A 65,917-nucleotide genomic window follows, 5' to 3' on the forward strand; every position below is an offset into this window, starting at 1 on the left:
ACTGTGTAGGCCAGTTTACTTTGCTAGCTCAATCGAGTTACCCAGGGCTTGCACTGCACTTCACTGAGCAGGGTAGACATACCCAAAGAGTAGGGCCTGTACCAGTAGGAGAGTAGTTAGAGAGTTTAGCCACTGAAAGGGCCAAATACATGTATTTCCCTCATAATGGCAAAGGGCCATGTTCCTCTCTCGATTGAGTTATAGTGGTATAATTGAGGGAAGAATTTAGCACGCATTGTGTTTAAAAAAATAAAAGCCCTGTAAGACTAAACTTGCCTTTCATATACTTCTCTGTTTCAGTTGTCTTCAGCTGGCTGTGTGCTTGCATGATTCAGTCCCCAAGTACCACCTTCTGTGCCTTTCTCCTACGTCTTCCTTTCTACTTGTATGTGGTCTTTCATCACACTGCATACCCTCCTCTGCATTCTGTCATGAACAGTCACTGCTGACATGGTATTGGCTTTCGTGCCACTTCTCAGCATGACAGGAAATTCCTGTTGTGGCTTCTCTAGCCAAACCAGTTGTCTGTAGTGTAAGGGAGACGAAGGTAATCAGATGTCACTTTATGTCACTTGCTCATGTTTATGGTATGTTAGATCCAGGCCTGTTCCCTTTGAAGTCAAGAACAAAATTCTCAATAACATTAGTGGGAGAAGGGTTAAGCCAGCTGTAATACAGCTGGGTTATACAGTGGTTTTCTAGCTGTGGTCTGTGGAGCAATAAAGGTCAATAGTCAAGCTGGTTGGGAATTTTCCAGCTAAGCAGTATTTCTTCAGAAAATGTTGATTCATCCAAACCCAAACTGTTTGTAGGAACATATGTGCCAGTCTTGATAGAAAAGGTTTCTCAGTCCAGGACAGAATTTCTTCTTAAAATGTGAGAGTGAAAGAGAAACACCCCCAAATAGCTAATAGCTCAGTAGTGATGGCACTCACCCAAGATATGGTGATTGAAGTTAAGCCTCTGGGGTTGATGTCCTACATCTCAGGCAAGTGCCCTAACTACCAGGCTTCTGGCTTTCTAGGTTGGGTCTTAATCTCTCCTACAGAACCATTTCACTTTGTATAAATCACTGGAGTTGAGCCTTGGTTTCCCATAACTAAGCTAAATCAGTCTCTTTTTCTCTCCTGTCCCCATGACCTTTGCATTGATTCTGGGACAGAATGATGCCCCCACCCATGCTCTTGGGACAGAAAGATCCCCACGCCATCTTGTTTGGTTAATGAGTATAAGCAGAGATCAGGCTGGATGTCACATTCATCCCTTAAGTAGGACCTGAGCACAGATAATTCCTTTAAAACCTCCATGACATTGAGGGATGAAAGTAAAGTACCGTTCTAGTCAAAACAACGATGAGCCTATCCAAATGGTGCTGACACTGATACTGAGATCTATTCTGCTGCTCACTGTGGCATTGTCTGTTGACCCTTACTGGATATCAAGGTTTGCCTCCCAGGAATCACTTTTATCCCTCCTTCATGTCTTGAAGCCCTATAATCATTCAGGTTCCAACCTTTAGAAAATGACTTGCCCCTTCCTGTTGGGTTTGGTTAGACATTACCGGTTGACTATGAGTCCTCATTAACGTTTCTCATGCTTCCCTCTCCCATGCTCCTGCCTACCTCTTATTCACCACTCTTCTTGCTCCTCTTCGTCCACACTTCTCATGGGAGCTTTTTCCAAACAAAAAGTAAGGTGTCCTTACTACTTCCTTCTCCTATATGAGCCACAGAAAAGGTGCTGCAGGAATAAAGGGGAAGAGGATTCTATTCCCATGATTTCTCACTCCAGTTTAAATCCTTGCAGTGGGGTGTACGTGCCTGGCCCCATCAGCCCCCAAGCAGCACATGCCTGGTGCCATCAACAACTCCTCTTCAAAAGATTCTGCGCTTGTGTGCATGTACCTAATGTGGGCTCCACACTGGCTTCATCCTGAAGAAAAGTTACTGAAACATAAGTACATCCTGTTCTGCAGTAAATTCCAATGTGTGAACCTTGTTTTCATTGTGAATCAGAAATAAAAGGCAATGTGAACTCTCTTATCCTGGTATAAAATAGCTTTTCATTTATCTTGCTCATAACATATCCATGCATCACAATCGAAATTAGAAAAAATCACTTTTCAACTGGAATAAGCCTGTCCACACAGATTGTGGAAATTATACTGGTTTAACTGTTATTTTAAATGAATGCCTGAGATAATATTGAAAAAAAACAACTTTCCTGTGCAGACGGTAGGTCCTGATCCTGCAAACAAGTATGTCTGCACACCAGAGGAGGTGGCACATATTAAAATATCAGCATACACTACATTAACTACTCTGCTCTAACTCTAATGTGAACACTTGCTACAGAGTACGTGGCACGAATGAATGCAGGCAAGTCCTTATTCATATGCATAATCTGTAGTGTAATGAATAGTCCTAGCAGCAAGCCCTGATGCCTTATTTTCTACTGGTGCCAAGTCACATATATTTATAATCAATGTTTGGAGTTCTGCCTGACTTTCAAAGCTTTGGTATTCCCTATGTGGCTGAGGCAGCAATGGACCTGATGCTGCAACTGTTAATTGTGTGTTTAATTTTAATGCATAGAATGCTTTTTCAAGTTGCAATGACAGGAAACCCAGTTCTTCACTATCCTTTCTATAAAGTCACTTGTGCAAAGGGTAAAATGCTAATAATTTGATCTCTGTGCCTTTTATGCCCGCTCTGACCAGGTATAAAAGTGGAAGATGGGTATGAAACAGGGTGAGTAAGCTGCTTGTTTAGTAGCTGAAAGCTCTGCTACCTTTAGAAGCAGAGGTCTTTTTTCTGACAATCCCAGTTGAAATGGGGATTTCTTATATTCAGATACCTCTGAATATGGTGAGGGCAACAAAGTAGGAGAGGACTAAGAAACTGATGTGTGTGTGACCTGTTTCTTTTCCTCTCCAAGGGATATTTTTTTCAAATATCCCTTGGAGAGGAAGTCAGAAATCAGCTTGCTTTGAAGTCAGAAAATAGAACTGGGGTGAGAGAAGTATAAATGGGCTTTTCCTAGCAGTCAAATCCTGCAGACAGGACAAACTGTGGCCACTGATAGCTTTCATTACCCCAAAATGTATCCTTGTAACAGTATCCTTGTTACAGAGCAAGGGCAATTGATAGTATAATTTACTAATTTAAAATGTATGTAAAGTGATCAGTCTCCATATGCAGGTACCATAGAAATCTTGCATTAAATCTTGTCTTTAAATGAGAAAAGTCAACACAGAAAATTCTTCATTCACCTCCAGAATTTGTTTCCCAGTTTCAAAAAGACAAATGTAACTTTTCACAATCCCAGTTTATAGCATTCTTCCACCCAGAAATGAAATACAGCTACTCCTCGCTTAACATTGTAGTTACATTCTTGAAAAATGCGACTTTAAGAGAAACCATGTTAAGCGAATCCAATTATGTCACAGTAGTTACCTACTAGCAGGCGGCAGCCAAACAACATTATAACTGAACATTGCACGACTTTAAACGAGTAAGTTCTCTAATAGATCAGTGACGTAATAACGAAACAACGTTAACCAGACGACGTTAAGTGAGTACCTATATTTAATAAACCTGCATTTGAGGCTATAGCATTCTGTTACCAACTAAATTGTTATGAATTCTGTTTGGTTGTAGGACTGAAGACAATGCAGTTTAAAGAAATACTTACTGTTCTTCATTGTCTAGAACATGCTTTAAACTAGAAAAGTGATATATTGCTATAGTTTCAACGCTAGCTCCTTGTATCTCGGAAACAAGTTTATTTTTTTCTGTTTTAACCCAGGCTCTCGGTTGTAGAAACAACTTGATTCTAAAATAAATCTTCAGATTTTCTCCATAGGAAAATCATGTCTAAAGATACTGCTAAGCTCTACACCATCAGTTTCTGGCCTTTTATGTCACAACCACACTTCTGGTCAGCTCTTAACCTGGTTTCCAGCATGAATTTAATTGCCATAATTGAATATTTGTGGGGCTTATAACCCAACTCTTTAAATGCTGGAACTGCATTTGGGGTCGCAATCACTAGTTTTGGAATTGCTGCTCCACAGCTTGGATTATCTTCTCCAGGGGCAAACACGCAAGGAGAATGGGAGGACTCCATAGTCATAAATTCCCTTTTATTCTGCCAGGAGGATTAAATTTGCTTGCTCTTATAAAATAAGCTAAGAGGCTAGCTGATACAACCTGGACAATCCCCTATGCTACCGCACTAGCTCCTCTGCAGTGTAGCTCTACTGGCATTTCTCTACAACGTTGTCCACTTTGCATTAGACTGTGCAGTCTTTTACAGGCTTTTCTTTTATCATCTTTTACAGGAGCTCTGCACGGGACTGAAGTCTGGACACTGCATCAGTTCTGGCCAGGCCTAAGCCCACCTATTCTTTTTTGTGTGTGTACTATGTACAGAGTCCACATCCTGCCAGAGCATGGGCTTCAAAGCGGGTTCAGAAAGGGGGAAGGGGCAATAGGGAGTGCTGATGCAACAGAGGCAGGTGACCCTCCTCCCCTGTATAGCAGCAACCTAACCATGCAGCTGAGCGCCCAGGGCAGCTGCAACATGCAGGGGCTATGGCAACTTCCAGTAGTTGCCACATTGCTAACATGATTGGCGGGAACTGTTGTTTTCCACCCTGCCCCACAAGCTGGGGTTGGGGCAGCTGCCCCTGTCATCCCACTCCAGTTCTCCCCACTACAAAAAAGAACAGAAGTGTGTGCGTGCAGGATTGCCTGGAGGCACAGACCTCAGAAGACTGGGACGTGATCCAGGCCTATATCGGGATTTTCCCCTAATAGTAAATTACCGCGTATGTGCAGCTCCCATATGCCTAGAATAACAGTTGGCGGCAATATTTGGATTTACAGCTTAACTTTTACGAGCATTTTCATGTCCTTCCAGAAACGATCGTCATGGGCGCTTTCATTCTACAGAAACATTCGCAGCGGATAAGTCTCCGCTTTGCAATTGGCCGCCTGAAACCTGCGGGTCCCGGGGACTTGGATTCTCCTAAACCTCAGGCCTCTGCTTCATCACAGGCCTTGCTCTTTGCCCCGTTCAGGTCCTTGCTGGTTCTGGGACCCCAGCCAGGGAAGCTGGGAGGAGAGGGCAGAGGTCCACAGCGTTTGCCCTGTGTAGGCTTTTGCACATAGGGGAAACACAGTGGCTGGTTTAAGGCTTATTGAGGTGTTTCCTGAGCTGCTTTTGGAAGCCTGTTGCTGTTCCCCAGTTGCAAACCAGGTGGGATGCCTTCTGCCATGGGGGCTGCCGGCCTGCCCCCTTCCCTTCACGTGATGGTGCCAGCCAGAGAGGGCGCTCTCTGGGACCCCAGACTGGAAGCATCTAGCCCGCTCCCTTAGCAGGAAAGGAAATATGTGAAAATAGGGTTTTTGTTTTGTTTTTTAAACTCGTGTCAATGTCCTTATTTCAAACAGCCCTGAAGTGCGCCGCGCTCAGCCTCCCCGAGGCCAAATGCTGAAGTGAGCCTGGGGATGTATTCAGGGGTGTGCTCGGGGATGTATTTGGGGGGTGCATTCAGGGGTGTATTTGGGGATGTATTTGGGGATGCATTTGGGGGTACATTTGAGGATGTATTTGGGGTATATTTGTTTCAGGGGTGTATTTGTATTTAGGGGATGTATTTGGGGATGCATTTGGGGATATATTTGGGGTATATTTGTTTTGCAGGTGTATTTGTGTATTTGGGGGATGCATTCAGGGCTGCATTTGGGGGTGTATTCATGTATTTGGGGGTATATTCGAGGACGTATTGGGGTGTATTTGGGGATGCATTTGGGGGTACATTTGAGGATGTATTTGGGGTATATTTGTTTCGGGGGTGTAGTTGTGTATTTAGGGGATGTATTTGAGGATGCATTCAGGGCTGCATTTGGGGGGGTATTCAAGGACGTATTTGGGGGTGTATTTGTGTATTTTGGGGATGCATTGGGGAATGTATTTGGGGTATATTCCGGGGTGTATTTGGGGATGTATTTCGGACGATGCATTCGCGGACGTAGGAAGCGAGCCCGTGTGTCTCGCATTCCCGCGTGCCCCTGCGCACACCCAGTGCCGGCCCGAGCCCCCGGCGTCCCTGCGAGGGAGGGAGCAGGCCCCGCCCCACGGACAATGGAGGCCCCGCCCCCTCGAGGAGACGCGCGAGGTGGGCGGGGCAGCCCCGCCCCAAGCCCCGCCCCAGCCGCGCGCGAGGGCCCCGGAGACGTAGCCCCGCCCCTCAGCGCGGCGGCGGCGGGGGCGGGGCGGGGCCGGGCGCGCGCACGGCGGCGGCGGCGGCCCGGCGCCATGTTGGGAGGCCGCTGAGCCCGGGGCTGGGTGTGCGCTGCGGCGGCGGCGGCGAGCCGGGGGGGGGGACGCGGGCGGACCATGGACCTCGAGCGGCTGCAGGAGGCGCTCAAAGGTGGGGCTGAGGGAGCGCCCCGGGGTGGGGGAGGAGGGACGACGCGGCCGGGCCGGGCTCTCACCGTGTGTTTCTGTCTCCTCCCGGCCGCGCCGCAGACTTCGAGAAGCGGGGCAAGAAGGAGGCGTGCCCGGTGCTGGACCAGCTGCTCTGCCATGTGGCCAAGACCGGCGAGACGCTGTGAGTGGCGGGCGGGGGTCGCGGGGGGGGGGGGAGGCGTCCCCTCAGGGCCTGTCAAGCGCGTGGACGGCGGCCGCCGAGGGACAAACTTCCTCAGGGCGTTCATTCCCCCCCCCCCCCCCGGTCTCCGTGGGCTTCCTGGTGTGTCCCGCCAGCCCACGGCTGCTCCCCACGGGCACACCGTGGCCAGCTCACAGCTCCTGGGGGCCAAGCAGCCGCTTTAGGGGCGGTCGGCGTGCCCTCTTCTAGGGTTTTGCTTCAAGCTTCCCTCCCCCCCGGGAAGGGGGCTGCGAGGGAGCCGGGCTGCTCCGCCGCGACTTCCTTGTCGTCTCACAATTTGGCAGGAAGGGGCAAGGCTTCGCCCCGGCGCCCGGCCGGCCAGGCGCTCACTTTCTGGCTCCCGGGCTGCCTCCTGGCTTTATGAGGCCTAGCGCCGGGGTCCGGGCTCGAGCGGCGTTTTGGCTTTGTCCGGGTTTTTATAGAGCGTATCTAGCTTTAAAAGACATCTGGCTCTTTTGTTCTTGCTTTATGTAACTCAAATCGGCGGCCTCGAAGGAAAACCCGAAGTTTTGAGATGTGTGTACTTTGCTCTTTGAGCCAAAGGCGTCAGCTCAGCAGAAAAAGCCCCAGCTTAACGCTCGTATGTGTGCCCACTAGCTCTTTATACGTATTGTTTTTAGGTGAAACGCTAGTTTTGCATACAACAGTTTCCTCTTTGGATAGGCTAATTTCTGCTTTTTTTCTTTTTTTTTTCTGAAATTGTCCTGGAGGTTTTTGTTTTTCTTGCCTGTGCCTCTCTCCTGAAACAATCCAAGCATAACAAGTTGTATAGGAGCTGCTTGTTAAGTAAATGCTAATGATGGTAGCAGGGTGATGCATTGTAACTGTACTGTTAGTGTTTGTTTGCATCGCCCTTTTGGAAATATGTGGATAAACTTCCTATTAAATTATACAAATAAAGACCTTGATGTTGCATAAGAACCTAAACGTCTTTCAGACTTGATGAACATTTTGTTTCTATTCATTCTTAGAATGTGCATTATCTATTTTGCCTGTTTTGGGGTTTTTTGTTTTGGTTTTTTTTAAGCCTCAGATACTTCAATTGTCCTAAGCTATTTTTAAGAAAAGTGACACATTGCTAAAAATGCAGCCAGTCTCTGGTGTTTTCCTTTGTCCACAAACAAGGCAAATTATGGGAATGCACATAGTCTGTCTCTATCATTACACTCAGTTTTGTTCCCATGAGCCATCAAAATCTAGATTATGTATCTGCTACTTCGTTTAGTTCACTTATAGCATATTTTAATTTAGAGAAAACGCGTGTTATCTTTAAAATAGAAAATCATCATCTGTTTGGTAAAATATATTATCACAAGACTAGGAGACGTGTGTAGAATGTAGGCCTAAGCCTTTCTAGTGGAAAGGAGCTGTCACTAAGTGCTCCAGTATGAAAATGTTTCAGGGATGGATTTGGTAACCGTGTTGGTCTGAGACTAAAAGAAATGCAAAAATCTAGAATTCTTGCTTCAGAAATGATACCTTTTATTAGACCAACTGAGAAATTGCAAAAAAAAAAAAAAAAAAAAATCTTTGTTGCAATTTCTCAATTGGTCTAATAAAAGGTATCATCTCTGAACCAAGAGTTCTAGATTTTTACATTCCATTATGAAAATGTTGTTGCAAAATTGTTTTTAAATGTGTGTGAATTTTATAAACATTGATTCCTGATAAGTTAAGTACTCTTCTTTTTTTTAAATTAAAGGAAACTGCCTTAAGATTTCTTTTCAGAAGATTGAGCATTTGACTTCAGCAACTATTTATACATATTTCCATTTTTAGAAAGTGTAATATTAGTGCAAAATTATTGGAATCAGGTGAACAGGTAGCAGCCATCTTTGGCTTTATGGGAACCAGACTAGCTTGATGTTGGAAGACAGATTTACGTACAGTGGAACAAAGCAAAATAATTTTTGCTTTCAGTCTTGTCTTAGGTCAGATTTCTAGTTTCAGAGTGAGTGACTGTGGCTTACATAATAAGATTCCCTCCCCTCACTCCCCCCCAAAAAAACCCAAACCCAAAAAACCCCAAACAGTTCTTTTGTGGCAATCGTATTTGATCTGCCAAATGATTTATTTAGCTAATATATATTTAATTTCAGTTTGCAAACACAAGTTAATCAAAAAGATCTCAAAATTCAGAGAAATGATATCACGCTATTTTATAGCCTGCAGTCACCGTTTCATGCAAATAAGGGCAGTTGCCATTTGATTTGATGGTACTGTTCACCTGGATGACTTCCTTGGATTGTGCGTGTGAAACTGTGCTAGTATCTAAAATACTTTTTAGGTACAGCAAAGCCAAGAAATAAAAGTATTAACTTGGTTTTGTTCTCCACATTTTGCTGTAGATGCTGGATCCTGTAAACAGTGAGACAAGTGTAATTTTACTCATTTATGTCTGAGACTGTTCACATAAGCAGAGTTAAACATACGCTTAAAGCATGCGTAAGATGACAGCCTATCTTTAACTTAGGCAGCATGGAGCCATGTAAAATAACTTCTTAGACTTGCTAAACAAGAATTATGACAGCACTGACTAAAAGTTGTTTCCTAATATCATGCTATTTGTAAGATATTATCTGTGCGATTCAAAAATCCAGTCTGCATTAAGTGTTGTAAAGTTGCGTAATTGTTTTTTGTCACACATTGGCTTTAAACTACACCACTATGAATTTGTAGTGGGGAGAAACCCTGTTGTCTTGCCCGCTTAGTTTCAGGCAATAAATAACCTGAAAACACAATCGAAAGTTGTTTTTGCACATGAATGGATGCAGAAGTTTTGATCACTTGATTCTTATTGACTCTTGCTAGTGTGTGCCCAGAACTATTCTGAGGGAAAACTTGAAGCACTGAGTCTTAGGAATCTGTTAAATGGGGAAAATTATATGTTCCTCGAGTTTTCTCACTCAAGATGCTTGACTTTATGCAAGCTTTGCCAAAAATAACCTCTTCTTGCTAAGCCCAGGTATGATAGGTTTTCAGAAAGTTATGACTGAGTTAAAATAGGATTGCAACAAAAGGTAAATGTGACTTGAGTCACAATGCGAGAGTTGAGTGAAATAAAGGGAAAAGAAATGTGCTGTTCTGCAATGCCTGAAAGAGTTCGTCAAAACCTGTACTCTTCAAAAGCAGGTATTTTTTTTTTGTTTTACCAGCACATTGATTACATTAGTAATTCACATGCTTTCTGCTGTTTTTTTCTTTTCCAGAAAGACTCTTTGAATGACAGAAGATTAAATTGTTGTGACATTATTGATCTCAGGGCCATGATATCTGAGCTTCTGTTTTGTTTGAGGTTTTTTCACCAAAGTATGAGGGAGGTGTTTCATATTGCCACTCACTACCTTTTCACGTTTGTAGCGGTTGAAGGAAAGGGTTTCTTGCATTCAAAGATTTAACTCTCCGTCTCTCTGATTAACAGAATTGTTTCTAACCCATTTCTGTGTGTCCTTGGAGGAAACTCTAGGAAAAACAGAAAAAATAAAATAGGCTTTTTTTGATATTTGTAAAGAGGGGGAAGCAAACAGAACTTTAAAAATTTTTTCCTCGAGGTACAAAAAAGATACAAATCATTCTTTCTTCGCTCTGGCCCAATAACCATTAGGTTACAACATTGATTATAGTATTTTTCTATTAAAAAGGCTGTAATGTAAATGTTTGGCTGCAGTTAACTGTTTGTTGCTGAAGTCTTGTAAGAGCCTTCCAAAACTTCGAGAAATCTTGAATCTAGGCAGATATAGTTTATTTTAATAGGTTTAGTCCCTATGTATATCTCTGATTTGAGACCTGTGACCAGGAATTAGTGTCCTGCTGTTTACAGTAAAGACATGTGTGCATAAGGCAGTATGTCCTAGATGGCATGCTTCCAAGGACACTCATTCAGGCTTACGTGCTCCAATCTTAAAAATGAGGCAGTGGGGCTATGATAGGGGTGCTGCAGTTGTTTTCAACATTTCAGTCTTTGATGCATTTGTGACCGGTTGCCGTGGGCACTTGTGGTACAGATTTGCTGGTGTATTTGGATTTGGAGCCTGTGAGGGTGATGGTGAGTGGATTACGTTCAGGAATGTCTTGCTGGGACATGCTGTCCAAGTGTAGAGAGACTGGCTGTGTCCATACGTGTGCAGCCGTCTGTGTGCACTGCTGCTTCTTGTCCCTGGGGAGCGCCTGTGCCATACCTGCTCTGGCGTGTGGCAGGTTACCCCAGGTGGGGTAGGGGAAGCTGAGGCCAGCAACCATGGTGGCCCCAGCAGCCTTGCCTGGGGGTCTCAGGGAGTTGCAGCTGTGGTGCTTCTGCAGTTGGGAGCTGGTTTGCTAGGCTCCGGTTTTGGTTGGTGTGTACTGCCACCGTGTGTGGTGTGCACTGCCACCCCACCTTTTTTTTGGCATGGATTTTTTTGACCTCGGGATGTCCTGGGGTCAGCCCCCCGCGCTGCAAGGTAGCAGTGTAGGGCACTCCTATAGGTGGGTCTGTGGTGCCACATACTGCACACCCACACTCATTTGGATGCAGTCTCCGAGGGCATTCACTGAGCTTATATCAGCCTGGGGGCGTTTTTTACTTTAGGATGTTGATTTACGTTGGAAGTCCTTTTGAGTGATTTTAATTTATCAGCCTAAATGTTGAGTGTGAATTGTATATCTTAGTATTTTCCTACAATACCATAGAAGGGGTACATTTTAAACGCCTTTAAGTTTTGATGTTTTACTTATAGGTTTGCTTGAGGTGATAAAGAACACTTCTGTTGAACTTTTATTTTAAAATTTCCTTCTTGAACTCCAGTAGATTTTGTTTTCAGTAGAATAAGAATGAAAATAGTTTGCAAGATGTTTAAAAAAATCCTCTAGTGAAGACTATTATTTGTAGCAATATATATTCTAATTAGCAGGTTCCCCTTTTTATAATTTAAACTTCATTTTTTTCAACAATTTTTAAATTTTATTTTCAGTTTTTCATTGCTTTATACATTGGTACATGGCACTGTAATAGTTGTAACCTTATTTCCACTTACTGCTTCAATGTTTGGTTATAACAGTTCTGTAAATTTTTGTACAGTTCCCCTTGAAAGTTTAAATTCACATTCATAGAACAAAGATGGGTTTTTATTTGACAAAGGAAGATGGAAGTATATCCACTATATCCATTACGTGTTTTGCTTTGTTTTTTAGCTCCTGAAGAAAGGTGGTTGGGGGTGGTTATTATTATCTTTTTAATTATTATTATTATTATTATTTATTATTATTACAACTGACTAAGAAACTTTTAACCTTTGGTCATAGTATAAGACTTGTGCGAGCAATGCGTGCTCTGCTCTGTTCAGCTTGTTACTAAGCTATTTAAAATGCTCTAAGAGCAGCATATCAGTTGAATCAGATTTAGAAGTATGCAGCAGTACATGCATTTGTGTTAGTTGTACTCTCTGTGAAAGAAAGTTTTGAGCACTTCTGACGCTCTGATTCTAAGACATTTAATATTAAGCTTTCTTCTGTATTTTTAAAATTTGAGTAAGGAAAAGGAAAATCTTCCACACTGCTGAGTTTCCAAGCTAAACAGCACGTTATCAGCCTTTATTAAGCGTCAAGAAAACTGTCCAGCCTAGGCATTAACTTATGTTTGTGGGTGCACCTCGACCCTGCCTTTAAATTCTAAACTTGTGTGAGCCCTCTCCCGTGTCAGTCATACGGTGTGTGCACCTGTACATTTTGTGCCTTTCCCAGATGCACTGTTCACCTGTTTCTCAGACAACTGTACTGCCCTAATGTTTGTTTAACTATTGCATGCCAGCTAACTTCATAGTAGGCATTTGCATATTTTCCCACACCTACTCTGCCATCCTTCTATTAATTATTTGAGTACATTTCTGTTCTCTTCAGTAACTAGATTTCTTTCTACCTTACCATCATCAGTTTTTATCTTATACCCAGTGTCTCGGTAGTGGCTCTCTGCAGCTGTAGCAGTTATCCCAGTACAATAACTCTCCTCCTCAGTTGGGTGTTAAGTCATCTAGCCCAGTGTTCTGCTTTGCTTGATGTGCAGTGTTCCTACACCCTCAAAACACTGAGAATTTTGTTCTACCCCATCTTGTGCTTGTTGCTATTACCTTAGTCCTTGGGTATCTTTTTCCTCACCATAGAAATCAGAATGGGATCATTGGGAAGGCTACAGGGTGGTAACTTAAGGCTGTTGTGGGCTTGATATTGCATACAGATGTTGGAGAAGCCTGGAACACAAGGGGTTCAGTTGAGGCTAATGTAACATTTGAGCATGATTGGCAGCATGACTGGCCTCCCTAGGCTGGCTGTTGTAACAGTCTTTTACTGTCTGACAGCTTTGTGACACTTTAAGTTGGCTTTACATTCTGCTAAAGTTCATTGGTTATGCTGGGAAAAATCTGAAGCCTAGTTTGGGTGAGCAGGTAAATGGGATGTTCAAAGCACCTGTGTGTGAGAGAATACATTGCCAGATATTTGATTTCTGTCGTCACAGTCAACAAATATAAATGACTGTACTTAAGAAGCAGATCCCTTTAAAGACTGTTATTTTTAAATATTAATTTTTCTTACATAACCACACTTCTGTGAATTTGATAACCTTTCTGTCATGCATCAAGCATTTCATAATTGACTTTGTTTAAATGAATACTATTTCATTTGTGAGCTGCTGATTTTTAAACTTAAGTTCATTGACAAAGCTGTGTTTAGTTTGGCTCATCTGCATTCTTATTGCAACTTCTCTACCTTGTTATTCAATTAGGTTTGCATCCAGTGTGGATGATAGTATTTTGTGTGTGCAGTTGTTGAACATGGTATACTCTGAACTCTGTGCTGTGGCTACTGCATCACTGAGCTGCTACAGAATTGTTAGTCCTTCTTGGCAATTCCATAAAGCTAGCAGGAGGCCAACAGAAGGTGTTAGTGCAGGACTAGGCTATTATTTGGGGTGGAAGGCCACTTAGGGCATTTTGGTGAGCTGTTGTGGGGTGGGGGTGGGGAAGGGGTGCTGATACAGCCCACAACAGCTCACCAAAACTTCCTAAGTGGCTCTTCCCTGTGCTCCACTGGGCAGATGGGATAGGGCTGCAGGGAGCAGGACTGTGGAGCAGTAACAGCACAGATCCAGGGCAAAGTCGCAATCTCCTCCTTGGACACCCCTGCAGTGGGCACTGGTTTTGCAGGCGGGGGCATGTGGGGAGTGGATTGTGACACTGCTCCGGGCACCGGTTCCATGTCATCACCCCAGAATCCTGATCCTAGGCCCACCTGTCCACCCTGCTGCTGGACATTGCTCCCCGCTCTCCCGCAGCCCCATCCCATCTACCCCTTTGCATGACCTGCCCACGGCGGGGTCCTGGCCTGTTTTTGTGGAGACCCTGCCTGCCCACTCCATCTGACAACCACGGCAGTGGGTGCAGGGTGGATGGGCTGGGGTGGCTGGGCACCAGTGGCCAAGGAGACTGGCAGGGGCGGATCCAGCAGCAGCAGAGACTGGCAGCAGCAGCCTGAAGAAGCTGCTGCTGGCAAATGAGTGGGGATGTAAATATCGTTAAAAACATATCTGTTTAACCTCCTTTAATTATATCACTGAAACAGTTAACTGATCACACGGCAACTCAGACACAGCTGCTCCTGGAACCCTTGGGGGGGCGTTGCGGGGGGGGGGGGGCATGGAAGAGAAGGCAGCTGTGACAAGCCCAGCCAGACAACATGCTTGTGAAGCCCCAGGCTGGGAGGGAGGTAGCACTTGTGAAGGAGCAGCTAATTGGTTAATTTGAGGAGTCACGGGTACTAGTTCCCCCTCGCTGCTCCCCATCCCCTCCTCCTCACTCCTCCTGCCCTCCTATCTGCCCTGCCACCTTCCAGTGCCTGCTTGGGCAATATGCAGCCCCCCCCCCCAACGCAGTAAGCTAACCAGTTATCACTGGGCTTATTGGTTAAATGATTAATCGTTTAACCTTTCACATCCCTAGAAGCAAGTCCGGCTGCCGCACCACCCCAGCCCTGCTGTATACCCTGGGGTGCCAGGACTGGCTTCACAAGCTATGGCCCAGGCTGTTTCCTGTGCCTGGGCTGGGCAGGACCTGCCACACGGGCTGGACAAAATCCCTTGGCAGGCCGGATCTAATCCATGGGCTGCATTTTACCAACCCCGGCCTTAGTGAGAGCTCATCTAGATGCTGAAGTTTCACCTAACATGGAAGAGAAGTGAAAGCTAAGAACAATTAGTGGAAATGCCTGAAGAATTTCAAATGGGATCAAAAGCATAATGTTTACTTCCAAACCTGAAAAGTATCAACATGACTGCGCATTTGGCTTGCCTGCGCATTTGTGAAAGTACAGTATTCTAAATGTATGCACCTGTAGCTTTATATGTATAAACTTATAACTTACCACCTACTGTTCTTAAATAGTAACAGCTGCTATGTACCCTATTTACCTGAATCCAATATTACTATAGATTTAAACATACCCCACCAATAATTATTCTATACATTGAAAATTATAAATGTGTTATAATTTTCTATATAATCTAATTAATGAGAACTCATCTTAAATTCATTCCTCCCACTACTGTGGTGGGGAAGCAGTGGAAGAGGGTGAGGGGCCAGATCCCTGCTGCCATGTGCCTGTCCCTTGCTACTTGCCCTCCTGGCTGCTTGCCTTCTGCCATATGCCCCTGTGGCCTGTCCCCTCCCCCCCTTGCCCCTCATGCCTGTACCTGCCTCATCCTGCCACTCCTTGTTCCCTGTGCCTGACCCCTGCCATCTGCTCTCCCTCACACCTGTGTCTGTCCTTCCCTACCCACCTTCCTTCCCCATGACTTACCTTCTGCTGCAGCTCCAGCTCCGGAGCAGTCGGCAGCAGCAGTGGCCCCAACCTGGTGCCAGCCTTGTCCAGCCAGGGAGAAGTAGTGGCAGCTGTGGCCCTGGGCTGGAGGGACCGGAGCCAGAGCAGAAGGTAAGGGAGGATGGGAGAGAAGCTGGGGGTGGGAAGGGGGCAGGCTACATGGTCTCCCTCATCTCCTCACCCACCAAATGAGCCATCTTGGTGTGGGGCAGGCAATGGTTCAGCTCCAGCTTTGGCTCTGGGGCTTGGGTTGAAGCCCGAGTTGAGCCCTGCTTGCCCTGGGCCAGTACTTGAATCTAAGGTCTAGCTTTTTTCCCCCTATGCTTACTGGGGGCGGAAAAACCTTGTCTTGTATTCTAGTAAATACAGCGTGCTTGTGATATACCAGTGATACCTTTGGATAGTGTTATGTTCAGAAATGTGCATTGTGGTTATTTTAACTCATTTAGGATATTACCAATCAAAAGCAAGCACTACAGGGTAATCATACTATACTTTACCTTACTGAATCCTGATACTGATGAGCCATACACCTATTTACAAACGACTTTTGACAGTCTTTGCTCGGACCTGGTATAACAACATCAGTGTCCAGGATAATCACTTACCTTGTTAATATTTGATCCACTTGAGATTTTTTTTTTTTTAAATTATACTATTTTAAAATCTCTTAAAGGAATTACACTCTTGGTGAAAGCAAAAACATGTTAGGTGGAATATTTTTCTTGATATACTATATCATGTATTATTGGCAACCCTCCCCCCCATATTCTTGACTGAACTAGGTGGGATTATTTTTAATTGATAAGCTGTGTCCCTGTTTAATGGCAGAAGTTTTAAAAATGTGCACTTGTTTGTGGTTGAGTGTAACTTCTGACTCAACTGATTTAGGTAGGAGCAATCTTTTTCCAAATAAGAATTTAATTGAAGCTAGTATCTGTGCTTGTCCTGGGCCTCTTTAGTGTTTAAATGATAGGAAAAATAAAGGTTAGTTAAAGTAATTCATTGTAAGTATAATTACCTAAAGAAATCGGCTTGTTTGAAAATTTTGAATCCTGATGAAAATTTTGACTTTACTTCCAGTTTGGACTTGTGATCTCTACTGAAGTCCAGTAGTAGTATACTGATGTGAAATCAGAATTGGGCCATTGTTGCTTAAAGACATTGCCTTGACATCGTCATGCATTGTCAACTTCCTTAATGGTTATATGTTGTCATCTCTGGCAAAAATGTTGGCAGTTCACTGGCAAAGCTGCACTGTTGAGCACCAGTGATGTTGCTGCAAAAGCAGACCTTCCTTTTTTTCCCCCTTGATTCTTTAAGCCTGAACCTTTGTTATATCTAACAGAATGAAAATTGAGGCTTTCACTAAGGCTTTCTGACTATTGAGGCTTTCTGACAATAGCCAACAAATCAAAATAAAACTCGGCTTCTTCTCTCTTAAGAAATGTTTTCTTTTTCTCTTGGCATTTTCTTTTCATGAGTCAAGTCCTAACGAAAAAAGGCAGCTTATAGTTTTAACATGTATTAACAGGTTCAGGCTTAGGTGGAGTCCATACTAGTCTATATCTTAACGCATTAACTTGTGTTAGAACTTTTTTCCTAAAGATGATTTGCATGTTAAAAAGTACAACATGCCTGCAAATGCACCAATTATGTATTTATAGGTAGTACTAGCAAAACACATTACATGGAAACAGTTGACAAAAAATCTGTTGCTCACTCCCAAGCGTTTGAAGACTGAAAGCAGTTAAGTTTCTGGAGGTTTTTTTGATGCACAAGGATTTTTTAATGCCCAATTGTATTATTCGTATGTTAATCTCCCATGTATTGATGGTGAAAGTAGAAGCAACAGCATCCAAACTAAGACCATGGACATTCTGTGCCATAAGAAAATATAGTACAAAGGAAATTACAAAATGTTTTCAGAATTTGAGCTCTTAAATTTAAACTAATACTAAAATAAATATATAAAAAGCATAGAAGAGCATGAGAAGAGTAAAATATCACCAATTTATTGAAGTTATTTCAAACTAATTTGGTAACAGTTATTCTTTGCTGTTTTTTTTACTCTATCTACTTGTTAAAGTTTAGCATGAGATAATATAGTTGGGTGCCTACACATGAGCAGCGAGGCTGCTTCAACATGTTGTAATTACTGCACATTGGAGCAAGCTCACCGTAACTATCATGCTCCAGCAGTCTCCAGCATCTTGTGTATCAGCATCTCTGCGCTTAAAAACGGCAGTGTGAACACTTTAACTAAAGCTCATTGAACAAGCTTTAGTTAAAGCAACTGTGCCGCCGTTTTTAAGTGCAGGGATGCTGGTACACAAGACGCTTCAGGCGCTTTAATTAGAACTGCCCTCAGAGCCACTCTGATTAAAATGCCCTCCTCCCCCTCCTCTCCCCACCCAGAGCACCTGTATAAATGCTTCATGTGCCCGAAAGCTTGCAAAGAAGTTTCCTAACTATTAAGTTGGTCTAGCAAAAGATAACACATTTACCCAAATAACCTTGTCTGGGCTAATATATATGGTTTTGAGATGAATCTTGTCTCAGTTACAATTAATTAGCATTTTGCCATCAGCTGTGGCACTGTGAAGTTTTTACCCCAGTTTTTTCAGATAGTCTAAGAAATGTCTTTCACTTTGACGTCCATCACTAGCATTCAGGTACAATTTTTGCGGGGTATGAACATTTTCAAAATACCAAATAATGCCAGAACTTTTTATAGAAAAGCATGAGCATGGACATAGTATTAATACTTATGGACGTCCAAAAATAGTCCATTGGAAAATAAACTGCGTAGTGTATTCAAATAGATTTACAAAGCCTTTAGTCAATGTCTGTTTCCTAAAGCTGGCACGTAAAATAGATGCTGTCGTGCAAGACTTGCTCGTCTGAGTTTTCCAAGAGTTCTAGTGATTAAATCTATTTCAGTTGTGCTTCCTCGATGGGGTTTACACCAGCAAAGTGAAACTGAGCTTTTCGTACTGCTGGGAAAGTACTGGTTCTTCCTGCAGTGTGTTGCAGAGGGCAGGAAGGACAAATGGGGAAAGGAAGTGGTTAACATTAAGTAGACTTATCTCTTACTTTAAAAGGCCACATTCTCTCTTGAATAAATCCATGCAGGAATCAACTAAATGTTTATATTCATTTTGTTTTTCATTTTAACTCATTGTGAGCAAAGTCAACAAGAATACTAGAAGAAAACAAGTAAGCAGTACTGTCGTTCCCCACCCCCAAATCTGTCACAGTACATATTAGATGAAGCATTAATTTGTCTAATGTTATATTATTTCCAGGTTTCTTGCTTTTTGCATCTTCACATATTAGGGACTTTTGTTTTCAGATAGGTTTCACTGCTTTTATTACTATAACTTGTTATTACTGTATCTTGATACAGAATATTCTTTCTCAGGAAAGCTGTGTTTATCAAGCTGACTGAGTCATCAAGCTAATAAGGGGGTGAGGAGGTGTTAAAAACTTCTCTCTGCTTACCTACAACAAAGTTATCTTGTTTCCTTCCTGGTCTTTTGAATCCATAAATCAGTAGTATACCTTTCTCTGTTTCTTTTTTTCTTTTTGCTTTCTTTATAGTGTGTTTGTTATTCTTTTCAAAGCAGCAGGCATCTTCTTACAATTTAAAACAAGTAACTTGATAATTAACTCCTGAATTTCTGTGAAATCTAAAAGTTGCCATCCATCCAGGGTTCCTCGAATTCTATCATTTTAAGGGCATAGCTAGTTTTAGAGATGCTGAATTTCTGGAGAACTATGCTATTTTTAATAACACTTTAAAACTCTGAAGTAGTTGAAGAAAGATTAAGGGATCATTGCAGAACCTTTATTTCAGATTTCAGCTCTGAATTTTTTTGCTATGCACTTCAGGTTATTTTAGACACAGTTTTGATTTTACTTTCCATTGGCATTACTGAAGTTTACATTTTGTTTTGGCAAGTTTAAGATCTCATCTATTCTGTATAAACTGTTAAATGAGCTGACTACACAGTAGTCTGTGAAGTGATTAAAACAAAGTGTAAGTTCTTGTAGTGTGAGCAGACCTGAAACTTAATTATATTTTAAGCCATGCTGCAGTTTTGAAATTCAGCTTTCAAACACAGTTGAAAACATTTTGGTCTACGCTTAAGACCCACAGACATGTAGTAAAGTTAGGGATTAATGTGTTGTAGTCAATGAGATGCCACGCCACCCTAATGCATTTTTTTTTAAGAAGACACCAGGTAGTGTGATCCAAGGAAGAGTACCTCTTGGGGAACATGCACCAGAGTAGGTAATATAGGTAAAGAGATGGTAATGATGGGTGCATACACATATACTGACTTTCTGACAGTTAAGCCGACTTAACTTTTTAAAGTCAACTTAACTGCCAGAGCATATACACATATGTGGAGCAGAGTCGACTTAAATGCAGTGCAAGATAATACACCTTTGAGGTGTATTATCTTGAGTCACATTAGTTAAGTTGGCATAGCTCACAAGATGGCTGCCACCCTGTCAAAGAGCTGTGTGTGTACGCTGTGGCGTGGCTTAACTTAAGTCAGTTTAGTCAAGTCACCTTATTTTAAGTTGACTTAGTTTGTGCATCCCCACCCTGTGTGGTGATAGTGGAGAGTGTAGGATTTTCTTTTCCATTCTGAAATATTTTTTTTATACTACTTTTCAGAAATTATTGGATACTTTGTGGGGGGGAAGGGTTGTAAACCCTTCAAAACTATCTTTTTTTCCTTTTCCTGTTGAAAATCTGATTGTACCAGGGAGGATACTTTAAAAATTAACAAAATTGAAGATAAAATCCCATCTCTACTGACAAGTAAGCAAATGTTTTAAGTGCGATTACATGAGTGGGGATGAGGGAGGGACTTCCTATATCTCTCAGTAGTTAAAAAATGAAGGCAGGGAAGGAGGGGGAGAGATGCTTTCCCAGTTTCCTCTTAAGAAAGTGGGCAATGAAGAAAAAGATGGAAAAGGGAGTCTTACATTGGTGCTTTATTCCCCACCTTCTAAAGAGGCTTGCAGAAGGCCGGACAGAGTGGCACCTTAGAAGTATTACAATCACCAGAGGTGAGAGTAATACCATGATTGGGCTTCTTTTGTATGCAGTGAAACTTTGGAATTTCTCTGTATATTTGGAGAAAGTAATTTATTGCTTCATGTATAATATTGCACAACATGATGATGTAAGAGTATTTTAAAAGAAAGATGCATTATGGGTATTGTTTTCAATCAAAACAGCAGTAGATTGCCTAGTGAACAACTAGTTTCCTTACATATTTAACAGCTGTTGTAAGGAAGCCATGGCAACAGTGCAAATGAAAACTTAAGCCAAATCACGTTAAAGGTAAAAAGTCATCTAGGTCACTCCTAGGTTAGGAACAAACAATAGTTTAACTTCTAAACTCATTTGGCTAACTTAATGGCAACCTTGACAAATCATTTTACTTTAAACCTACTTTCTTTTATGTAGTGTAGTTACAGCCACAAATCTGTGAGCAGTTACTAAATGAGGTGATCTATGTTTGCTTGCTTTCTCTCTCCCTTTCTCTCTTTCTCTTTTTCCATGTCCATCAAATTTGTTTCTCTAACATTTCTCATGTTCACCCTTTTCTCTGTAGGCCTGGTGCTGTGCAGCAGAGGTCACTTACCTGGAATACTGGGATCTCTTCTGTTTGGCCCCACTGCCTTCCTTCTACCTCCACCTCAGCCATCTTTCAGCACCTAACATGCACCATCCTGTTGTATTGCTTTGAATATATTTTTCCTAAACATCTTCTGTCTTTTCCTGTAAATTTCAGTAATGTAAGAGTGGTGTAGCCACGACGGTCCAGAAACTATGCTAAGGGCAAGGATTTCTTAGGGTGGTATCTTTTATTGGACCAAGTGTGTCGTTGAAATACAGTTAGAGAAGCTTCAAATACAAGGTATTTTTCCATCAGGTTTGTGTCTGCCTTAAATTCTTGTTTTCGTTGTATATGTTTAAATCCTTATCACCTATTTCTTATCTTTTTATTTAATTTCTTCTCACTTGTTTTATTTGCTCCACACTCTTTTGCCTTTTTTGCCCTTCTTATGTTGTTTCTGAACTTGAAATGATACTCCTTTTGTTTGTGTGTATTGTTTTCAGAAACCACTTTCTTTTGCTTTGCTTATTGTTAGTAACTTTTTGCTAACTGCTTCCTCTTCAGTCTGTCTATAAAAAAAATGTCAGCCTAAGATAGTGCTACAAAACAAGCATGTTAATTGCTACTCCTGTGATTAGCACAGACACCAAAGCTTTTTTTTAAACTTAAAAAACATAGCTTCTTATTTTGATTCTCAAGATAGTTTGGTTTCTTAAACTAAGATTTTTCCATGACACACTACTTTGTCATACTAAAGTGTGTTTACTTCAATGTTTATTACTGCACTATTTTTAAACTTTGAATTTTCAATCCTTGTGTTGCAATATCCTGTCAAGATGCTCTTACTTCAAATATCACAATGGATAAGGAAATCTTGAAGCATAGCTTCTTTACTTCAGTATGTACTTAGAGCATGCTATTTTCCCTCTTAAAGCATTTAAATCCCGAGAGAGTTGTTTTTTTGTCAGCTGTAAGTCTTCACAAATTAATCCTTTGTGGAGCAGAGAATTTCCATGCAGATGCCTCATTTGGGTTTGCTCTTATTTATTGTTGTGTTTTTTTCCCCATAATTATTCTTCATTATGTAGGAATTTCATGTTTTTAATCTCAGTTCAGCTGTTTGGTAGAAGCTTTATGCACTTCAGAATCTTGTCTTTCTTGGGGGCAGATGTATCTGATTCAACACTGTTACAGAACAGTTACATTTTGAAATCTTTTGATCTCAGTTTTAACTAAGAGGGGGGATCCTCAAGGTGTGTTTGATCTGTAGTGTTCCCTGTTGTTTGAAACTGAAATCAGCTCATCCACAATTTATTTTCCTTCCTGATTACTATGTTGGCCAAACTCCTGGAATCCACTATGTTTCTATTGTGGAAAACATTAGAGTATTTGGGCTTTTTACAAAAAAGCTGGGTGAGTAAACAGCATGCTGGGAACACAAAGCTGATGATAAAGCCTGCCTTCTTTGAAAGGCCTAATTGTCAAGTGCTGGGTTGGCCAGTTGATTTGTTCAGCCACCAGAATGGCATTGGATTGATTTACAAAAGCGAGGTTGTTTCCATGTGCAGATTTCAGGTAGGTGTGCCAGTGGTGGTATCTAGGAAGGTCAAATGTACATCCAAAACTTAAATAAGGCCTGGGAGTAAAGTTTAATAGCTTTGCCAGTAGGTGCAGCTAAAGCACAAACAAATATGCTTTGAGTAAAGCAGTGAATAGATTCAGGGAAGTGGTGTGTTCAAGACTGTTTCTAAACAAGGTATTTAATTTGTTTCGTGGCATCTAGGCACATGGATGTTCTTCCCATTCCTGTACAGGAATTCAGTTTGGAATGGGTTGTTTTTTCTGCCTTTTATTCAGTGTCTTGGCAACTCCTTACATCTGTTCATTACTTGCCAGCTCTCCCTGCTGGCAAACCTGGATTATTGCACACTTAAGGTTTCGTTGTCTTCTTTCTTTTGTAGTGATGTAGTTAGCTCTGTTTTGTTTTGTGCCAGTGTATTTTTCAGTATTTTATCTGGTGGGGGGGGTGTTGCTGTTCTCCTCTTCCAGCCTAGTAACCTCTTTGTGCCAGAGCTTTTCCAACTTATTTTTTGAGGGAATCTTGGACTTGAATCTGTCACCATCTGTACAAAGGGTTTTGTTTCAAAGGGGCTCTAGTCTTTGACAGTCTTGTGAGGCTGCAGCTTAGTAGAAGAACATTTTGTAGCTGCTGAAGACCACTTTATCTTCCCTGTTCCTCAGCTTGGCACACACATCAGTGCTTTCTTTCAGGTTAGGCTAGTTTACACTGTAGTGGCTGCCTCTTTACAGCAGCAGCAGGATGGTAGTGGGGCAACTTAGCTGGCAAATTTTTTGGCCACCAGAATTGCACCAGTTCTTCTGAGTAGAAGAAGTCGCCTTCTGCTGGCAGAGTAGTGTCTGTAACTATGTAGTGTCATCATTTTGTCAGCTGCAGGGTATGATCTCTTCATATCTTCAGCCTGTAATAACTATACTGGCAGAACGGTGTCTTGTAGTCAAAGGATAAATCAAATGTGCTAAAATGCCAAATTCAGGGCTAAAAAGGTGGGGAGGAGGAGGAGTGAACAGTGCTGTCCTGGGCCAATTCTCACCCTGGTCTATCTGTTCTCTGGTGCTCTCTCTCTTGCCCTCCTCCTTTTACTCGGGTGTCAAGTCACTTCCAGTGAGTGGTTCCTAGTTTAGCTATAGTTACAACTCCGGGAGTAATTCTGCACTGGTGTGAAGTTCATTTAATCGGTCTCTCCAAACTAGTGTTTTGTGGTTCACAGATGGGCAGAGATCTATCAGAGCCTCAAAAACAGAAGGTTTGAGAATATATCTTCATTACAGCCTTTCAGGGTCATAGTCACGAATGCAGGTTATATTTACCCGTCAAGGTTAAATTAATATTTCCAAAACTAATATTTTAACTTTTTGTGGTATTCTATTGTAGCATTGCTTAACTAACTGGAAAGGTAACTGGTAGAGTCAGTTTTTCTGTTTACTTTCTCACTGCCATTCTCAATTTGATTTATTTTAGTTAAGAGGCTTGCAACTTTTTTTCTTTTCAGAAGGGGTTGTTTTTAGGATTTCCTCTGGTAGTCAGAAGAGGCATGCTAAATCTGTTACTCTTTTCTATTTAAAGTACAGGAACCTTTTATTTTAAACTTGGTTGCATTTCTATTTTTTCCATAATTATATATTAAAAACACCAGTGTATCATACTTGCCTCTTTAGGAGGAGCATTTGAGCTATATTCTCCCCTCTTCAAGCCATGCATTTATTTCTCTGTCTTAATTTTCTGGTTGTCCTTAACAGTAACATGGTACTCCTTTCTTCCAGTTCAAGAGACCTAAATATGACTGTCAACTGGCCAGAAGGCTTTGCAATAAGCAACATTTTCTAAAGCAGGGGTTCTCAGCCTTCTTAGATGTGGGGGCACAGCTCAGAGCTACTTTGACTGTTTTGCAGAGGGGGGGGTTGATTATGGAAAAACAATAGAGCATTTCTTTTATTGCAAACAACTCAAAAGGATCACGCCAGGTTAAAATGTTTTTGGCACTATGGATTCTTGGTTAATATCTCTAGATTTATCTTGTGAATAGTGTGTGGGTGTTTGCCCACTTAACAGTGCTAATATTCTGCAACACCTTTTTGAGAATCACCAGGTTAGAGGTTGATTACGTTGTCTTGGTGCATGCAAACCGATCGGTTCGTTGTCAAACTTGTATATGTTATTGGTAAACTAGTAGGCTAACTTCCTCTTCCTCCTTCACTTTCAGTTTGTTTTTCTTTTTTAAAATTAGTGCTCCATCACATTCTTACTCATTTTGTTCAACCCATCTCCTGGCATGCCTCAGCAGGCCTTGATTGAAATGGACTCTAACAGAATTGTAAAACTGATTAATATATTTTTATCTTGATCCCTGAGGAAGTGCTCTGTTCTGAAGTGGCCTGAAACTTGTTGCAGTGCAAGTTCTTTATGTCAGGGGTACCTAAACTGTGCTGCACGTACCCCTGTGGGTACACAAGATTTCTCTGGGCGGTCCATGGAAGAAATTGTGTAATGGCGGATTTAATATTAATTAAAGTACTAATTGGCATTTAAGGACTTAAAGTATAAAAAGTATGCTGGTAGGGTGCTGTTAATCTTGAAAGGGGTATGCAGTAAGAAAAAGTTTGGGAACCTCTGCTTTATGGTATGCAGTATAGAAAGGCTGAGTCTGTTTGTCCATAACATGCTGTTCAGGAAATTGCTGTCTTTTGTATATATTGTAGTTTTCCAAAAACCTATTACATTTTCCCTGGCCTCAAACTTGCATTGAAGTTGTAAGGTAAAAAACACTTTGGAAGGAGGTTCTTTTGAAGTTATTTAAAATAAACTAAGAGCCAGACTTGTGAAGTCAAGTGTCTAAAAATACTTAAGCACCAACAAATCTAGAAGACTGATAGCTTGTGGCAGCAGAAATACAGTATCCAGCAGGGCTGTGTGAAGCTTCAGTCACTGATTAGATTTGGCCTGATGCAGGGACCGATTCTCTGAATCAAATTGGTAAAAGCATCTGAATCGATTCTGAAGCTTTTCTGAAAAGATTCGTCTGTAGACTAAACAGGCAGCTGATAGCTGCCCTCCAGCTGGTAAATTTGGGGAAGGAGAGAGGGAATGGGTGTTGGGAAGGGAGAGATTGGGGCTGGGACAAGCTGCCCAGCAGGGTGGGGGGTGCGTTACTCGGGGAGGGGGGCGAGGGGGCATGGGATGCGGGCGCAGCAGTGCTGGGAGCCAGGGCTCTGCCCTGCTGTCGCTTGCCCGGGGGAGGGGTTAGGTTGCGAGCACGGCTCGCTCCAGGCAGAAGGGGGCAAGCGGCAGCAGGGCATAGTCCTGGCTCCCAGTGCTGCTGTGTCTACATCCCACGCTCCCTGTTTTTCTCTGCCAGCTGGCAAGCAGAGGCAGTGCCTGCCCTTCCACAGCGGCTGGCAAGCAGTGGCAGGGCAGAGCCCCCGCTCCCAACTCTGATGCGGGCACAGCAGCGCTGGGGGTGGAGGCTATGTCCTGCTGCTGTCCGTAGTGAGCCATGCTTGCATCGCGCCCCCTGCCCCCTCCACATTGGCTGGGCTAGTGGCAGCAGGACATAGCCCTCGCAGCTCCCTGGGGCAGAGGCAGGCACAGCCGGAGGAGCCACAGGAGAAGCCCCTAGGGCTCCCCTGCCCAGCCCAGCCCAGCCTCCCAACACTTAAAAAAAATAAATAAAAATAATAATAATAATAATAAAAAAGCTGCAAACTTGGTGGCTTTGGCACTGATGATTGGGGCCTTTGAGGGCTTGTGGCAGAGTCCCCCCACTCAGTGGGGTGCAGCGGGGGCTGCCCCATGGCACAGGTGCAACGCAGCTCGGCAGGGTACTGTGCGCTGTCTGAGAGCTGGGGCGACTCTATGCGTCAGCTGGAGCCCAGTACCACTCAGCCCCAGCTCCCAGGCAGTGCGCAGCTCCCTGCCGAGCCATGCTGCACCCGTGCCATGGGGCAGCTGCCACATGGATGCCAGGCAGGGGGGTGATACCCACTGCCCTGTGCTGCACACAGGGGCTCTGCTACAAGCTCCCAATTGCCGCTACTGCAGCTGGTGAGTGTGGGGCGTTATTTATTTATTTATTTATTTTAAAGTGCAGGGGCTAGGCTGGGGCCGGCCGGGGCAGCCATGGGGTCTTCTCCTGTGGCTTCCCCTGCCCGGGGAGTGGTTGGCACACCCGGAGGAGCCGCAGGAGAACCTGCAGCCACTCAGCTGTGCCTGCCTCTCCCCGGCCGATCCAAATCTCTCTGAATCAGCGCTGAATCTTACGAAGCCGATTCAGCTGAATCGATTCAGGACAGTGATCCGAATCTCTGAATTGAATTACTGTCCTCCGACTTGGCTGAGTCCGAATCGAATACTTCCCTATTTGCACAGGCCTAGTATCCAATGTGTTGTAATATCTTTAACAAATGAACAGAGGATGCAGCGCCAATCTGTTTTACAGGCACTGTTACCAGTAACTATGGAAGAGAGTGGTTGCCCCGGGGGGTGGGATTTAAGTGTAGTTCAGCCCTATTCTTTTATTGTCAGATTGGTTTGTTGACCATGGGCGCTTCTACAGGAGATGCTTACTGCGCATTGTCCTAATAACATTATGCAGTAGTTAACACAGCAAGAACCATGCTAATATCATCCTGTGTGGTGTTATTAGGTGAATGCACAGTTAGTGTCACTAAATAACCCTGCACCAGTGCTACTGTGCAGTAACTTTAGGTATTACACATTTAGTTGGTGCTTTATTAAGGAAGTACTAAACTAAATGTACAATACCTAAGGTGCATTAATGAATGTGTAGATACGCCCAGTGTGAACCAGAAGAGGGCTGATTGCAGTAGTATGAGTATTTTGTATGCAAGTGAAAATAAAAATGGTGCTCACTGCCAGGTGGCTCTTTTGAAGTAAAAATTAAAAGCGTTCAGCCTTAGGATATGGGGTTATGTGCTTTTTTACAACATGGCCTATAAGACTCGTACATAAATATAAGCTTGAATAATGGAAGGTAGATTTCTAAATGGCTTCAGTTTGCTCATCAAAATGCTTATGGTTATAGTGACCTTTATTTTAAGACTTGCATAGATTTCAGTCGGGTATATAGAGAGCTGTAAGGGCCAGATATGGTTAAAATAATCAGTATTTTATTCAGTGGTAGATACCACGGTATTTATGTTACACAATAGCACCTGAAAGTCCCAGGTAGGATTGGCAATCGGTATGCTGGGTGTTATGCAAATATAACAGAAGATGGCTGCTGTCTACAAAGTGTTCAGTCCAATAGTTGGTAAATCAGTTGCACAATCGGAGATTAATTTGTGTTCAACTCTGATAAGGCAGAAGAACACTTAAAGTCCTTAAATTTGCATTTAAAAATAATTTTGACATCCTTGTTAATGCTAAAAGCATTTCATTTTGTCCTGTCTACCTAGGAATAAAATGAAATGCTTAGTTTATGGCTTTTTGGCTGTAGTTGGTACTTAAATGTATACAATTTTTAGAATTCTCTGAATAAATATTATGCTTTTCTGTGGTTTTGCTTTGCTCTAACATGTCTGTTTTGCAAGTGTGTTATTTTTTTTGTGTTTACCTTTTTTTAATTTAGGGTCCAGTGGTCTCAGTTTAAAGGCTATTTTATTTTCAAACTGGAGAAAGTGATGGATGATTTCAGAACTTCTGCCCCTGAGCCACGAGGCCCTCCTAATCCAAATGTGGAGTATATTCCCTTCGAAGAGATGAAGGAACGCATTCTGAAAATTGTCACCGGATTTAATGGGTATGTAACTTTTCAAATCCAGCCTCATTTGTTGATTTGCACCGTTTTTATTGTTTCACGTGTTACAGTTTCTTAACCTTTATGTTATGGTATTGACTTCCACATTCTCATTCTGTTGATAACATATATCATAAATAGGTGACTTTAGCCACCACTGTCTGTACCAATTAAAGATATCATTGAACTTTCAAATATTTTTTTTATAACTCTTCCCATCTTGTGGCATTTGTCAGTTGTTTTGAAATGTGGGATTAATTTTATTTAACAGGCATTATTAATGTAATAGAAAATGTATACAGAAGAAGTACATTTATAGTTTTAAAATAAGACTTTAACACATCTTGCGGTATTTGGCTTTTTTAAGAACTTAAGTCGTCAGTATTTGTCCCTGTATTTTTCTTGTGACAGGTTAGTAGCTCAGCAAAAAAACAAAACTAACAACAATGGCACAGTGCAACAACAGGACAAATTGTTGAACTTTATGGGTTTGTATTTGTAGGTCAAAACAACCATATGTTCAGTGGTTGTAAAAGATACTTTTAGAATTTGAAGGATTGTCAATCATATCTCTAGAATTAAGTGTATTGTTGCCGCTTATTACGTTTGTACCAAGGTCTTTTTATTTTACTTTATTTTTGAAGCCTTGATTCTTTATAAATAAATTGATTTTTCTCCACGAACGTCTACTCTCTTATTTGGTATATCCTTTTTATGACCTTTAAAGTACTTTTACATACCTAAATGGAGTCACAAACTTATCAACTGACCGGTTTGTTGGCACCTTTGCCTCTTCAAAGATTGACTGGTTTGGTATTTTGCGATTTATCAGAGAATGGACATATCAGAACTTTTTTCCATGTTAGCCCTGAAATTGCAAACATTAAAGGTTCTGGGAACTCCTGCAGAGTTTCACATGACTGAGTTCAGATGTGATTTTTCTTGAAATGCATTTGTTTATATACAGAAAGCTTCAGGTATATTTACGTGTAGATTGATTTATGGCAAATCTTAATACCAAAGATTTCTACTGAAACCTATATTTAGAATGGGGAAATTTAACTTAGTCTTCACTGGCTAGTATTAATACTTGGGATACTTTCACTTGTTCAGTGAAGAATCCATACGCGCATCTGGGTTTCATGTTTTCAGTATGTCAGAGCTATTTTTGCTAATGTTGCACTGCTTACCAAAACTCAGTCCTCTCAAAACAGGGAAGATAAATATAATGAGAAACACAATATCACGTAGCTCCAAAGCACGCTTGCCAGAACCCCCAGGGGACTGAGCCTTTTGTACTGTTGAAGTTTTCCTTCTTGCCGCCCAGTTTCGAAGTGTTACTTGCTGCAACGCTAAGGAAGAATTCCAACATGGTTTGTCCCGTGTTCTTTTAAATGTTTAAAACCACAAAGTGCCGCCAGGAGGAGGTTTTATAATAATGCTCCTAAAAGACTATTAAAAACGTACATTTTACAATCATGAATGTGGCAACATTCAGTGTAGCGGTTTAGACAGCTGTAATGAGTCTACAATCCTTAAACCATCAAGAATAGGTCTCTATACCAAAGCACGTAACAAAACAGGCCACAGTTTGTGCATTCTCTTATCTCCTGTTTTTGTAGCTCTGTTTTGCTATATCACCATCAGTAATTAAACTGCTTCAGTTTATTGTAAATTAATCAAAATTATCCTGAGCCTGGCTCCTACAGCTTGACATGCATACAAAACTTCTAAAACTATATAGTCAGAGGTTTTGGAAAAAAGGGTAAATGCATTGTTTCATGAGATTTTGTTTCCTTTGGCAGAATCCTACTTCTGTTACTGGAGTTTGTTGTTTGCCTCTTTGCTAGCTGTCCGAATGCTGATGTGGCAGTGCGTATTTCAGCCGTGAGTGTCAGTCTGTATCTTTTTGGCAGTGCCTGGTGTACTTGCAGAACCACGTTCTTTTAACTCACTCAAGACCTTTACTCGTCTTCAAATAAATTCTTAGAAGATTTCATTCTTTTCCCTCTATTCTAGTAAAACTGGAAGACTTTTTCAAGAGCACCTTTTGGAAAGCTTGGATATTGTGAAGGATTCTACAGAACAACAAAGAAACTTTGTTGTTACTGATAGGGCTTTTGAGATGTGCTCCCTGGTATTTTTTGTTAGTCGGTTAGGGGCTCCATCTGCTTCAAAACATTTGTGGTGATGGCCTATTTTAATTGTTTTCAGATGCATCTGTCCATGGCCCTCACTTTTGATTACTAATTTAGGTGGCTTCATTTCTTGGATACCATGGTGATAAGTACCTTCAGGAAAATAGAAACAAAGCTTAGGCTGGAACTTGCAACTTGCACACTTACACTTCTAAACCTATTTTGATAAATGGGTGCAACTCCGCTAGTATAAACAATCAGGTTTGTTTAGGTTCATGCACAAAACTGCATCAATTTTTAAAAATTAATAACCTAATTTAAAATCGTGATTTAGACTACCTTATTTGCATCTTCTGGTCAACTGTAACTGAAGTGTGTCTGGAAGTTTGCTACTTAAAAACTCATTTTACAGGAAACATTATTTTGGAGTGAATTTCTTTTACAGGAAGAGATATTATGTTATGTAGTGCCATCTACAGTGCATTAAGCAGAGTTCTTCATTTTTACAGAAATTTTCCAGGGACTAGTACTTGTTTTTAGCCAGGAATATTATATCACAGTGAAGCTTGTAGCTGAGTTAATTGTAAATCATTTCCCTCTGTACTTTGAAGTTGCAGAGCTTATTTCATGGAATTTATCACCCGAGTAGCCAGAATTCCACTGAGTCTCATGAGCTATTTCATCTCTTTTTAATCTTCATTCCAAGTGTCCATTATTCAGGAAAGATAAATGAAAAGGGATTTCATGAATTTTCATCTCTTCCTATTCTACTGCTAAAGCGAATTCATAACTCTGTAAATGGATGTTTAATAAACTTCCATTTTTAATTTACAGTTCAAAGATTAGTGCTATTTCCCTATGTGTTTTTCAGTTACCTGCCTTTCACAGTAAATTAATCTCTAAACACTTATGCACAGCTTTAATTACACTGATCTGTGTGATTGAGTTTGCAAATCATTTAAATCTTTTAGTGTGGTGGGGTCCTACACACTTAGCGCTTGAGAGAATGATTGAAAATACTGAGAGGCAGCAAAACGAAGAAGGATTTTCTGGTTTGCCATTTTTCTGAATAAAACAAATTCCCCACAGCTGTAGAATAATAGAAATAACTTGATCAATAGCAAAGATGTTGGAGTGGAAGATGCAGGAAATCAGACTGTTGCCAGGACTGGAGTCTTCCTAATGAGAAAGTTGAACAACAATAAACACACTTGCCTGTTCACAACAAGGTGAGAAAAATAGCCAAAAAACCATTCTAGGTCACAGTAGGAACATCAGGGACATATATGTAGGGAAATATCTTTTTATCTCAATATCAGAACATTCATTCAATTGCTAACTTTCTCACTTGCTCTTTTACACAAAAGTGAATATCTGTTCTGGAAATGTTTGTGTGTTGTTGCTGGATCACTGCTTTAGCAAGCCTTACGTGTATTATGCTATCATTTGTAGGCACTTGAGGCTAACCCCGTAGAACTGGCTCAGATCCACAAAGAATAATTTGCCGAGTCTGACAGTCTGCTTTTGTTCCTCAGGAGTGAAATAAAGAACAGGTTCTATATGTCATGATTTGGGTATATGATCGTAGTAGATACTTATTGATCAGCATTACTGTTTGCTAGCTGTACTGTCTGAGGCATTTGGAGGTAGGTTGGAAATGCAGTTGAACATTTCTATTGTAGGCTTGTATTGCAGTATACCTGTTAGTGGTTTTACATTAAGGTTTATACTCCCTTCACTGAACCATAATACTGTACCATAATACAATGAAGCATCGGCACAGCACAGTGGGTGATGCTTTCTTTCCATTGTTATGAAACATATTGAGCCATTAGGGCCTTCCAGTAGGGTTTATGCCAGTGACTGATCACATAGGTTGCAGATGTTTCTTCCAAGTCCCTATATTTTTGGTGAAGAGTTGGTCAGATGTGTGTTTGAAAAAAAAAAAAAAAAATGAAATAGGCTTCTTTCTCTCAGCTTGTGGAATAGTTTCTTTATTGCACGCTCAAATTTATTAAATTACCATCATTTTGGGAAACTGGTATTTTTGTTTCACTGTTGCAAACATCAAATGTAGGACCAAGTTGAATGTATTTACATTGACACAACTGGTGTAAACTCTTCATTTGGGAGTCTTTTATATTTCTCATATTGAAAATATACAACCTGAAGAATAAGAATTATGAAACACTGTCTACTAGCTTCATTTTTTTCCAGGTGTAATGATTTCAAACTCAGATAAGCATTCTAGTAGCGCAGAACTTCTAGAAAATTGGGCGACAAAATAGATCTACTGTAAGTTGATATGCAATAAATGTTACCTGGCAGCCCTTACAAGGAGATCGGCTAACATTAAATTTGTAAATGTATGAGTACTTATTAGACATTGCGTATGTGCAGTATATTTAATTTGCTGTAGCTAATATTTGACTAGATATGAAGTCAAGTGCAGAATTGCTGAATAGAGACTGCATGTATATGGACGTATTTGTGTAGAGGGTTAGCACGCTTGTTTGTTTGTATATACTTGAAGACATCAGAAATAGTAATTATACTTGGGATGTTTACATTTGGATGAGGAAAATGGAATATATTAAAAAATGGTATTTATAACCATTAAAGTTTTTACCTGGTGTACTAATTAAAAACTTAAAGCATTTATTATAAAAACACATTGTATGATCAAAATAACTACAGTTTGAGAGCCACTTCTTGTTTTTAAGTCTTAGTAGCATGTGAAGCTTGAAACTGTTCTACTTTTTATGTACTATCCAATAAATATAATCTTAAACAGCTACTGTTACTGACTTTGTTTCCTGAATTGAATTCTGCCTGTTCCTTACTAGAGTAGCCTTAAAAATGTGTGACTTTTGGGATGGTGTCTTATTACACACTGTTTTGTTGGTAAAACTGCTCTAATTTGCTAACTGCATATACAAATGAGAAATACGTAACTTAGTTACAGCTATCCTGATTGTCACCACTAACTTTCCAGAAACTTTCAGTACTGGTTGAAACCTTTTTAGCCCACAGGGGAAACAGTAATGCTGTTTCTCCCTCACAATCTTTAACCTGCAGTATGCAAACTTAACTGTTTTAACTGTATTTTATTGCAGTATTCCCTTTACTATTCAGCGGCTCTGTGAGTTGCTGACAGATCCAAGACGGAATTATACAGGAACTGACAAGTTTCTCAGAGGAGTGGAAAAGGTATGTTTGTCTTCAGATGCATCACAGCTAAGTTGCAGCACACCCTTTGTATAATAGTTAAATTACTTTTGTTAGCTTCATTACTGCTCAAAACATGGTTTGCTCTTTAAAAGATTAAATGAATGCAAAAAAAACAAAAGTTATAAAACATACCTCTGACTAAAAAACATGAACTCTGGGCTAGGTCTGTCACTGTTCTTAGTCAGCCCTTGACACTCCAACTGTTGTTCGTAGAAGATATAATGCCATTTATGATATAGACTCCCAGCAGTAAACAACCAACTAATTTAGACTGTTCAGAGTCTTTTGGGTGGCTTAATTGTTTGAGATTTGTTTTTTACTGCAGCTCAGTTTTGGTCTTAAAGTTTGGAGGAATGCTTTAGTGAATAGGACTGGCTCTCATGTATTATTAATCCTCAAGTTTAGAGCCCTTTTCAGGATCAGAAATGTTTCCTTTTTCTTTTTTCTAAACTGACAATATGTTTTTTGTTGTAGAATGTCATGGTTGTCAGCTGTGTGTATCCATCTTCAGAGTAAGTGCGGACTTTTCTTTCAGCTATAGACTTTAGGTTTATATTAGTGGGCTTTTGTCTGTTTTGTGTTCTCTGTTGCTGGCAGTAGTGTTATATTACCTTGCCAACAGTAAGACATGCATGACAAAAATTTAGCTACTATTATCAGTGGGTTAAACAAGTAGTAAACAAATTCTGTTGTGCATGTTGCTTGTTTTACCCCTCTAGTAACTTGGGAGTGAAGAACAAGTTTCATAATCCAAATATATAGCACAACTGACTTCTTAAAATAAAAAAATAATAAATGTTCTGATAAATCTGTGTCATTGCTTGTTTTTAGACTGGCATAATTTGCACTTCACAACTGATGCAATTAATTTGAGATGAGGGCAAGGGAATCTAGTTTCATGTCTTCCACAGCTTTAATAGTTTAAAGAGTAATTCCATCTCTCCTGTCATATTATTCTCAGGGCTGTCCTGCATGGGGCTGTTTAAATTATTGTTCTCCAGTACCTCATGTTGCTTTACATTATAGTAGTAAAGGTATGGGCGTGCTCCAGCTGGGACTTGAATGCAACACCTACAGGTTTAATCTGGATACAGTGGTTAAAAATAGCAGGAAGATGCAGTGGTCCGTGCTTCAACACAGGCTAACCACTTGAGTAGATACCTAGGTCCTTAGTGGCCTGCTAAAGTGTGTGCTGCCTTGGCTTCACTGCTGTTGATACGTAAGCTTACTAAATTCAAAGTAGCTCAATTTGTCTACTTGGATATACTTTCCAGCTGCAATGTACACCTATCTTATAGACATGCGATAGCTATGTAAGCAAAATAGCTCCCTGAGTAGCCTCTTTTCAGCACCAGGAGTACCTCTGTCTAATTCTAGGTCACTTTGGAAATAGATTCAGGTAAAACATAAAGAAGTGCCAGTTAGTACCAGTTAAGAGAGACCTTGCTAAGAGCTACTCTGCAGTAGCTTGTACTTTAAAGTTACATGGCAGCTTGTTGCATGCAGTAGCTTTCATAGATTTTTAGGGTTGGAAGGGACCTCAGCAGATTGAGTCTGACCCTCTCCCCTGGGCAGGAAAGTGCTGGGGTCAGATGGCCCCAGCCAGGTGTTTGTTGCATAGATAAGCTTTAAGTCTGAGTGCATTAAAGATTGCAACATTAGATTGGGCCTAGAGAAAATGAAGGGGGAGTTGAAGGATTCGAAGTTCTAGCATTTTAATATATATCATTGTCGCAGAGGGAAAAGTGATTTGACTGTAGAGTGCTGTCTAAAAATGGAGTGTCCCAGGTATCTGCTAGCTCAGTCCATCTTTCTGGGCCTAGAGTAGTACTTTTCTCAACTGCATCCAAATTTCCCCATAACAACATTAATAAGAATGATTTAGGCAAAATTCAGGAAGGAGCTTCTCTAATGCCTCATCTGAAGGCATGGCTGTGGAGAATTGAAAGTCATCACAAAGTGGTAAGATCTGAATGTGTTCTTGCTTGGAGGCCTGGAAAAGCAGTTCTGTGGGTAATCCCCTGTTCCCATAAAGAGAAGATTGAAAGGGAGAAGTTCACTTTCAATGAAGTTTTGGGGAAGAAAGGGGTTATCTTTCGCATAAATGTCATGGTTACACTTGAATTTTACTCGGGCCACAAAAAAATGGTTTCTGTCGAGCTTAATCTTTGAAGATACAGTTCAGCAAAGATTTATGCATGTGATTAGGGAACATGAGGATTTTAAGGAAGATACTCTCATCATGAGAGAGATGACAATGCACTGAAGTGGAGGCTCCAATTATTTAAGTCAGCTTAGCTGTAAAATAAATTCAGAAAATATACCCTGTTTACGCTGTTTTAATTAAAGAGACTTAAAAAGTCTTAATAGCTCATGATTTATTATATTGCTAAATATAACTTTTTGATTTCTTGTAGGAAAAATAATTCCAATAGTTTAAACAGGATGAATGGTGTAATGTTTCCAGGAAATTCACCTGGTTATTCAGACAGGTAAGTTTAATAGTATCAAGAATCAATGTGCTTATTTTGGAGGGGAGCAGTAGGATGTAGAAATCTTCTCTAGTTTTGGAAGTAACTAGCAAGAGAACTTCCCACAATGTATGGCAGCATCCTGCTTACTGATTCAGACTTTTTTTTTTATCTAGTTCATATAAAGATGGAATGTTCTGTATGTTGCATGTTGAATAATGCAGCTTTTGGCAACTAAAATGTATTAGCATGTTTCAGATTCTCTGAAACTAGAATGTATCTAATCTTAGTCTATGTGTAAGAAATTACTTTGCTAAAGGGATACATTTCTTTTTTCTTTTTCTTTTTTTTTTTTTTTTTTTGTTTAAGATCTAACATAAATGGTCCTGGAACTCCCAGACCAGTAAATCGACCGAAGGTTTCCTTGTCAGCTCCTATGACAACAAATGGATTGCCGGACAGCACAGAACATAAAGAGTCAAACTTACAGGAAGCAGAAGAAAAAAACCACAGGTTGGTGATAAATGTAGAGATTTAATTATTTTCATACTTTTTCACTTAAAATTCTATACAAAAAATTTAAAGCAAGTTTTTTTGATTTTGCTCAGTATCAGTTAATCACACGTCTCAGAAGAACTGAGGCAAATACCCACATGTCTACATACCATGTACTTACTGCTGTTTGTGCATCTATCAGTCTAGCATGTGAATGCAACAGAGATATTGGACTGTAACCTTTTTTGGCATAATTCTGTCTGGCTTGGCTTGCTTTATACATTTAGAGTAACCCAGATCTTTTAAAGGCATGAGGATGTGTAGTATAAAGTGAGTGAAGAGTAAACAATGAACTGTTAACAAATCCTGAGGGTGTGAACAGGCATTCATGTGAGTGGCTCATGCAAATGTGTTGCTTGCCTCTGGCTGCCTGCACCTCCTCCAGGCAAGTCAGTCAGTGAGGAGAGGGGTGGTGGGTCCACAGAGGTGCTGCCTGTTCCAGGGGTGGACAGGTTGTGGGAGTTAAAAAATAGTCCAGTCAGGGTTGGTGGGGAAGGGTATAAAAACAGCACAAGCCCTGGGGCTCTGGAGAGTGGCTGCGGTTTCCCAGTTTCAGGGCTATGCTAGTGAATGCTTGTACACATTCACAGGCTGGATTAAATCCTCGCTAAGTTGCATTAACCCCTTGCCAGTCTAAAGTTCACCTTGGACAAGAACTAACCTTAGGTTGGGCATGCCATTTTTAGGGTGACTTAAACCCTGTGAATGCTTGCACGCCTGAGCATTTAGGTCGCCATAATCTTGGTTAGGGCAGTCTAAAGGTAATGCTTGTAAGTGTCCATGTTTATATACTTTCAGATGCTAATACCAGTACAACGTTTAAAATGTATGTTTGTCACAAATAGACAGTAACAAACCTAATGCAAGAATGTGTGGTTTGGACCCATCGGACAACAGCCTAGTCCAGAGGTTCCCAATTTTTTTTATTGCGTATCCCCTTCCAGATTTACCAGCTGCCTGTGTACCCCTACCAGCATACATAATATTTTAACTCCTTAAATGCCAATTATTACTATAATGAAAATTAAATCTGTCATTCTGCAGTTTCTCCCGTGTAACCCCCAGAGATGTCTTGCATACCCCCAGGGGTACATGTACCACAGTTTGGGAACCCCTGGCCTAGTCCTTCCACACTTCTTAGATCTTGGGAGAAAAAGAACAGCTTTTGTCTCATTGATGAAAATTTAACCAAGCTGAGCTGGCACCAGTAGGTTGAATTCTACAGAGTTGGGAGTGTCTTGTGAAAAAATACCTCCAGTGCTGTTTCCTTTGCCTGGAATAGGTAGTTCTAGATATGATATGACCTGGAACTTTCTTGTAGCAAGTCATGGCTTCTTTTGTTACTGTAGGGAGTCACCAGCATGTGAATCAGACAGTGTTCAAGCTAGCCCTGTTAAAAATAAACATCCTGAAGATGATCCTGTGGAAGCAGAAGGACACGAAGTAAAAAGACTTAAGTTTGACAAGGAAGGGGAAGCTAGAGAGACATCCAACCAAACTGCCTCCAGTGAAGTTTCTTCGGTCATGGTAGAAGAGACTGGAACATCTACATCTCAGGATAAAGAAAAAGATCCTAGTTGTGTCAGACAGCATTGTGCAGAGGATGAAGAGGAAGGTATTTGATTTACTTGTATAACATGTGAAATGTTACTTTTTTCTGAATGCGGGAATTCTTTAAGCAAGGCTCTCCAACTTCAAAGTGGCTGACGGCCACGTTTCCCTGGACCATAATAGCAGGGGCTGCATAACAGGAGCTGCAGCTTCCTGCGGTGCAGCATGCACAGGGATGGCTCCCCTTCACCTGCTGCATTACATACAGGTTCCCCCGGCACCATGCACTGCACTATGCTGTGGGTGCAGGAAATAGAAGCCAGGGGAAGAAGCCCAGAGCCCTGGATGGTTAGTGAGGCTGCAGCATTGGGGTGGGAGTCTCAACCAGGTGGACACCCAGAGACTGCAGATGCGTCCAGTGAGCCACCAGTTGTTTCCCGATGTTCTGCTTTCTGACCTTCCTTCTTGGATCAGGTGGTCAGTATTGTGCTGTCAGTGTAGTGCTTAAATTAATGCAAAGTAGATGTTAAGTCCTGCTCTTTGTCTTTGAAACCGAATGTCACTCAACACTTTAACTCTCAAATCTTGCTAGAATTTTGATCCAAGAATCACATTTGTATGGTAATTCAAAGTACTAAACAAAGAGTCCTGATAAACCGGTACAAAGTAAAGAGAGAGAGTTTCTTCTCTAGAAGAAACAACATTGATATCAATTCTCTTTCACTTCCTTTCTGAACTTCTGTCTTCAGGGTTTGCGTTTATTCATAAAGTAAATAGTAGATTAAACTTTTGAAGTGTGCTTTGTTTAAAACAATAGTGTTCTAAAAACTAACATGTAGGGGAGTTGCTACTTTTGGAAAAGATATGTGAGGTGGTAAGAAAAGGCAATTTGTCATTTTAGGCTTTGGTATATACAGTATACCAATATTTAATTTTTAGACTAAGTGTTTAAAAATATTGAGTGTGGTGAGTGAAGTAATGCTTTACGTTAGGGTCTAGTGGCTTTGGTAATTTTTTAAAGAAAAGTATTTAAGATGCTCAAGACTCTAATTTGTTTTTCTAAATTTTTATAATAGAATAATCTGTTTCCTAGCATAATATCTAGGGTTTCAAACTAATCGAATATAGTTGTTGTCTTGTTTAAAAAGAATACTAAGACTTCAATTTCAATGCTTTCAGAATCCTTCATGTCACCAAGAAATGTTGCGCCAGACAGAAAAGATCAAGAAAAAGACACTGAATCCTTAACTGTGAATGAAGAGACCTCTGAGGAGAGTAATCAAATGGAGGAATCTGATCAATCTCAAGCAGAGAAAGATTTGCATTCTGAAGACAGTGAAAATAGTGGCTCTGTAAGTAGTGGAGCTGACTGCAGTGAAACTGAAGACTTAGGATCCTTTGCCAGTGGAACTCCTGAAATTTCATCAGAGACCCCTATGGAAAACAGCGACGAAGCCACAGAAGAACCTATGGAGCAAGACTAATAATTTAAATACACTTAGATGCAGTATTTTCCATAAGGCTCTGGTTTTACACTGTATAAATAATTTTATGTAATAAAGTGGACCTTTAGTTTTACAAGAGAAGCAGGTTGTAAAATAAACTCCATGGATTGAACCCTGAACGAGTTGTACATGTTAAGAACTGTGAATACCAGCTCATTCAGGTCCTGCTTACCGCTGAATTTTCGGTCTGGTCAAATCAGTGGTTTGTGTATAGTTTTTTTTATTTAGAATAAAAGTTTTTAAACTGGAAGGTAATTATAATTTTGACGACTTTTTTGGAGATTACCACACTTAGTTGTATGTATGCAAGAAAGCTTTTTGTCTTGTCTCTTTCTGACAGCTATAGCAGTTGCTCCATATTTTGGTTACAGTTTAAACATTAACATGTGAATTATAGGGTTCCATGATGGTTTCCAGAGTTTTATTTGAATACATACTATGAAACCTTAAGTTGTATGTTTAATGCGTTACATTTTACACACACATACACATTTATCCTCCCACAATTGTAATGGGGGAAATGTTCTATTTTTCTGTTTCTATAAACTAAATACAATGAATACTTTTTCTATGGGAAAAGACTGCATTCACCTCAGAGCAGTTTCATTTGCCTGTGAATATGTAGAATAAAATCTGGCCCATGTGAAACCCTGGGAATCTTAACATTGAAAGTACCAGGTTAGACACATTCCAAGAGAACTTCAGACGACAACGCTTTTATATACTTCTGAGGTGCCTGTGTGAGAGGATTTCATTTATTTATGAGAAAATGCGCTTTTTTTGTTGAGAAAGTAATCAAAACTTTAGCTTAAATTTTGTAGAAGGAATGTTTGCAAATCTGATGAGAATCTCTGAAAAATTGGACAGGTACTTGCCTTTTTGAGTTCTCTGAGCATTGTGAATATTATAGGAAAGTTTCTTTAAAAATTATTCTAAAGTATGCAAATGGCATTGGTATGATACACCACTGGATTGGGAGAATTAATATATTACCTTAGTTATGTACCTGAGCTAAATAACTAAAGTTTTTGGGGTGCATAGATATCACCATAATTTGTATAACGTTTTGGAAGTGAACTAAATATTTTTGAACATGCTACTTTGACAGCCAGTGTTACATTTTTTTTCAAACTAGCTCAAAGCACAACTACTGCTTTAAACTCGCAATATTTTCAAATTCCCATATTTAAAGACATGCAAGTTGCAACCTCCCAGTCACAATTACTGGCTGCCAAATTTATACCTGTTTCTTCAATTGTACCTTTTTGATATTTAGAATTTTTAAATTTCTGTAAAGTAGATTTTTTGTAGATTGTAACAAGTGCTCACTGCCATTGTGAAACGGTATATAATTGTATAATTTCTGTGTGTAAACTGAATGCTTGGGCTTTCAATACAGTATTCATATAAAGCAATAAATATTAATGTTATAAAATATTCGAGTACATTTTTATCAAAATATAAAACTCCCTTTTTAGTTTTAAGTTCACATACCTGAACTAAAAAAAAAAAAGACCTCTAAAATGCATGCTAATAGTTTCTGCTACTAGACAGTATGCTTTATATGTATCATTTTTGGGAAATACAGGTTTTGAATAATTTGGCTCAGTTTGTATATTTATAAGGTAATGTACTACTTACTGATTTTACCCATCACGTTTAAAGCAAACAGAGGACATAATCCAGGAGATGCTTGCCAAAACAAACAATTGATTAGTGTTCCCCAGACAAAAGGAAAAATCATACCTTATCAACTTAATTTTCATTGTGCAGAAGGGTTGAATGTGTATCATAAAAATTAAAGGACTGAACCAAGGTGTTGGAATTAGGAAAGTGTCAAATATAATGACGTAAAAAATTAGTGACATCTTACCTTTTTGTTGGTTTTGGGGAATACTTTGCCAATGAGAACAACATTTCTAAGTTTAGAGATTTCTGAAATTTTCTTTAGAATGTTTATTTGTGAAAATATTGTCAATAAACCTATTCTTTAAGCACCTATGAATTTTTGCTATGTTTATTTTAGCAGCACTAGTGCCACAGAATTGTAAAGGTTTGCACAACAAATCTCCATATATCAATTTGTAAATCCACGAATATTACTTTTTTCTGCAATGAGCAATAGCTAATAAAGTAAAATCATGCTTGAATATATGTCATAGTAAGTATCTTACTATTTACTAGTATCTGCATTTGAAGATTGCAATTACAACATGGATATGGGTAAGTACTTTTAAATTGATAATATTTGGTACATGCCGTCTCAAAGAGAATTGCTAGGGTTTGGCATAAATTGATTCCAGATCAGTACTCCTTCATATACCTAATGTGCACCACTCTGTAGATGATGTTTCCTTATTTAAATTATAAATACTTGTAATTACAAGGATGCATAGTATCTTTACACTTGTGGCTCAATATTTCCAAAGTTGGTAGATACCCACAAATGCCAGAAGTGTGTACATCTGGTATATATTTTAATAAATATTCATTTAGACAGAATGTGTTGGTCATGTGAGAGCAATCATGGCTGTTGTATGCACCTATGATTTCAAGAAGAAAAAAACTTGCAAGCCCTCTCATTTAAAAATAGCTCATTCTGAGACTGCAGGTACATGCTAGTTTGAATTAACATTAAGACTTTATATAAGATATTGTAGAAAACGTACTGTTCAGAATACCAAGGTAGGATGTCTTATTCAGCTCTTGAGACGGCATTCTAAAAGTCACACTGCTAATTTTACAATAGATAATTTAAATCAAAATACCTGGATAGTTTAGTACTGTTAAGTCAATTGGCTGCACTGGCACTTACAGTTTAAAACTAGCCATCATATTTATTGATTATTAAGTTATAAATGCAAAGGCCTTATTTCCAGCTTTATCAGGTTCCCTTCTGTGCTTAAGAAAGCACAAGTTTTCTGCCCTTGAATTAGAAAGTGGTGTTAGTCTTCAAGCGCACTAATATGAAGTCTATTTAATGGAAACTGGAGGTGTGCATCACGTATCAGAATTGGGTCCTTGGAAAGTAGCCCGGTTGAGTGGAGGCTTTGGATAGGATACCTTTGCATCCTTGTACCCAGTTTATGATGCCAGATTCAGTGAGCCTATGACATGAAATTAATTGTTATTACAGAATTAAAGGGCTCTTGTTTGAGGTCTCTCGTTATTCAAATAGAGGTCAAAACAATGGAAAACAAATCCTTAAATTCTGCTAGTCTCTGGATTTCCCAGTGCAACCTGCCCAAACTGTAAGGCCAAGTGCTTAGGTCAAAGATTGTGTTTAACTTGGTATATTGTGCACAGCCAACACGTGTTTAGACTTGGTTGGATTTTCTGCTGACCTAGGAAAACTAGATCAGATTTATATTCTATTTTATATAAAGTCTTCCTATATCTAACACTCCTTCACGCCCTGGACAAACTCCATCTAGCTAGTACATTGTGTGCAGAGCATAATTTTGTACCAGAAGATCCATGTCTGCAGGTTGAAATATTTGGGCAATAGGAAGGCCTCTGCTGGTCTGATCCAACGAGGGAAATTTCTTCCCAGCCCCATAATTTGAAAACTGAACTGGAATTGCAGTCAGTTTAAAGCCTGGCATAAATGATCCAGGAAGCTTTCTGAAAATGGTTGTCTCGATCATTGGGCACTATCTTGCTTGCTCTCTCTTTTTTTTTTTTTTCCCTAATGTGTAAAACTTCAGCTAATGTACTTGCTGCAGGGCTCAAATGAACTATCAGCTGATGTGCATGACTGACTCCAGATATACAAGTGAACACAATAGTGCCGCATTTCAAGGGTCAATACAAAACAATTGACATCCTTATTGGCTGAGGTTAAAAACCTTGAATGTGTGAAAAAATTCAGTTGGAAATTAGTCAAACATCTATTTCTGGAAGACCAGGAGACTTCCAATTTTTTTTACCCAAAATGATTGGCAGAGCCACTGTCAGTGGGAATCCATTAAATTCTTCAAACAGAATGGAGTTACCTTTAATCACAATGGGAAAAGTTTTCCACTCTTCTTTCTGCCGGTGTTGGGCTGCCTGAGAAATGCTAGGAAGAAGAGCTCTCTCTCCATAAAACCATTGTTCTATATTTTTGGTGAAGCCCTCTTAACTAAATCACAAGATTTTTTTTTTTCCCCATGGGAAAGTATAGCCTATCAAAATTTCAGTGGAGAAGAAGCTGATAGCAATCCAGCTTTTAAAAGCATTTTCAGGCATCAAGATGAACAATGATTGAGCCTCTGTTTATGGTATATGAACAGTCCCTATCAGTGTCTGCCTTCATGGAAAAGCAACATAAAAGAAATGTTGTTCATTAATTTTTTTTTTGGTAATTGAACAGTCTTTTGGAAGGAGAAGAATATTCCCGAACTGAAGCTGCACGAGGTTCGTTGGACAGCACTGGTGAAAATAGATAGACATTTGCAAAGCTGCATGCAAATAGGTGTTTGAATATTGGCTTGACCAGCACGTGCGCGCACACTCTGCACGTGCACTTTCCATCTCCCCGATGCACTGGTCCCCTGTTGGGCACCTAGGCAACCTTTGGACATCATGATGGCCTGCTTCACCTTTTGTATTTCTAAGTCCTCTTTTTACATGAATAATTCTGGTTTTGGAAGTACTGTAATTTGTTACATTACTTTTGCTTTTAGGCATGCTTTCCCCTTCCTTCAGAAATGACAAGATGCCTGGCTGGAAAAACATGTTTTATTTTGTGTGTATGGAAATAAAGAGAATATTACGTGCAGCTTTAGGCCTTAAGTAATTCATACCTGAATGATCTTGGGAGGCAAAGGGCATGAGCTGAATGAATTGACTTTCTCTTAAGGTTTTTCTGTGATTGCCCAATATGTGCTTCCTTGGCTAAGTCTTGGACACCAGGTTATGAGACTGGCACAACACAAAGAGTCTCCCAGATTTCATTATGTAGCTGGTTTGATATATATAAATAAATTGTGCCATGTCTGTTAGGGTAACAGTATTTGGATCTTGGGGAGCGCTGGATTTGCAGCTGTAGCTATTTAGAGGCTCAGTTGCACTGTAGCTTGCAGATGAAGAGAAATGGAGGAGGATGATACAATCACAGATGCATGAAGTCTACCGACTTCCCTGCCTGTTTTATTCTGTGGTACAACTTATAATTGCTTGGCCACCTCAGGTAAAGAAATGAGAAATTTTGAGGGCCATTGAACACTGCGAATTTAGCCGTGGTTCAGTATAATGTTATCTGGCATATGTCTTCTGTAATTGTGATACATGAGGAAATTCGCAGTGTTTAATGGGCCTGAAATGCTCCCTGCCACCTGTGTACTGTCGAGGCTTATTGTTAACGCGTGGAGTTGTAGTAAGAAATCAACATAAATGCTCAGCGGTTTCTGACTTGTGTAAGCGCAATCTTCCCTTAAACTCTGGGTTTTCTACGACATGAGCCCGGAGGGGGGAGGAGCCATTCTGATGTGCTCTCCCAGCGATAATAAATCAATCCTGTTAAGACTGAATGAATCATCTTTGATCTTCCTGATGTACAAGAAAAATATTCTGGCTATTTTTTTTTTAAAGGCAAACTAGTCTATCTTCTTATTCCATGTCCGTAGCCTCAGGGCTGTGCATAGGGACAGAACCCAAATCCCTTTTCATCTCTGACTGATGGATGTAACGTATTTCCCCTTACATTATGAGCTGGAAAGGAAACACAGCTGCCTAATGTTGGGATGTGGGACTTGGGACAGAGTCCACCCATGAACTGTTTTGGGACGAGGTGGTGCTAGAGCACGATTACCTTGCACGAACCTTGCATGTGCTCTATGCTAGACCGTAACCACTACCAGTGCAAGGTAATTAGTGCATCAATGATTCCTTCTCCGTCATGACGATAGTCCTGAGCAGAACTTGTTGGTCAGGCGTTACCTGGACCGGAGACGCTGTTTGCTGCGTGGTTCAACCACTCCCTTCATGTGTCTGAACGTGGCAGGGCAGGGAGCCCAGTTGCTTTTGAGACGGGGGGAGAAGCGACTGAAAGGTCTGGATTTTGAGGCAGGGAGAGCCGCTGAGGCAAGGGAGGTGCTACTGTTGATTGAACTCCAGTCACCTCTTTTATATATATTTTTTTTTCCCAGCTAACACAGGCATGATGGCTACCTGGATGATCCCATTGCTGTTTGCCGAGGGACGAAATAACCGGCCGACCTGAAACCTTACAAAGAGGGAGAGAAAAATCGCAGGCGCTGTGAGGAAAACCTAGGCCCAGGACGTTTCAGCTTGTGGAGCTTGACCTTAGCAACCGGGGCTTTGAAAAGGCAATTAAGCAGCAGCTGAGGTAACGCTCCCAAATGAAGCGGCAGCTGTGGATGGTGCTGAGCTCCTGCTGCAGGGGAAAGCCCAGCACTTCACCTCCGCTTCCTTAGGGCTCGCTTGCCCTGCGGAGCCAGGCTGAGCTGCCTCGGTGTAAGTCTATGTGCGGGCATTTGAGCTGCCATGAGCTCCTTCAGGTACTGAGGACTCTCCCTCAGCGACATGAGAGCAGGCGCTTGTGCCACGCTAGAAGCGTGCGCTGAGGAGGTGAATGGCAACCGGTCGCTAGTCCTCCTGGCGGGCTTGCCTGAGGAGGTGAGCCCTGCCAGCTCGGTGCGCTCCAAGCTGGCATGGCGTGGCACCGAGCCTGGGTCCGATTAGGCATCAGCAGGTCCTCGCACCTCAGCAGGATGGCAGGTAGGCAGCGCTCCGGGAAACATCGTGAGGCAGGTATTGTCCTGGAAAAGTCTGGGGGTGCTCTGTGCCTCTGGGGGTGGGTACGGCGTTGTGGTGGGAGCTCTTGCTTTTGCAGGAGGCCCGAAGTCTCCAGTCCTAGCAGCCCCTAGCAGCAGGCAGGTCCCCCCGTCCCTGCCCTGGAGCTGGCCTGGTACCCAGGGCTCCAGCCGGGCATCCCATCCGGCCTGGGTGGGGAGGCAAGAATGGAAAGCTTGTGATAGAGGATGTGTGTGTATGTATATGTGTGTGTGTGTGTGTGTGTGTGTGTGTGTGTGTGTATATATATATATATATATATATATATATATATATATATATAAAAATAAAACTCTATATATAGAAAGATATTTTAATTAAAAAAAGAAAAAGCAAATGCCAGCTCAGATTGCCGGCTCTAGCCAGGTGCAGGTGGTTGCAATGATTACAACTTGGCCTCATTACTGACCCCCTGGCCTTCCTCCTTCCAGCCAGGCCCCTTGTAGCTTAGCAGCGCTGAAAATCTCTGTGGCTCCTCTCACGGCTGCGCTGCGCTGTGCCCCTGGCAGGGCCTGGGGGAAGAAAGCTGGTTCCCCCTGTGCGATGCAGCACTTGAGCAGGCACCTTAGTGGTGCTGATGGGCATCACCACCCTGCTAGCCATGATTGAGTCTGCTGTTTTTCAGTTATAACGGAGTCTCTGTTTAATCCACTTCTGGCTTTTTTATCTGCTGGCCCTTATGGCTCTGTCCCTATAGACCTCTGTTTTCTGCTTCCTCCAGGAGGCGGTAGGAAACCGGCATTGCCAAGTGCAAGTTTGAGCAGCTGCATTTTTCCCAGGTCTTGGCAGCAAAACTGCCAGTCCCTTTCCCTGTTGTGAGCAGGGAAGCCAGAACAGGCGTACCAAAATACAGGCACTTTGCAGTCCCGAGCTTGGCTCCAGGGGCTGGGAGCAGCCTTTTTTGGCACTGGGGCGGGTTGAAATGCATTGCTAACAAGGTTTCCTTCTTGAAGGGGCCAGGTTTACTGCGAGTGGGTAGTGCAAAGCACTGGATTTCTAGGGTTTTTTTCCTGGCTCTGAGCAGCTCATCTCAAGTTCTCTCCACTTGAAAATGGGCACCGTTATGGGCTTGCTTTTCCTTCTGTGTGTTGACATATGCCTGCATGTCTCACATGCCCTGGTGATTGCCACAATGATGTTTCATAGAAGAGCAGGTGCATAGCTGTGCGAATGGGAGCTGCCTGCACCTCCAGGTGCATTTCCATTTATAAATCATCTGTTCCCTAAAATCAGTCTCCCAGAGCAGTAGTTCTTACCTTTTTTTTTGTATGGGGACCCATTTGTGAACCAGGCCAGTCCCAACCCAGTGCCCCTCGCTCCTGACCCATTGCCTCTGGCCCCCAGGCTCCAACCCCCCAGTATGTAGGGCTGTCCTAGACGAACTGGTAGCTCCCATGAAATCTGTGGGTAGGAATTTCTTTTGGTCATATTCAGACCAAAGAGAGACTCATTCACATTGGCATCCTGTTGGCTAGAGGGAAAAAAAAATGCATGGATGTGGAGACTTGAACTTGAAGCCCTCCTTCCAGGACAGCACTGAGGGATATGTCAGACTGTTCCTGGAAACTAGCACAGTTCCTTCCTACTCACGCCACAGCTCCTCCTCCTCAAATGCCTCCAGAACTAGAGCTTCTTGCAATCTTAGTCTGAGACATGAACATTTAAACTTGCTAAATCAATGCTAGAGTGCCAGAAGTGATAAGGAGTTAATACAAGGCAGCAGTGATGCCTCATCTGGGATATGGTATGCTATTTTCTTTATTCACATGAAAGAGAAATGATATTGAACTGGAATATGGTCAGAGAAAGGCAGAAGAGGGATTAGGATGAGCCTGAAAAGGAGAAGAGATTACAGGAGTTGCACTGGTTTAGCCAAACATGGTATTTCCCAGCTGGGGCAGTGTTCACTTGGGGCTAAGTACAAACAGTCAAAAAGCCAGAGGCTGAATCGATTCAATCTTCACAGGTTAGTCTAAGCTGTGTACATTGAACCTATAAGCAAGTGAACAGACATTTACTTTTGATTCCAGAAATGCAGCCACATGGCTGCAGTGGCCCAGGCCAGAAACTGGGGAGTGCTAGCATGCACTGCCCTGCTCCACGGGAGCAGACAGCTTGGGCCAAGGCTAGCCCGCCCACTCAGCAAAACATCCTGGGATGCTGGGGGACTGAGTTAACTTGCATCTGGAGGGGATCTGGGATAGAAATTCAATTAACTGATTGAAATCAGTTAAATCTGTTATTACATAGAGTCTAAATCCAGTTAAGTCTGATATTACATCCATCCAGGTTTATCTTAAACTGGTTTCAGCCATTTTGAAAAAAAGTTAATGTGCACTGCGCTTCTATTGTGTTACAGAGCTGAACTGGTTTCTCATCACTTATACCAGTTTATGTGTAACTTCTGTCCCTAGACCTATTGGGTGTAAGGGTGGGGGGGGAAGGGTTGGGAGAGGAGAAATGTAAATAGAGGGAAAAGAGTTAAAAATGAAGCTGAAAGTGTCCCTTTGATTGTTGGAGAGATTACGGTGTAGGTGTGACAGAGTATTGTTGCTTTAAATGTTTTAATGTGGAATACTGGATAAGCATTGGATAGAGATAGTTTAGCCTTTCTGCATTGGTGTGCAGGGTTGGACCAGGTGACCTGTTAGGCTCCTTCCAACCTCACGAGTCTGCAATGGGGGTGTGGAGCAGCGTGGTAAGTTTGAAAAATAAAAAAGGGATACATGACCCAAAACCAGTTTGAGAAACGCTGAGCTACAAAATGAAAGCTGAGGAGTGATCTGTTGTTGCTGTCAATAAAATACACCCCAGCTAAGCAGCAGAGAGGTGTCTCTAGTGGGTTATGGAATAGAGAAAATCCCACACAATTTACTGATTCGTTTTGATGCACTGGCTGGGGGAGTAGTTAACTGATTGCACGATTTCACAATGATTACACACTAAATTTATACAACACAATTTTATTTTAAAACTCTTTGCTACGTATATAACACTGCTTAGCTTTAAGAAACACCACAAACATTAAAAACACAATAATTACATATATCAGAAACAATGCTCCGAATACACTTCCTTCCCAAACAATACTATAAGAATTAGTGTTACAAAAACAACTACAATTACAACTAAAAGTTAAATTTGAATCAATACTATTATTTTTCATAATATACTTACAATCCTAGAATTCCAAGAAGCCAAATACCAAAATATGGTTTCATTCCTCAGTAGTACGATTCAATGGGTTGGCCTCAGTAGTACGGTTCAATGAAATGGGCTCAGCAATACAATTCAATAGGCTGGCCTCAGCAGTGATAGGACTAAGTCCCCTTCCTTCAGTCCTTTTCAGGTGCTCCGCGGCTTCAGCGTGAACTAAGAGATTCGTGTTCACGGAGAGGGTGGTTTTAGGTGATCAGTCTGAACCGGGCTATACTTGCGATTTTTCCTTCGTTGTTCTACAAGTATAGTCACCTCCAAATTGGGACAGCAAGTTACCGTTTTTATTGAGCGAGTTGCCGTCAGAGGGCTCCTCCTACTCAATATATGGTTGCTCCCAAATTTGGGCTCGGATCTTACTCAACAGATTCTTTTACCTTTGTTGAGCATTTTAAATTACCTTTGGGAAACTTCCATATCACTGCAAATGCCCTTTTCTTACCAACCTGGTCAAAAGGCCTCAGGGTTTGATCTCTTGGAATTCAGGATATTTGCTCTCTTTGTAAAAGATTTCTAAAAGATTAAATTTAAATTAAGACTTTAAGCGAAGTCAGGACCTTTTGCACGTAGTCCCAAAACAATGAACTAGATAAGGAGATAAATCTTATCTTCTTCCCGGAACTGGCTAATGGGCAACCTTTACAAACATTCAAACTATTTCATTCAATATGACAAGAGGAAGAAGAGCTACTTCAGGGAAAAGGCAATGTTATCATAAACACAAATGAGCGCAATCTGGACACGAATACATTTAGGCTGGAAATAAGAGGAACTTTTCTAGCAGGAGAGTAGAGATCTGGAATAACCTTCCAATAAATCTAGTTGTCTCTCTTTTTTTGGCCCCCTCTCTTCCAAAGATAATTGATATTCAGTTGACAAAAGGCATTATATTATGGGGCTAGTGATAGCAGAGGGCTGAATTTGATGACCCAAGAGGTCTCTGCCCTTGGAAACAAGGAACAATAACACAGCACTGGGGGGGGGAGATGAAAGGGAGGACTATTTAAAAATGCAGCGAGTGTCTGTCATTTGTTTCTCCAGTGAGTCCTACTGAGAAAATCTAAACTTTTTCTGTAGCAAGTGTGTCTTTCATACTTTCCCATGCAGAAGGCATGGTGGCATCAAGGAAAAAAAAAGTCTATTGCTGCTAAATCTCCTCCTCAAACGGGCTTCTTCTGCCACCTCGTGGGGGCGAGATCTAGTTGCAGGCCTGCTCTGCCTCGCTTAAGTCTTTGCCTTTTGTGCTCCATATGTTTTTAGTCAGTAACAAGTTCTGAAATCTGACAGTTCAGTCAAAACAATATAATTCAAGGAACTTAAAAGTAACCACAACAGAGGGACTGTGGAAAACTGCAAGTTTTCAGTGCAAGGCATTTGCAATTGAAGGAGCCAAAATATTTTGAAGGAATAACAACGAAGCACTAGAACGGAAACCAGGGTTAAGTCAGATGGGGAACAAAATGGAACGAGATTAAGCATTTCAGATGCTAAATAAATCTAGGAGGATACAAAGCAAAAAAATAGAAGCAGTAAAGAAATGGAGAAATTGGAAACGGCCTTTATTAACCCTCCTGGTTTTGGGAAGCAACATTTCCTATCTATGCATGAATGAAATGCTTGTCTACTGCATCGTGGCATTCCCGTCGTTAATGTTTGTGGGGGTTTTTTGTAGTCTCCTATTAACAGGCCTGGGCATCGGTCTTTGTTTCAGAGGCAGCTTCTAATTTCATATTTTCAATGTAGGATTTGCATTTTAGATTTACAATTTAGTGTGCTAACAAGCAGCAGCATTGCTTCATTATTAGTTCAAATGTGGCACTCCACATCTGTTCTCTTACTGTTATATATCTGTGGCTGGAAATCCTCTTCCTCAGCAAGGGTTGGGAAAGAGTCATGCTGACTGACGCAGTCTGGCCACAACTCTGCGGGCCATGGCAATAAAAGAGGCAAATCACATCAGCTGAGCACTTTGTCATGACGGGCTCAAATGGTGCTCGGCTTATTATGAAATTGGAAGAAATGCAGACATGCACACAGGACCTTGAGATCCTCTCACACAGTTTCCTTTCCCGGAGCAGGATCAGTATACTTATAGACCGTCCCTAACTTGATTGTCTAAAGGATTGTTTAAAACCTCCAGTGGAAGCAATTCCACCCCCTCCCTGATAACATTGTTCAGTGCCTAATTCCCGTTCTAGTTAGGAAATGATTCCCAATAACTAACTTAAATCTTCTTGGCTACAAATTAGCCAGTTATTTCTTTTCTTACCTCCAGGAGTCATGGAGAACACTGGATCATCATCCTCTTCATAATAGGATATATGAAGACTGGTATCATGAAGACTATATACTTGAAGACCGTTATCGTGTCCTCATCCATCTTCTCTTTTCCTAGACTAAGCAAGCCCAGTGTCTTCAGGCTTTTATAGAAGGACTGCTTTCTTGGATGTCGTGGTTGTACACTCCTTAAACTGGTCACTGTCCTCTGGACACCTTCCAACTTGGCTACATCTTTCATGCAGTGCGGTGCCCAGAACAGTAATCCAGCTGAGGCCTCACCAGTGCCAAGTGGAGAGGAATAATGATCTCCCAGCACTTGCATATGACAGTCCTGTTAATAAGTCCCAGAATGCTTTTTTTGTTTTGTTTTTGGTCATAACATCATGTTATTGGCTCATTCAGTTGGTGGTGACTAAAACCATAACCCTTCCCTGCTGTATGACATACAGCCAGTGATTTCCACTTTGTATTAGTGCATTGGATGTTTTCTTCTGAAGCAAAGCACTTTGGACTTGTCTTGGTTGAATTGCATCTTGGGTTTCAGATTCTCATTCTGTTCTCTCAAGCGCTTGCAAACCCTCCCATTTGGTGTCATCCATGCAAGCGCCTTCTCTCTTCCATTATGTAAGTTAACAATGATGCCATATAGACAGACCCCGGAAGAGCCCCGCTTGACAGGCTGTCCCACTTCGACAACGAGGTATTAATAGCTACCTCCTGAGTGTGGTTTTTAAACCAGTTGTGCACCAACCTTATGATGACTACATTTAGACTCTTTTTTCCTTTGTCTGGTGATGGGAATGTCATCAGTTGCTTCCCTCTTATCTGCTAAGCCACTTGCCCTCTCAAAGGAGAGGAGATGAGTTTGACATGATTTATTTTTGCCAAATCCATGTTGGCAATTTTTCTCACTTTGTTTTTATCCTCTTGGTGTTTGCAGACTGACTGTTCAATCATTTGTTTTAGTGTCTTTCCTAGTATCAAATTTACACTTATTCTCTGAGTTTTCCTCTTTCCTTCTTTGAAGGACAGGTACTCTGTTTGGCTTTCTTCCATCCCCTGGGACCCTTCCCATCCTACATGAGTTCTCAAAGATAATCGTTAATTGTTCGGAGATTGCTTCAGCTAAGGTGAATCTCATCAGGCCCTGCCAACTTGAATACATCACATTTATCTAAATATTGTTTAACCTATTCCTTCCCTATTCTGGCCCATGTTCCGACCCTTTGCTGAAACTAATTGTGTTATGTGTCTGACCACAATTAACTTGTGTTTTTATGGAAACTGGAGCATAAAAAGCAATAAATACATCAGGTTTCTCTCTGCATTATCCATTTTTTGCTCTTCCTCCCTGTTAGGTTGTATATCTTTACTTTACTTTGTCTTCCTCTTACTCTTGACGTATTTATTGAATTTTTTTCATGTCATCTGCTATATTCCTTGCTGCTTGTAACTCACTGTGTACCTTAGTCTTTCTGATTTTTATCTCTGAGTGTTTCTGCTCTTCCCTTATTCCTTTATATTCATCAATATCATTTGGTATTTTTTCAGAGGTAGTGCCTTGAAGGTACCTTGAAACTACAGTCAAGACACCCGTCAATCTTTTTTTGATTAAAATGAGTAGATCAAGCTCTTAATCTCTCACTGTAGATCCTTTTCACCAGCTTCAAATAACCTGGGGGCCTCTATTTTTCCTCTTTTGGAAATGTGGACATCAGAATTGGATGCAGAGTTCTAGTAAGTGCTTCATCAATGCTGTTTAGGGAAAGAAATCACTTACTACTCCCCTGTACACCCGTCCAAGGGTTTTGTGAGCCCTGTGTGTTGACCACACCGCTGGGAGCTCGTGTGAGCAAGCAACCAGATTGCGATACCTAACAGCTGGGAATGCATAGACTGCTCACTTGCAGTCCCAGGCCTCTCAGCAGAGTGCATTGACGAAGGGGCAGGAGTACATTACAACAGGTATGTGACTTCTGATTCAGAAGGTAGGATGCACAGAGCAGCAGGGCACATCTCTGGATGGCCACTGCCTTGTGCTTTAATTGTACAGTAAAGACCTACCCACTTTCCTTTGGACTGCTTCTTGGGTTTGGCTAGGAAATATAAATAAAAAAAAGACAAATTTTTGAAGTTAGAGTGGTACTAGTATCTATCTAGATCCATGAAAACTAAATTGTTATGGTTGACACTGAAGCATATCAGCACAGTCAAAGCTGGAGAGAGGTCGCTTATACTTCATGGATATTATTAACCTTTAGTTGTGGTTATGGTCAAATGGAGCTGGCTGCTTTGAACATACTTCATGGTATAAAAAGTTTTTAATTATTTTATTTATGGGAGCTCTGTTTTAACTAAAACTGGCCATTGCCAAAAAAGTCATGGCAATCCTCCCCCCAGCCCCACTCCCCGACCTCCCCCAATGCTTCCTGTCACCAAGAACAGAGAGAGATTTCCCCCCCAGCTATTAAGTGAATACAGACTTCAGAGAGAGTTGGTGGTTGCAGACACATTCACTAAAGCATCATACAAAAGTACACTAAAGCGACGGCCAGAGTTGGATTATGTCTCTTTTTAACAACATAAAACAAAGCCTGCCTGGTCTCAGATAAAATATGCACTCTGATTACCAGCATAGTTGGGATAAGCACATTTCCAGCCCTTACTGCCAATGTAATGGGGAGATCTCAGGACTAGCTGAGCTTTGTTGAAATGCACTAAGATATAGATATAAAAGGGATAGAAAAAAATCTAAAAGAAGACCAGAGATATTTTATGCAGGCCTCAGTGAACAGTGACAGTGAGGAATTTGTTGCGACCAAAATACAAGTCAGGTCAAATGAAAGAGCCCGTATTGGTGGGATAGAAAAAATTGGCCTCTTGGAGCAAAGTATGCGCAGTTTTCCATAAATCTAGGATTTGCCTTGGGTTTTTATTCTCACTCCCCTGAGATCACCTTACCAAAAGAGACTGCAGCAAAGCAGGTGATTATGTACCTCAGGGCCATTTTCGCCAGGCAGGGCAGACTTGACATCGTTGTATCTGACAATGGGCCACAGGTTAGTGGGTATGAGGTCAAGCAGTGTACAGTAAAGTATGGGTTTGGCATAGCACTGCTAGTCTCTTTTTTCCCTAGTCCAGTGGGTTAGTGGGCAATTGATGTTAAAATAATAAAGCATCGACTGAAAAAAAGCTGTAGAATCAGGCTCTGAACTGTCTTTAGTGCTGTTAAATTACAGTCACACCACTGAAACATGGATTGCCACCCACTGACATTTTGTTCAATAGAAAGCTGAAAGCCACAGTCCCTGGCTGTTAGATATTGATGTTGGGCCCTGGGGATTTGCACATATTTAGAGACAGATGAGGCCAAACAAAGAATTTGATATGATTTGAAGTCCCCTGAGCACCAGCATTTCATAGCATTAAAGGATGCTGAGTATGTCTGCGACGGGGAAACAAACAGTAGCAGTGTTGTACGAGGCAGGCACCCCAGGTAGATGTGAAATGTGACTGAATAGGTGACTGCTTCCCAGTGCTAGAAAGGAAGAAGACAAGGGACACAAGGCTGGACACTTTTCTTGAGAAGACTTCAGAGTAACTGCCACAGAAAGAAGAGATGGTTCGGTCTGGGGACATCTCGCCGCTAGAACTACTAGACTTACCACCACCTGGCTCTTGTGGTGCTAATGTCACAAGGGAGCTCGACTCTAGCAGGTCCATGCAGCAATGACATCTACTTAAGATGCTAAGCGCATGTTGCTTTTTAAAATACATGTTAAAAAAAAAATTCTGCCTTTCATCAGTTGGAACCAGCTGTGGTTTGCCAGGATTCAAGCCAGGTTGAACAGTGCTGATCTTTGACACCAAATAAAGCAGATGGTTGTCAGGTTCTTTGGCTCTGAACTATACAGGGCCTAGCTTTTCCTGCAATCCATATTGCTCAGTGCAAATGCCCTGCCGTTAGCATTATTTACCGCTATTCCGATCTTCCTGTTGTCCACACATTTTATCACTAATTTCGTACTTACTTCCCAATCATTGATACAGTATTGAATGGAATCAAGCTTAACTCCACTCCATGTTGATGGGCATTACTTAATAGTCCTAGATTTTAATTCTGTAATACCTGTACCCCATATTAGCTTTGTCACCATGTTGTTGTGGGCAAGGACAGACCAGCTGCCCTGTATTAACCTAGATCATTCTACGTACCCTTTTGGACAACTCGCATGCCATTAATTTGCTTTTCAATCTTCTGGAATTGTATTCCAATATATATTCAATGTATATATTCCAATGTATTCCTAGTATTCCCATATATATTCAAAGAAAACGTCAGCCAGGCAGACACCTCGGCCAACTCTTTTAAGAAACTTGAGCACAAGTTATTCCGATCTGAGGACTTATAATAGTTGTTTAACGAGCTCCTGTTGTTACTAATGAGAGGTGGAAAGCAGATCATCATCTTCATGGGATACGTTTTTTTCCAAATACAGAACAGAAACAGCTATTTAACAATGTTATCATTTCCATCTGGTAATGGGCCCAAGTCAGTGCTAGAATTTCTTTTGTTTCCAATATGTTTTGGGGGAGTGAGCCCTTAATGTTCCTGTAGCTTGAGCCAGGCTAGTTCATATTGCGTGAAGTACAAAGTAGGGCTAGCCCAGAAAAATCAAGGGACAAATTCTATCCTGGCACTCGGTGTACCACAGAGGGCAGTCCTTTGCTGGCTTGAGGATGAACAAATTTAGGGCTGTCCAACTCCTAAGACCTTGGGGGCTGCACGAGGTGTACCATGCAGATACTACTCCTCTACACTGCTGTACCATGCAGCATGATCCACCCCCACGCACAACCCTGATTCCCCTACACAGGGCATAGGTGCAGTACTGGACTCGTGCACGGCTCCCCAGGCTGCTGTGCCCCCGGAGTCGAATGCAGGAAGTGGAAGCCAGAGGAAGGAAGGGTGAGCCTGGGACTTACGATGCTGTTGCAGCTGCAACAAGTGGAGTGGGGGGGAGGACAGCAGCCAAGTGAGAGCTCAGGGGGTTACACTTGAAGCTCTTGCAGGCTGTCACTTGCAAAACACTGAACCAGTTCAACCAGCAGCTTCTCCCACCTCAGGGTCTGGACCTGGGTCAGGACCTCCCTACAATTTTGGGAACGTTCACGTAACCTGCACTCTTCCCACTAGAGTGCCAAGATGCAACTGTCTTACCGATCAGCCACAGTTTATACGGTTTCCACTGTTCAATGCATGCCAGACAGTGCATCTACACGCTTACAGTGGAGCTGACTAATTAGCTCTGCAGCAGTGTCAGCATTTATACATGCAGTACTGTTAGGCCGGAGTAAACTAATTCGCTCCGCTGTAGGATAGTACTACCCAACACGAATACTATCCTACAGCAGAGTTATTTATGCTGCCACAAAGTTTGTGTGATGGTGTTTGGGGCTGACTGAGGCATTAGGGTACTACAGTGTGGGGGTTGCCTGCAGCTAGCCCCACACTGAAGCCTCAACTCGGCATACTGAGCCAGACATCGCTTGGGCTGGCAGGTTAATCCCCCTTCCCCTGCTTCCCCTGGACTCCCTGTCAGCCAGGGCTGCTACAGCGCAGCTCAACATGCTGTGGTCCTGGGCGTATGTGTAAATGCCGCACCTGGGAGCAATAAACTGGCGTAAACTGCACTGGAGTTTATTGCGTTGAATTAATTTCACAGGTAGATGTTCCCACTGTCATCTTCAGCTTGAGGAGTTAATTACGCTTTGGAGATCCCAGGTTGGCTCCTTAATTACAGTTATTGCATGAGTGATATGGGTTCAAAAGCAACTAGTTATTAGAGAGAGTATCTGACGTGATCAAGAAATGAGCAATTGGTCTAAGTCTTTAATAGCAGGGAGTGCTAGGATTTGCAGCCAAAGGCAGATTCTGTCCTGACAGGTGCCACACCTGGGATAGAAACACCCTTGCAAACAGTACACTAAACCATCCCTCCAGACATACCCAGCCACCTCCACAGGCCAGTGTAGGAATGGGTCTGTTTCCTCACCTCTTTCCTATTTCTCTGGGGCCCCTTGGTGTAGAGGTTAGGAAGAAGGAGTCCTTGTCCTCTGAGGACTGTAACTTAATCTCAGCCTTTTCACAGGTGCACAAGGAGGGTGGAAAACAGATTTTTTCTTCCTCCCAGGGCCCATCCTTTCCAAAACACACACCCCTGCAGCTTGTACATTTTTGCAAGGCCCAGGCTGAGCTTGGCCAAACCTAGGCCTTTTCACACTACTTGCACAAGCTGTTCTCAAAGCCCACTTAGAAACAGCAGTGGCTGCTAGTAGAAGGTGAGTACAGCAGTCTGGTTTCTGTCTGCAGCAGAAATCAGCCTTACGGGACAGTCTCAGTCTTGTTGGCATTACACAAAGAGCTGAAGTCTCCTACCTCTAGAGCACAGAGAAGGATATAGTGAGCCTGGAAGCTATCAAGCTCATGCACGTTCGTTTTTCCTAATTGAGACCTTCACCTGGTGGTGCAAGCAAAATCCTGTCAATGCATAATGGCCTCATGCAGCCAAAGTAGTGGCAGCAGGGAGCTTAATTATAATAAATACACGTCGTCTGATTAAGAGGGATAGGATTGTTGGAGGAAGGGCAGAAGAGTAGGGCAAGGAATGCATTGGTGAAATAGGAGCTGGAAGAGAAAGGAGCAGCAGATGTCATGAGCTGATTCAGCAGGGCCAGTGATGGCTTTGGCCAGTAGCACGAGTCAGGCCAGGCAGGAATTAACACCTCCAAGGGGCTGCACTGAACCTGCATGTATCTATGTCTTCCCTTGAGGGACCTTTCAGTGGCCGAGTGCTTAATGATGGGCTGCTTGCTGACAAGCCTGCTTCTCTATAATTGGCTGATGGGGCTTTCATCCCTCCCAGGAGGGGTCAGCACCTCTCAAGGGAGGTCTGGTTCCCCATGGAAAGCCGGGCACTGTGCTCATTAAGACTTTGGTTTTCCAAACTGTGCAGAAGGGCCTGTTAAATTAATCGCCCTGTCACTTGGATGTGGGTTAGGTTATACTTGTCCTCACTGAGTGGTAACATCATTTGGGAGAGTGAGGATGAGCGACTGACTTGTGAAATTCTTTCAGCACAGGGGAGATCACTTCACTTTTCAAAGTTGTGGCCCAGAGCAAAAAGCACATCAAGATGCCTATAACACATGGCAGTGGGAACTTCTAGATAGAAATATTTTTCCTGGCTGGAAAGTTACTTAACAATACTAGAGAAAGGCTTTTCCCTACAGATAAACCCCAAGCTCCAATAAAAATAAAACCCATGGGGAGGTAATGTGGCAGGAAGATGTTTATGCCTTGCTGGAAAACAATGTAATTTTGCATCAGCTTGTGGATCAGCCTTTTTTTTTCTTTTTTCTCCGTGAACGTTTGAATTGCTGAGGTAGGTGTATGATTTACCATGTAGTATGTCCATTGGGCAGTAGAGGGAGCACTATGTGTGTTGTGTAAACCAGCCTATCCATAATCAGGAAACTGTAATGTTGGAGAAAAAGCTCTGAATAATGTAAAGGCTATAATTGCCCACTCTGCATATGCAGAGTAGCTAATGAGATAAAGCTGGAGGGTTCTTTTCTGGCACTATGAGCATTTTAAACGTAAACACCATCAGTATGCATACATTAACTTCCTTGAATAATTAATGGTAGGAGTGCAACTATATGAGTAAGGTAATATTGCAATCACTTGGTGTTGAGATGCATGTTTATTTCCTAATGAACAAATAACTACCTTGCCTCAAAGGTGTTGTCAGCACGTCATGAAAACTGTTGTAAACAAATATCAATTAATAACAATTTAACGTGCAGCTCTGCTACCTGAGTGTTACGCTCGCTTATTTAAAATGTGGGTTGGGGTGAGAAGAGAAGACGTCGCTTTCTCCTTTATTAAAACCAGGATGTATCTGAGGTTCAGTGCAAATGTCAACTGCTAGTAGTCCAAGGCAAAGGAGAGGGGAGATGTCCGCCGTGGATAAGAAACACTCTTGATTCATTTTGCATCGTTTAAAATTTTAAATAGTCCTAAAACTTTTTTTAGAGATCAGGAGGTGTGGCAGGGCACTGCGGGTGCCTGCCACTTTAAGGGCTTGGAGCTGGCAGCCAGCAGGTGCCTGACGAGGGCGGCCATTTTGAATCTGGGGCTGCCCATATACACAGGGCAGTTCTGCTGCTGGAGGCCAGGCAACAACACCGCCTGGCCGGAGGGCTGCTGGTATCATCTGGAGGTAAGGGAGGAGCTGTAGGGGATGGTCAGGAGGCTCATGGTCCTGGGCATGACCTAAAACTGCACCCTGTCGGGAGTGGATGGCCTGGTGGGGCTCCCAATGGCGCGGGAGCCCCCAGGAAATGCCAGGCCAGTGACCACCCTGGTAAAAGGTGGGTCGGGGCGCCTTAACCCCTAGCCCCCACGACCGGGTGGGTTTCCCCTTCATAGGGTCTGGAAGGTGGACCCCATGGAGAAAGAGTGAGGCCATAGACTCAGACCTGTTTGAACTCCCCCTGACTGGTCCATACTGGGGCCAGGACCAGAAGGGCTGGGGCCCACCATGAGGGACGCCCAAGAGCTGTGCACCCGGGGCTCCGACTGGCCTGGAGGTGAGCCAGGGCTAGTGAGCCGAAGGTCCCGGTGGGGGGACCGCACCTGAAGGGGAAGTGGTTCAGGGAGCTATGCTGCCTGGTATGAAGGCGGATGAGACCGCCTGAGGGGAGGAATCCAAGTGGGGTTCAATCAGGAGGATTCTGGGGCCCAGTGTGAGGCCGGTGATAATGATAACATTGAGATGCATCAGCGAGGCTTGGGCTGCGGTGTAGGCGAGGAATGGAGCCACAGATAGCGCCCTCTGGCATCGGGGCAGGAAATGGGCAGCCTCCCACTTAATTACATCATTAACTAATTAATTCCAACAAGGCATAGCGGGCAAGAAGGCAGGCGGTTAGCCCAGAAACAGGTGAGCGGGCCACAGTGGGATCGGCCCGGAGTTGGCCTCTGTTACAGGTGGGATGTAGTGAGACCGTGAACACAACTGAGGATGAAAGTTTCTTGCACATACCTGCAGCATTGCCAGTCTTAAAGTGCCACTAGCTCTTCTGGGGTTATTGTTATCACTGGCCTGGAAAGTTGGCATCTTTCTGCTCCCAGTTCGAACACTTGCTCAGTGTACGGGAGACCCAGGGTCAATCTGTGCCTCAACTGGGAGGATTCAAACACACATTTTTGTCCCTAACCACCACTTAATAGGCTGGGGTGGGGGAGCTCTCTTTAGGCATCCTGGTCCACTCTGTAGAAAAGAATTCAAGGTGCGTTTGGCCAGAAAGAGAGAGCAAGCGTGAAGCACGAGCTCTGTGTTTAGGGCATGCTATGAGGCTGAGCTCTGGAAGAAGAGAGAGGCTGTTCTGTAATCAAAAAGAAATGCAAAACTCTACAACTCTTGGTTCAGAGATGATACCTTCTATTAGACCAACTAAGAAATCACACCCCCCAAAAAATCTTTTTCTGCAAGCTTTTGGGCTCACATGCCCTCCCGCAGGCTCAGGGACAATTAAAGATGGTAAAAAGTCCTCATAGGTAGATAATAAACTCTTCTGTAATCAAGGCACTGGGCTGGGGAGCGAGGTTCTATCTTACTGCTGGAGATGGATTATCTCGGCATAAGAAACCAGTTTAAAGTTGCACAAGCAATGCTGACATCCTCTTAAAGTGTGCGGTGCTTTTAACACACTAAATGTGTGCTTGTGTTTAATCAGCTACTGCACTGATTTCTTTTTGTTTTTAAACGCTTCTTTTCTTGGTGCTCAGTTAATACAAAATACAGATCTGTGCTCTGGAGAGCCTGTATTGGTTACATGCTACAGTTTCTCTTTTGATTATTTATTCCCTCTTTCATTCTCGCTTTCAACTTGGTCAAAGAGCTGTGCTCCAAACTCCAAAGACCTCTCTCTTCTGATCTCTTTTCCTGACTGCAAGTCTTAGATATATTTTAAACAAGCTGTATATCCATAAGGGGAGGGGGGAAGGGGGACAGTACATACTGGAACAGGGTGTGTAGTTCTTTTTCAGGGATTTGGCAGGGAAGAGGCTAAGCCTAGTCCCCTCACTAGAGGACGGACATGCCCTGGGTGTAGGGATTCGCAGTGTAGCAAAAGCTGGGCCATCTCCGATGAATTCATTTTCTTTCCTTTTCCCCTGCTCCCGCCATAGAACAAAAGAGATTTCCTGAAGGGAGGTGAGTTTAACCATGAAAATCAAGAGGGAGGAAGAAAGCTGGGATGGAGCAGAGTGCTGGTGGAGTTATTTTTCTCTCTGGACATGCCTGAAGCAAGGGATGGCTGATAGCTTTGGTCTGGGCTTTGGCTGAAGGAAACCCTGTTGCACTGAGCCGCTAAATGGGCAGGCCACTCTTTCTGTTTACTTCTGCCCTGCACACTACAAAGGTATTCAAATCTGCCTGGATGTGTCGAATCTCATCCTGCTGTGATTCGCTTGGAACGTGACTCTCATTGCAAGTGGTGCTTGCTACAGCTTCACGTATTTGTGATCCACTAGTTCACAGGGATCCTCTACAAAGTGGATGTCTGACTTCCGATCCCTAAACTTTGCTCTGTGGCAGAAGGTCCAGACAACACGCTTTGCTCAAGTCAAACCCAAACCATTCCTGTAGTTCTCTGGCCCTTATGCAAGGCCTCTGCTCTAGCCTTATAAATCTTATTGCTGACCATGGACATGAACTTCACAACCTGAAATCCTATGGATTTTGGGTGAAAAGTATTTTTGTATATGCTCAATGACTGGCTTTAAACCCATATATTTTGGCTGTTACATTTCTTTTTTAAAAGGGGAACAAACAATGGCAACATAACTTTAATAATCTTAAGCATCTGTGCTATTGGCAAAATGATTCGTTCTTAGTTTCAGGGCTTAAGCTTACATGTCTCCTAGCCCCTGACTCTCAAAGGCTTTGGGAGAGAGCCTGCCTGTATCTTTCTTGTATGGGGCTGAGCACATCCTGGCTTAACAAGAAACTATCTATCACTTAAAGTCAGGATGTAAAACCCCTGAAAACTGTGATTTGTAAGGGGAGAGTAAAACCTAGCTGTAACTTCAGCAGTGCAAACAGGTCACAGCTTTTATTTAGTAATGGGAATAAAATCAAGATGAGGAATTGTGTACATTCATTAGAAAGGTTTGAAACTGTAACTTGCCAAACAGACTTCTGTAACCCAAGCTAAATGAGTGAATCTGTTTGCCAGATCCTACCATATTTCTCACGTACAACATATGTATTTCCCTCAAAAATCAGCCTCCCGAAATTGGTGTGTATGTATTAAGTGAGGAAGCTGATTTTATGGCTCAGATAGAAGCACCCTGCTTTGATTCCTGCTCCACAGTGCAGCAGCTGTGGCATCACTATTCAGGCATTGAAGGAAGTCAGTTGACTTAATGGTCCAGTGTTCTTTACTCCAGAGGTGTTAACAATTGCCCCTTCTCAAGGTCTTGACGTTTCACAGATCAAGTTACACTTTCGTAGGCCAGTTTTGCTGTCTGCTAGCTGCTCCTAGTCTCTTTCCTCCTACTTCACAGCCCCAGAGATCGCTTAGCTTTTTTTTTCAGAATCATAAATCCACCCCTGGAAAGCCATCTTCAGCAGTAGCTAGGGTTTCAGCTCTTTTAGTTAAGCAGAAAACAGAGGGTGAGTCAGCTGAAGATCAGGCTCTGTCTCTGCTCTGTGCAGCCATAACTGGAAATTTCTTTTCTTCATTCTGCCTCCCCCCTCCCCCCCCCCCCCCCAAAAAAAAAAAAAGGTTTGTATTATATTTTGGGGTATGTTGTATATGAGAAGGTATGGTATTTTTTTCAAATAGAAATTTTTGATAAATTCCTGTCAAATTTGTGAATATTTTTAGATTGACCAACACTGGAATTTTTTCTCAGTGACTAAACTTTTCTTCAGAAGAAACAAATTGCCTTGCTTCATGGCCTTGCTCTGAGATATATAGATAGCTATATAGAGATAGATATCAATGTCTATATAGAGATAGATAGATCGATCAATCGATCTAGATTTATATAGATATATATAAGGTCAGCTTAAGAAACAATAAGCGATCCTCCCCCCCAAACCCAGATTTCTCTGGAAAAAGGCAAGAGGCGATTGAAGTGGCTGAGACTCTCTAATAGTGTTAGGCTATTATCTGATGTCCTTTACCTTCTGTTAATAGGAAAATAAAAGCAAGTAACCCACCCCGCTTCAAAAAATTAGGTACCAAAACACTCTCTTGATGTAATGCAGGTGAAGCAAAAGCAAAATGGGGCATATGGCTAAAAGTCCAAGCAGTTCTGGACAGCTATCTGTCTGGTTTTGGTTTGAGATTGTGTTTGTGTTCATTTAAAATGGCAGGAGTAACTAACTACATTTAGTTTTCCAGATTTGTTTTTAAACGTGGACCAATTTGTGATAACAACTTGGGTACTACACACGCTCAAGCATTAAGTGGATTTAGTTTGGGATTTCACAAGGGACTTGTAAATGCAATGCAAGTGTTGTTAAACAACTAAAGAACTACAAGTCTCATGGGAGAAATGAATGCAATCCCAGTAGCTACAATGATCTCTCACACAATACTTCACTCTGCATGGGAGATCTCCTTCCTTTTCTCTCTCTTTTTAATATCACCTCTTGCAAACACACTATTCCTTGGGAGGCATCAAATGACCTGCTGATCCATGCACCTGCGTTATCTCTGTGGTTTCAGTCGCTGTGATTTGGTAATGCAAAACTTGGTCTGCTGCCTTGACGTGCCTTAGTGACAGCTAGCATTTGCAGTCCACAATGTAGCTGCCCCCATGCAAATAGCCTGGGGTAGAAAGGCCAGCCCAGCATGGGAGATGGTTCCTGAAGCTGTCTCTGCACAGCAGGTTGTCCTCATGAATTGCTCCTGGTCTCAGGCTCTCTTTAGACCTGGTAGTTTTTGACTCCCTAAGGTAATGCAGGGAGAAAGCAATGTGCAACAAAAGCAGACAGTTTGAGTCTCTCTCACACTAATGAGCTTATAGAAGAGACACTGCTTCCTGTGGCGGCTGCTTTCTTGTTTGAGGACGAAACTCTTTATTTGATGCAGGGCTTTAGCTGTCTGCACTCTGTTTCTTTACTCTCATACAGTCGTCCTTTTTCTGATGGTTGATTAAATGTCCAAAACTCACCTGTCACTTCTCCAGAGGGCTGTGCATGTACAGAGGAAACCACAGGGCTCAATTTTTTGGAACCACAGGAACAAAATCCCTATTTTTTTATTTTTTTTTTAAGGAGCTTGTCAAAGGCTCAAGACTCGAGAAGCAGCTCAGAGAGGGGGAGAGCGCAAGCTGGGGAAAAGGAAAAACTAGGGAGAGAAAAGAGGGTATTTTGTTTAAAGCAGACTGTGATGGAGTGAGACTGCAAACCCACTTTTGCCCCAGTCTGGAATAGGCTTTCATCTTGGAGGTCTCCAACGATGAACTACTATTGCATGAACCCTTGCACCATACCCCTTTCTGTAATTGTTATCGTCTGATATGACATCATCCAGAGGACCTGATTGAGTGCGTGTTGTCTTCCAATCCAAATCCACCGCAAATG

The 65,917-nt window shown here is 41.9% G+C and overlaps 1 protein-coding gene across 2 annotated transcripts; it reads left to right on the top strand.

Annotated features, from left to right (window-relative positions):
- The first annotated feature begins 6,316 nt into the window (after positions 1-6,316).
- Positions 6,317-41,950, top strand: PPP4R2 (protein phosphatase 4 regulatory subunit 2). Of its 2 annotated transcripts, XM_059715795.1 has the most exons (10): positions 6,317-6,439; positions 6,538-6,619; positions 15,515-15,634; positions 28,335-28,505; positions 33,757-33,850; positions 34,346-34,383; positions 36,289-36,363; positions 36,712-36,855; positions 38,247-38,512; positions 39,628-41,950. In XM_059715795.1, the coding sequence occupies exons 1-10, from the start codon at positions 6,406-6,408 to the stop codon at positions 39,930-39,932; spliced, it is 1,329 nt and encodes a 442-aa protein (XP_059571778.1). In that variant the 5' UTR covers positions 6,317-6,405; the 3' UTR covers positions 39,933-41,950. The 2 variants fall into 2 exon arrangements, with proteins under 2 accessions (XP_059571778.1, XP_059571779.1); XM_059715796.1 differs by lacking the exon at positions 15,515-15,634 and having other exon boundaries at positions 6,320-6,439.
- The last annotated feature ends 23,967 nt before the right edge of the window (positions 41,951-65,917 follow it).

The sequence above is a fragment of the Alligator mississippiensis genome, chromosome 12 (genome assembly GCF_030867095.1).
Source record: "Alligator mississippiensis isolate rAllMis1 chromosome 12, rAllMis1, whole genome shotgun sequence".
Taxonomy (NCBI): Eukaryota; Metazoa; Chordata; order Crocodylia; family Alligatoridae; genus Alligator; species Alligator mississippiensis.

Excerpts from the sequence above, each read along its gene's own strand:
- PPP4R2 (XM_059715795.1), top strand. The coding sequence starts at position 6,406 with ATGGACCTCGAGCGGCTGCAGGAGGCGCTCAAAG. Across the intron at positions 6,620-15,514 it reads GCCAAGACCGGCGAGACGCT|CTCCAGCTCCGGAGCAGTCG; the intron begins GTGAGTGGCGGG and ends CTTCTGCTGCAG. Across the intron at positions 36,364-36,711 it reads TCACCTGGTTATTCAGACAG|ATCTAACATAAATGGTCCTG; the intron begins GTAAGTTTAATA and ends TTTTTGTTTAAG.